The following is a 65,062-nucleotide window of genomic DNA, read 5'->3' as shown; positions in this document are numbered from 1 at the left end:
ACCTAGTACTCAGGATCACCTGCAAGTTACTCATAGGAAGGGCAACATTTTCAAGCAGAAGGGGTGAGATTCACAACAATAATTATAGATAATAAATTCATCAATTGAATCTAACACCCTATCATAATAATAATTCATCAATATATAAATATATCATCATTAACAACGTCAACAAATGGTAATTAAAACCAACAACATCGACTCATGCAACTACTTAACGACTCCACTAAGACTCCTCAACAATGCGCATGCATGTGGTACCATATTCAGGGCCGAAGCCCTCACCGCTAATTGAATGATTAAAGCATTCATTCAGGACATAAGTCCTCACCGCTAATCACCGCTTTGAACAACAAAGTGTTCCACCGCTTTGAACGACAAGGCGTTCCAGGGCCAGGGCCCTCCCGCTTTTATGATTATGCAACTGACTCCACTTGTGCATATCTACATACAACTCAACAACATCAACGACAACAACAACTGTGCATAAATAAATATGACTTACTCCACAACTTGGTCAACTTAATGATATTAATAATCAACAACAACAGAGACAGCAACATAAACAACTTGCAACATAACAACGTTAATAATAACAACTCGAATGATATAAACAACAATATTTTCTATATCATACATTTTCCACATAATATATGTAGCTTGAATTAACCAACAACATCAATTATATTAATTAGCTTAGATTCACTGAAAGGTTATATCTTTATAAACAACTTCCATTCTTACCCCAAGAACCAACTCAATAACTCATTAGACCCTTTATACAAGGTTATTTCTTTCCTAAAAACATCTCTAGACGGTTATTAGGATAAAGTCCTTACACTTAGGAAGAAGTTTGGAAGCAATTGGAGTGAAGAAAAATGCATTTTAAAAGTTCCTGGTCAGGCAAAATCGTAGCCCGATTTTTCCCCATCGTAGTACGATTTTTTTCGTGCTGAAACACCCCAAAACCTGGTCAAAATCGTAGCCCGATTTCTGCTCGACTGACAACATCAGATTTTCTAATTTTCACGTTTTCGCGCGTAAAATCCAAACCGTTAACCCATTTACGATGCCGTTTTCGCCTACACGCTCCTGACACTTAGCTCTATCATAATCTACAGAAAAATTCAAGTTTCAACCACCCAAAAATCGATTTCCAGAACCTCACATAATCACTTATTTGCAAAACGTTGGACACCGACTTTTCAAACATAAATTCCAATTTTCATTAACCCAACCCCAAAACTGATTGGAACATTAGACTATGAATAACCTATAATCAGAACACCATTTGTACACAAATTCTATGAACTTTCTAATTAATTAACAACTAATTAGAATGCTCAAAACCTAATTCTCAATTATCCAACCTAAGAACAACAACATGTTAAATCACAAATTCAGAATTTATACACTATGATTACTGAATGTTAGCCTCACCTCTACCTTAATTTCGACGAACAGCTCTACAGAAATTGGACTCCTCTTCTTGGCTCTTTAGCTTCTCTTGGCTTTTCTCCCAAAACTCTTGTTTTGTACGTAAAACTGATTCTGACTCTCAGTTTCTATTTTCCCAACCTATTGTAACCTCCCAAATATTTCTTAACTCCTCTTAATTTCTATTAATTCCAATTTAACCTCAAACTTCTTATTAATTCTATTTCTCACATTATTCTAATAAATAATAAAAATAAATCATTTAATAAAATACATCACACCACAACATCAACAATAATTATTTAAAATTATATAAAAGACTCTAAATAAATCAGAAATAAATAAATAACGACTAGGGCGTTACATGGACCATGTGTTGACTCTTGTTATCGGAAGTGGGAACTCATACTTCTTGGAAAAATTATTCGGTTTTAAGTGTGAAAAGTTAAGTCATATGTCGCCTATGAGTGGATAAGATATTAATTATATACGAAATGTGACTTATACACCCGAAACCTTAAGATTTTAAATGAAAATATGATGTCACTCTCTTGTGGTTTAAGAGCATTGATCATGTTGTTTCTCTCGTGAGTTATAGACATCCCACTCCCACCATGGCTAAATGTTATTTTTATTTTTGTATATCTAGAATTTGTGATCCAAGTTTTTTTTTTTAAGAAATTATGGGGATAATATAAGTTGCCAACTTTATATTCTCTCTGTTCTATATATAAGAATTCATTTGACAAAATTTTGTTTCAAAATATAAGTTAATTTTTAAACCACGAAATAGATTTTTTGTTTCTTTTTAGAATAACATTCTAATTAATAGTTTTTTTTTCCTGAAAGATTCTAATTAATAGTATTAAAACCATCTCTTATGGTTATAATATTTTAAAGAATTCATTTTGGGTTGTATTGACTACTACTCCCTCTCATCCTATTTATAAGGAAAAGATTACTTTTTAGATTCATTGTGTAATTATTATATTTTGTCTATAATATAGACCAAATATATCATTTATGCAATGAATCAGAAAAATCGAATGTTTCTAATAAATAACACCGAAGGGAGTACCTCTTACTTTGATTTTTAAATGTTTTATTTTTAGAATTCTGCACTTCTGAGAATATAACGTTCATTCTTATGCAACTCATACATACTTTAATCTAATTGTAAAAATTATGCAACTCTTAAAGCAGTTACATCCTCCGGTCACTATTATAAGTAAATATTAATATTTTAGATTCATTCATTAAATTATGTTTATGACCTTTATTATAGACTACATACATCATTTAATGAATCAATCTAAAATATTGATTTTTGCTTATAATAATGATCGGAGAATGTACATTCTTATATTATTATTATTTTATTCAATGTTGTCTCAAATAAAAATATTAATTAAGTTCTATAACACTTAAGGTGCGTTAACAATTTCTAGAACAATTATTATATGAGTCAACTCATTTAGGTTGGTCTGATGGTGTCGACTTAGGATCTTGGAGTATGTTCTTCCTCGAGATTTCAGATTTGATTTTGTATGGTGTCAATTTAAATAAGCTAATTTAGTTTCGTAAAAAGAAAATTTCTACAATACTCACTTTGCTGCATCAAGTTCCTCGAATGCGTTGGAAAATTAGGCTATAAATTCATTAACTCATGGAACCTTCTCTATGACACTCCCATAATCTCTTTTGAGATTCTCTAAGTGTCTTGGAATACAAAAAATCGAGATTAACTGTATGCACATAGAGAGGGTATTTTAAGTATATTAATGCATAAAATAGATACATTAACTCTGCTATTAATTTTTCTGAATAAGAATGAAATTCAGAATAGATGCTTATATTTATGGACAAATATATTATAAACCAACACCTTCAAACCAGCCAAAGTGAATTTCAATCCGTCCCTTTTTACTAAACCAATTACCGTTTTTTTAAAAAAAATGTCCAAAAATAATTGTAAGTTATAAAACATCTCTCCTTTGAAGTTACACCACCTCAAAACATCACCCTATAATGCAACTTTTCTATTTTGCTGACTCGTCATTTTAATAATTTTTTTTAGATGGTTGTTCAATATGACCCTCAAAATTGCTCACATTTATTTAAGATGTCGATTAGATGTTATGACCTGATGTAGGTTTACCAAAAAAAAAACTCGATCAGAGGTTATGATAGTATCAATTGAACCATTTCAGGTGGCAACCATCTCCATTTAATACTTAATGGTAGAGATCAATCAGTCCACTTAATGGCCTTATCGTTGAAAACTTCGTAACAAAGCTGGAAGCAGTTGTAAATTGTAGCTCGAGGATGTGCACATGAAACTCCCACTATTTTCTTGACTTTTTCAAGTACTGAATTTTCCTTTACAAAAAGTCTTCTTGAATTTAAGACATATTCCCTACCATATCTAGGACCTTGGTCTTTGGTTGAATATAATTATCCATTTACAAAGGATTATTGGATATGGATGATCATAAGCATATGATCAAATCCAAGTCATTTTTTCAGAAGTCCAAACCCTATCCTAAACAAGTCATCGCATAATTTTTCTCATAATATTCTTCTTTCCAAACTTTAGGTTAAGTTTTATTTGATGCAAGCAAATTAAATATATATTTATAGTAACTAAACCCAAGCATCTACGACAACATTGGTAACATGGTTTTCCATCGTGGAATTGATAAATACACTGCTGAAGCAAACTTACATTACAGTGACTTTAGGCTATGTCCTCTATTAATCAAAGTTTAGGCAGGTAGGTAGAGATTGAGTCAAGAAATAATGCACGCAAGAGATTCTCTACAATTAAAGTTGCATCATTTTAACTTGACGTTCACCAAACAAGATTTGAATAGTTTCTACATTCCGGCATTGATCTTGTTTTTGAATCGTATAATCCACATGAATATCCATGTGCAATTAATTGTAAACTAAACTTGAATATAACTTAAATCCATGTGGAATAATTGTAGGCTAACTTGAAAGTTGAGACTTCAAAGTTCTTTTTTTAGTTAACCCTCCGAATAAGGGTCTTGGTAATCTAGAGTTTGGTTGTGACTCAAGGATGGTCTGGCCAATAATTTTTCATCCATAAATCAAATTTGATTTTCTCAAACGATTCATCATTGGTAAAATTCATTTATCATTTGAGTTCAATTTTTTTATTATCAATTTTATATTATATTATATATTCCTTGAAGATCCCAACTTGTAAAAGGAATTCCATTTTGAACTCCTTGTAAATAAAGCTATATTTTTTTTTTTTAGTTTGGGTTCGAACTTGAACCTTGTATATATTATACATTGTTCATACCAATATTTTTTTTTTTTTTTTTGCGGTGGTCAGAATTCGAACCCTGAATCTTATATATATTACGCATTGTCCATACCAACTGAGCTAAGCTCACAAAGACAAATAAAGCTATATTATTTATCAAAATAAAAGGAGTTTCATTTTGAGAGACGAAAATTTTAAAATATACAAATTTAATGATGGTGTGAGACTTGATGGAATCTATTCTCTAATTTTTATGTCTTTCTTTGTCTAAATAAAACTTTTTTTTAAAAGATCCCAACTTGTAGAGTATATCATTTTACTAAACCCAAATCTCTAGTAAATAATATTGCATTTAAAGATACTTCAAAAAATTATACGTGAATATATCCTTGCAGTAACTCAAATTAATCTATCCTTATATATATCAAGCGTGTGCTTTCTATACGCATCTTATTTTATTCCTTGCGTAAGCCATCTTTGACTTTGGTTTGAAGAGGAGTACGTTAGGGTCAAATAGTTGACCCAAATGATCTTGTGTGCTGTGGAAAGAAAAAAAACACCAACATTAGAACTAGTCAACTAGAAACAGCATAACCCTTTTGCGTGGTACATTCCAATATAATAATAATCCTTAATCATAAGCAAGAAAATGAGCCTATAAAAGCAAGCATGTCCATTCCATTGTAACACAACACAAAGAGTCGATCAAAACACTTCATTTTTTACATCAAAGAAAATAGAAACAAAGCAACCATGAGAAAGAGCTATTTGCAACCATCAAGCCATAATCAGCAAGGAAAGGAAGAGATCAAACATTCATCGTCGTCGTCGTCGTCATCGCATGAGGCTGAGAAGAAAGTGACCCGTCAAACAAGAAAGCTAGAGAGATTGCCAAGTGAAGAAGATATCAATGCTAGTGCTGATGCCTTCATTAAGAACTTTAGGCAGCAGCTTATGCTTCAGAGGCTTCAATCTATTGAGAATTATGAGAAAATGCTTGCTAGGGGACGGTAGCTTATGATATTGATATATATTTCAAGTATTTTAAGTTAATTTAATTATGTAGTAAAGTTATGAATTTCATTCCTTTGTGTCTTGTTGGATATAGCAAAGTTTAAACTATTCCTATGTATACCTTCTATTTTTATTCAATACTCTTTTTATTTTAATAAAATAAAACAAATGGTTGATTGAATTAGCCTTTATATATACCTGTTGAGGATTATTTTTTTAGAAGCTAAGCGAAATTATGCTAAAAACTAAAGCTGTCTCTAGAGCACAAGAAGTATCGGAAGAGACTAAAAGGCCATCAATTACACCGCAGTTAGACTATAAAACTAATCGAAAAAACAATAGAAAAAAAATTACACAACAGTTTGTAAACAACGCACATGGTCAAACTACCAAAAAAAATAGTCGAATTCTAATCACTCCACATTTCATAATGAATTGGACAACCAGTGGATTATACAAAGGAATTGTGTCACTTTTCATTCTCTAAGAAAAAAATAACCTTAATTAATTGAAAGATGATCATTACCATGTTTCAAGTGTGGCAAAGAATCTTTCCAACCTATCATGAAGAAAATAGAGAATTCCCAACAGTGGCACAAGTGCATTGATCAATAACAAGAATGGATCCATGAATTTTAATCAGTGGAGAGAAAGATTGTATACTATAACTTTTTTATAAAAATTCATCTATGCAAAAGTGATAAAATAATGACATTAAAAAAAAACGAAAAATTGGAGATGGAAAAAGTATACAAGAATATGCTTAAAAATTCAATTGTTTTCTATTAGGGATGATAGATAATATTGGAATCATATTCGTTGAATTCCTTAAAAAAAACATCATGGATAATTACTCGTAAAAGTGGATGGATACCCATACTAAGGTACTCACCACCCCCTGCACCTGCATAACCACCAAAATTTCAATAGTATAACTATGTTTTATTCATACCAAAGTTAAGTTCTAGCTCTAATAAAATACTACTAAGAAGGAATGTGTTGAAATTCTAGTTCTAATAAAATATGAAGAAGGAATCTTTTGAAATATTAAAATTGTCATCCACACGGGTATGAATATATTTGTGTACAAGTATTCTTTTAAAATTGTTGGTATGAGGATGAATCCTATAATATCTTTATTAGGCCCCACCATTTGTCGTCCATATTCTTTTTGTGGTTTCAAAAATTAGATTTTATTTATTTATTTCAAGGAAAAATTAGAATTGTTGTATACTTGATTTATTTTCAACAAAATTGAAGATTTATATCGCTATAATATAATTCAACAATTCATCTCCTTCACAATTGGGCATTTGATTCTTTACTGATATATTGTAGAAAAACCATTTTCAACTATTTTAGTTGTCACAGACAGGTTTGTTCTAGGATGAGGACAGGAACAAGTAAATCATAAGTGATAAGAACGTGATGCAAAATTATGTATTGCCTTCGGCACGTAGTTAGTGTTGTGTGGTAAGTGTGAGTTACAAGTCTCACGTTGAATGATGAAAAATAAATATTAAACAATATATAATTGAAAGAACCCATGGACACAATGTCTTAAAATTTTAAGTTAAGACATAATGCGCAACTCTGTGTTGTTTCTATTGACTTGATATGAAGATTCAACGAATTTCACTCTTGACTAAACAATGTTATTAAAGTTGACAACTACTTAAGGGACCAACTCCTTGTGTCGAAAATCTTCTTGACAATGTGGTTAGACAACATGCCACGTTGATGCAACGACAACAACGACACTAGTGTCTGTGTGTAGATGAAAAACTTTCCGCTTGAGTGGAGCATATCCAGATGAATGCATGGGCTCAAGCATCAAGGGGAGATTGTTGTGTAAAATATGTTGAGAAATATATGAGTGAAATGATTCATAAGCCTAATGTCTTGAGATTTTGAATAATGATGTAGTGTATGTCTCATTTATACGATTGCTCTTGACTCAATATTGATGATTCATTGACCCAATAATTGAGGTGGTAAAACTCAACTGAGATCAGCATTCAGTGGGAGGCAATGTTCAAAATTAAAGTGGGACTAAGACTGTAACATTTTCCAAAGATAGGGTTCTAATCTTCTGAACTACGTGTAATTCATGAAGTCATTTGGCCACGTCAAAGGCACAAGACCTTGATAATAAATAATTTATTCACATAAAACACATGCTAGCTTCGCCACTCCAAAAACTATTAATTTATGTTCATTGGACACTTCCTTTTGGTGGTTGTTATAAGTTTAATATTGATGGAGCAAGTCTAATGGATGGAGGTAATTATGAGATATTTGTGTAGTGGTGGAAGATATTGAAGGCGTTGTTGTTGCTTCTAGTTGCTTACAGGTCCTTTCATTCCTAGATTCAGAGGTAGTGGAAGCATTAGCTATGCACAAGGAATTGAATTTACAAAGGACGTGTCTTTTCTGATTCTTATAGTGGAATCATATGCTCCTAATGTGGTATTAGCGTTGAACACTCGTAAAAATCTCTGACCTATGTCAGATTTATTATTGATGATTATATTAATTTTAATGTATGTTTTCGTAGTTTAAATTTTTGCATGTTAGACACGAGTTTGACTTTGCTCCATTTATTGTTCATTTATAAAAGAATTATATACAATTGAAAGTTTAGTGAGATCCATTAAATAAAATGAGTCATACTCGTGTCTATATCTCTCTTAAATGGATAAGAAAATGAACAAAAGTAAATGGAGCAAAATTAGACTCGTTAGACATGAGGCAAATCAAGATGTCCATTATTTCTTTAGTTAAATATGCTCTTAATAATTTAGATTACCTACGGATTGAAGAAACTTCACCTTGTATTTATGCAATCTGGTTGTTTGATTTATTATCAGATTTTTGTTAACGAAATTATCTTTAATGTAAAAAAATAATATTAACTTATGTGATTGAAATATTTTAAATCTAATCAATTATATTGTTTATGATATTGAAATAATGCACGTTTGAAATTCATTTTAAAAATTTAATAAACCTAGCAACATTGAAAAGAACAAAATAATAATTCCATACAAGATAGGAGTACCTGCTCTCTACCTGCTCTTTAATACCTAATACAAAATGCCATTAATTATTTAGAAAATTAAGCAAAAAAAGTGCAACTTTTAGAGGAGAAAATGTATAATAAACTAGAAGGTTATGGTATTATCCAATTTCACGATAAGGATGATGATTCAATTTGTGTTGGGTTAAGAAATCAAATAGTATCATTTTCTATTGTTTTTTATTAAATAAATCAACCTTTATCAGATCAGTGTCTGTAAGGATCGGAGAAATCCAAGCTTTTAGTTAAATATGGTGACGCCATTCATTATTAAGATTTTGAACTTCAATATACCTTCCATCATTTGAGCCAGCAAATATTGTGTGAACATACTTTTGACATCAACATTGTATGTTATTGACATTGAAGCAGTGGCGGAGCCAAGAATTTTATAAAGTCTGGGCAAAAAAATTATCGCAAAACGTTACTTCCTTTCTGCGATTAATTTCATATTTTCTGCAGATAATTTTACATTTCCTACGGATATATATTTCCTGCGGAACCTACATCCTTGGCAAAAATCTGCAGGAAATGTGTTTCCTGCGGAATTTATACAAAAATTCGCAAGTAAATTCGCAGAAAAAGCTAAAAATTCTTGTAATGGTTGGGCTTGCTACAAAGAAAGTTGGAGCTGAGCCTGGGCACTAGCCCAGACTAGCTGGGGTTGGCTCCGCCCCTGCATCGGAGAATATTCATGTTGAAAGAGAAAGAGATGAGAAAGAGAAAATGGTTATGATATCATTGGGAATAAGAAAAGTTGAGAATATAAATATTATTCTAAGAATAAATGGTAAAACATAGACTATACTACCTTATCATAACATCATGTTAACTGATTTCTCTAAGGTATTAGTTAAAGATAAATCCATGTGAGTATAACTCAGTTGCCAGAAACATATATTGTTGTATAAGAAATGATATTTGAACAATTATTTTTTGACAGTTTTTGCGACAACTTTCTCTCACATACTCATATTATGTTGTTACTTTCTCTCTATTGCTTTGGTTTGTGTGTCAATCTCTCATTTTCTTTGTAAAACTTTAGTTGTCACAAAAGTTGTCATATAAATAGATGTTCAAATAACACAACTCTTGTTATATACATGAGTCAGGGTTCGAATCCTGCATACCCCATTTATTCACCTTGAAAAAGTAGATTTTATATTAAAATTTTTTTTTATACTTTTAAAAGTTTGACTACACAAATTACAAAATATTTTTACTGCGTTTGTTTTCTTAACTAATATCATAGAATTAATGGTTAGCATTTCCCTTATAATAATAAAATCTTATGTCTTAAATCTTATAACAAATTAAACATTGTCCTTTAGTACTACCTCAACCTTTATATATGACTCTTAACAATTTTAAAAACATTAGTTAAAAATATTTTTTGTCATCGAAAAAATTACTAGGTTGAGTTACGAATTAGGTCGTTCTCTTTAATACGTTTTGTAGCACTGCCTAAAATTATGCAAGCAGAATATCAACCACGACTTCCCTAGTAGAAAGCAGCTCAGCTACAACTATATCTGAGTCATATTGCACTATAGAATATGTTCTAAAAATACACCTTCAAATATGGTACTAAGACCACTTTTATATGGTACTAGGACCACTCTAATATGATATTTTCAACACTCTAACCTCTAACTTCTACAAGGGCATAAAATATAAAAGGGACTATATTGTTAAGATACTTCTTAGTTTCTGAAGGGACACTTTATCTCGAAAGGGACGAAATTTAACGAAGGGACTATGCTCTTAAGACCATTCTTAGTTTTGAAGGGACATTGTTTCTTAAAGAGATTATAGTCTTAAGAACATTCTCTGAATCCGACGGGATAGAAAAAGAGGGAGAAGAAAAGAATACCTCGTCAATACAAGCTAAAGGAGGGAGAAGAGATAAAAGTTCTTTGACAACTCAAGAGAACTTTTGATGTAAGTACAAGTGAAGGAGTGGCGCTCAATTTATAGATGATGAACCAAAGATAAGATACAAATCCAACGGCTAGAATTAGTTGATCGTTATAAAATCAACGGCTTGATATCGCCTCATAAATGAGCACTAATGGTGAAAATTGACTTAACCATAGGAAGGGCGCACACAAACATGTGTTCAGCATGCGCTGACATGTGTCAAATGTATGTTGACGCATACAAATCGCTTATGCGGCGAAGACATGTACCGAAACAAAAAATTAAATTAAATTATTAAATAAATTTAATGTTGCGGGTCTTTAAAATATAATCTTCCACTATATATACACGAGTATTATGTGTAATCAATACGATATGAGACATAAGAATTATTACTTCGAGTGGTCATAGTACCATATAAGTGTGGTCTTAGTACTATAATAGAGTGATATCAATATCATATTAAAGTGGTTTTAACATGTGTATTTCTAGAATAGCTTCTATAGTAGAATAGAAAATATGTACCTGGACTAAGACAATCTCCAATGAGAGAGTCTTAAACATTTAAAGCTTGATACCTATTAGATACCTCCATTGGATAAAAATATTTTCGGATCTTATAAGACCTGACGTCTCATTTAAGACTTCCAATCTTAAGCGGGATCCACACTCTTTTAACATTAAAAAATTGAAATGTAATGATATAAAGTTATTAATAGTTGATTAGTGAATTCTATTTAAGAAATTTGTATGAGATATTGAGTTGGAGAAATTGAGTATTTTTTTTTTGTTGTAGATAGACGAAATGGCAAAGCCATTATAACTCACATACACAAGTGGATGTACCGGAGTTCGAATCCCGATCATGACATCCGACCTAACAAATTTCGACATTTTACCTGTTGAGCTAGGACTTCTAGATAAATTGAATACTTATTATACTACTATTAAAATTTTTTAAATAAGTAATATATATGCATAAGATCCATTTAAATATCCAAAAATTAATATCTCAATTGTTGATCTTCTAAGTCTATCTTTCAAAAAAAAAAAAAAAAAAGGTGTATGTTTTTTTTAAGGAAATGTTTGTACTTATCTACATCACAATTCACAACCATACCCACTTGCAGTCATGATGTCAGAGTGGGTCACTAGACAAACTAAAAGTTAAACAAAGAAGAGACCAGCACAGCAAATTAACACCAATAATAGCAGTCCAAATAAGTCACTCTGTTTCGAGTAGGAACATTTTGCCAATAATTTATTACTTTATTAATATTTAACATATAAGGAACAACATCATAAATTGACAACTAGAAAGCAACAACAAAAGAAAAAAGAAGTACAATTTCATGACTCATCATACATGATACATTTTCCCCACAAAGATGCTTGGTCACATCACAATAATCACTTAACAATCTTATGTATCTGATTCTGCTGATTCTGATTCTGATTCTGCATTATGTGAAGATTCAAACGTGAGCATGATCTTGCTACTTCACCAACTAATGGAATCACAGGAAGACTATCACAATTGCATATCTCAATCATGAAACCATCTGGGTCATGGAAAAATAGCTGATCTACTTCAATCCCACCTTCCTCTACTCTTGCTCGAACATAATTGATTTCCATTTCTTTCAGCTTTTTCTCAACTGCTCCCATGCTCTCACACTACACATCAACCAATTCAAAGTTCAAACACAAAATTACATATTAAATCGTTAATAAACTCTAAATGAAGAACTGTTTGAAAGAATTCGAGTTCGATTTCTCATAAAACAGGTATTGATTAAACTATACTTGCTTACCTCACGATCGAACTCCGAATTACCAGAGCTCTTTTTCCTGAGAATCGAATAGTTAACAACAACAAAAAAAAGCTAAAACTTGTATAATCCTTTACTACAATTGCATGATGTAGTACCATTAAATTAAGAAAGTTGCATAGTAATATTTTTTGGAGCTTTAAATATGAAAAAATGTAGTGTCCAGAGTTTGAATCTCGATTGCTACATATATTATGGATTGTCCCTATCTATCAACCGAGGAAAGCTCACATGAACTAATTTTTCTTTATTAATTCAATGACTTTACAATAGAGTTAAATTACATGATTTGACTCTATATTCTATTGTGATTTGAGGCAACCTTAGAGGATAAGATCCTTAAAAGCCATTGCATATCCTTAAAAAGGATCACAAAACGTGTCTATGATGACTAGGTGAGTGTTTTAGTTTTAAATTTAGTGTGATCTATTATATTTAGTTTTAAATTTGGATTTTTCTATGCGTCACTTTAGGTTCAATGTATTTTTTATCAAGTTCCTTCATTTATTGAAGTACGTCTTCTATTTTGGTTCTTTCTAAGTCACATTTTTTTTCCAAATTTGAAACGTAATCAATAATTTTAAGTTTAGGGAAAATCTGACCTGGAAAGATATGTGATTATCCTTTGGATTAATTTCCTTCTTCCTTGGTAACGTCTCTGGGTTCTCTGCTTCTAGCAAATGAATACCAATACCATAGCCAAATAGCCTGCAAATTAGGTCATCATATACAAAAATCAATTTTCATCAACCAAAAGTTTATTAAAATTTCAAAGAAAAATTATTAAATTTTGAGGGAAAAAAAGGTTCATTTTAATTTCCCCTTCTAAGTTGTTTCAATTGAAAAAAAATATGAGTTAAAGAGCAGAGTGATAAGATATCAAGAGTTTGAACATCGATCCCAGCAATGCGCCGTTTTAACAAAAAAAAAATGAAAAATTTAATACAATTCTTATACTATACTATATATATTATGCAAAAAGTTTATATGTTGATGTATTATGTGAAATTACCATGCCCCATCAAAATCAAAAGAACCAGGCCTTCTTATTGGGAAGAAACCAAGAACATTCTGGTAGAAATCTATTGACTCTTCAACTGATCTGCATATGAGTGATATATGATTCACTGACTTTAGGTGCAAAGGGTTTCCCACACTTTCCTTCATAATTTTCTCAAGAAAATTAAATTCAAATCCAACCCAATTGAACTATGAAAAAAAAAGGTTAAATTTTAGAGAAAAGGGTATCAAAATATTATGAAAAAAATTAGTGATCACAAATTATTGTTAAGGAAGAGAAGAGGCTTAAAAATGAAAGCAAAAATTTTAGTTCTTAGCTTGAATAGAAGATTTGTCACGGAAATAACAAAAATGGTTACTTGCATTATATAGAGATGAAGAAGCTACCATTGATTGCCACGTGTCCGTATATGTCATACGTGTCAGATACGTATTTTATCTGTCACATCATAACACACATGTGTCTGACTAGGATTGTACTATGTATGTGGGGCCCTTGACACGTAAGCTTACATGTTTAGATATACACCGTTGAATTGAAGGTGTAATTGTGATTGATTATTTTGTTTTTCCTAAGTTAGCCTAATTAGTATCTTTGTCGCCTAATGCAGCTCTACGGTGGTATTCTTAAAGCTACTTTTCTCTTATGAATTTAAACTAATGGTTTACTAGTAATGAATTTGATGATTCAATTCAAATTTAGTTTTAATTCATACTATACTATTCTAGTAGTGTTATTTTTTACTCATTATTATAGATATTTTAAGACAAGTTTCTTAACTATTTGAAAATATATGTCACATTTTTGCCGTGAGAATTTTCTTTTACATAACCGAACCAAATCAAGTTAGTTATCTCCGTCATTTTCAAAATACATGTCACATTTTTATAATGTGCATTATTCACATGATTTATTTTGACTATATTTTTTAACTAATATATAAATACAAATGTTAGCATGTAAGATATAATTTGATTTGTCTCAACAAATATTTTTAAAATATTAAATTTTTATAATTTTTTACTTTAAATAATTAAAGATATTAACGGTCAAAGTTATGCATTAACAAGTGTGAAGTGGTTGATGACGATAAGTATTGTAAAACCGAGGGACTACTACGCATAATAAAAATTTGGGGGTTTCTACGGTGCAGTCAGAAAACTGATTTTTTTAGAAAAGTTATTATGTTTAGACAATAATATAATTGTCGATGTCATGTTAGCTAGTGTTCTGCTGGTGGACCACTCTAAAACTAAACTTTACCTTATTACAAATCATTCCTCAAACAAAATATTAAGGTGAATTTCAATCTTAGTGCACAAATGGAAATCTATGTTTACTTTTGATTTAATTAGGGACACAATTGCAATAAATAAAGATATAATGACACACTTTATAGCCAAATATACAATACACCATATAATCTGACGTGACATGAAAATATTCATTGATTAACAATTTAATTTCACCAAAAAAGTCGTTTTCACGATTTCACCATAAAATTTTCCTAAAAATTTACTTAGATACTATGTAAAAAAGTTGTTATATTTATTAATTCGTTACAAAACAATTCAATACATTTATAAAATAATAATGCATTGATAAAGTATATTAATTAAACTCTTATAATAGTGGGACTTGGTTCTGATTTTCTTGGTTACAAAAATTTTAGGGTGAGGGGATGGTGCCCCAGTCCAAGGCAGGGAAGATCTTCGGACTCAAAGAACATTTATAATGATATTTATATTTACCTCCCTCCAAAGGCACCAGCGGAGCTCGAAACTATTTGCCTATAAGTTATAGGCTATAAGGCACTAGCGGGGCTTTATAAATGTACTTATAAAGCCATTTTCATTTTGGTTCTGATTTTCGAAACTAGATATGCTAACAATTCCTTCAAACAATGAGAATTCTTCAAATATATATCATTCTTCAAATAATGAGACAGATGCAACCTATTCATATATATCATTCTTGAATCAACCTCTCAGGTTGGATTATTCGTATAAATCACATCACATTAACAGTGAAACAAAGATCTTCCTTTCCATTTTAGATGTTAGTCGAACCTTTTTTTTTCATATAAAAAGGAGAGTATATTGTTAGCATTGTACTATAAAGAAACAATAAAAGAACATGTGCATGAGTGAGTGTGGATACACTTGATGTTGTTTGTTTGTTTGTCATGCCTTTTATACATGTGTTCTCATTCTTATCTTTTATCTCTCGTTATGTGTAGTATGAATATTATTTACAATCGTGATAATATTAAAAATATATAGAACTGGTGGTAAGATTAAAAAATAAAATCTTGAAATCAAAGAACAGTTATACTTTTCTCTTTAAATTTGTCACTTCTGTAGATAGATCGAGTTGAGGCCAAAGAGTGACAATTCATTCATTTTGTTAAATGTTTATTCATGGTCGGTTCAGAGGAGCTGCCACTAAAACAAAGGTTTTAGGTTCCTAAATTTATTAGGCCCTATACTAATTTTTGTGTTATTCTCTTTAAACACGTTTAAAATGTCGCTATTTAAATTTCGTTGTTGGTCTAAAAATACATTGGACCAACCCTTATGCCTATTTCATGTACAATATGAACAAAACAAAAGCTTAAAAGCTACATATATACATGAATAATAAATAGTAGTGCTAAACTGCTAATATGTACAGTAGACAAGCACAAAACCAACTTGGTTCACTTTATTTCCTTTTTTACCTAAAAAAAATATTTTCCTTTACGTAATGATCAGATACAGGGAGATCAAGAACACCTAATACCCTCCTATAAAAAAAAGAACACCTAATACCCTCTATAAAAAAATAAGATTAATATGTCTTTACCCCTGTAATTTGGGCGAGTTCCGATTTACCTCCTGTAAAAAAAAAAAGATTCCAACCCTATAAAATAGATTCTTTTATTTTAGCCCCTGACCCATGTGACTGTGCAGAATTACTGACGTGGCGAGCTGAGTGGCATGTTGACTATGCATATCTGATTATGTGGCTTGCTGACTGTATAATTAATTTTTTTTTTAAATAAAAAAATTTGTAAGAGTTAATATATATTTTTTTCCAAAATTTATAATTTACCAAAAAATATATTTCAAAATTTTTATTTCGAAAAAGAAGTTTTTTAAATTATCTCAACAAAAAAAAAAAATTCTGGATACAAATTTAGAAAAATTCAGATTTTTTTCGAAAATTTTATTCCAAATTTTTTTTCCCGATGTGTTACAGATTTGAGAATATTTTTTAATATTTAAAAATTGAGGATAAAAAAAAATCTGATTTTCTTATCTATTTGTTACATGTGTTATTTATATTGAAAATTGAGGCCATTTTTGAAAAGAAACAGCCAGTACAAAAGTGCTGAAAGGGGTTGAAATTTTTTAAAAAAATCCAAATTAAATAAATTAATATAACCTAATTTTTTAATGTTTTGGTAAAAAATATTAATTTTTTTCTGAATTTTTTTATTTTTTGAAAAAAATCCAAATTTTTTCTTTTTTTTAAAAAAATTGATTTTTTTTCTTCTTATTTTTAAATTTTTGAAAATTAATTTTCAGGTTTTAAAAATAAAAATTATAATAATTACACAGTGGCGTGTCACGTCAGTGTCCATTACACACGTGTCAGGTTTTTAAAAAAGTTAAAATAAGTACACAATGGCGTGCCACGTCAGCGTTTGGATGGGGTCAGACGTGTTTTGTGGAGAATCTTCATATTACAGAGATGTTTTGTGGAGAATCTTCATATTATAGGGTTGAAATCTAAACTTTTTTTTAACAGAAGTAAACCAGAACTCGCATAAATTACAGGGGATAAAGTCATATTAACCCTAAAAAATAACACCTAATACCAACATTAAAAAAGAAAAAATAACATGTTTTTTTCTTTGTTTTCCTTCTCTATTCAAATGAGACTGAGCCAACACCGTTAGGCTATGCACCGGCAGCTAAAAACCGCTGGAAGTCAGCGGCAGTTAACTGCCGTTGTGTTTGTGATATATTCAAGTCAGTAGCCATAACCCAGACACTCACTCACTCCATCATCTTCTTGTCGTCACCCTCCTTCTTCTTGTTCAACTCAACATTTCCCTGATTCTGAGACATATTTACATACACAACTCGGCGATCAAAACCTACATCATGTCGTAACAATTCTACAATAGTTCATCAAAACCTAAATTAATCCTAGAAATTATATCGTAACAATTCTATCACAAGTTCATAACAAACATAAACTAATCGCAACTATTATACAACAATTCATCTAATCCTGAAAATTCTACCATAATTTCATAACAATTCTACAATTCTAACAATCTAAACAATTCTAACCTAAACCTAACAATTCAAACAACCTAAACTATCATAACATCACAAAATCAATAAACCTCTATAATCGCAATTTAATAAAAAAAAAGCTAACAAATCAATCACAAAATAGCAATGTAATAGGATGGTAACAACTTACTTGATTTTGTGAGCATAATTGACGTTGAATCCGCAACAATTGAAAAAAAAATGGCACCTCTTGATCTTCAATCCGCAACAATGGAGTTTTGGAAACTCCTATGCTGTTCATATGACAGAAAGCAACGACAGTTAACTGCCGCTGGAAGCCAACGGGTGTTAACTGTCGACGCATTGCCTCACGGCAGTTAACTGCCGCTGGAGATAAAAGTGTCATTTATTTGTGTCAATAGGAAGTATTCATTGTCAAAAAAACAATTTTCTTATACAATTGACAATATCAATATTGTTAATTAGTCTGAAATCTTCGTTCCACTATAAATTTAAAACATTTTGTGTATGCGTTTCATATGATTGCTTACCAATTTGTATACACATCCAAAAGAAAAAACAAAAATCTAATCTTTGTTTGATTTGTATTCTTTTGTTTTCCAATAGATGTTATCTATATTATTTTTAACCCTTATATGAATTACTAAGACCATGTAATTATTAAAATTTAAACCGATTAACTAAAATAATTAATTATTGGAAAATACTAACATGTGTCATAATAATATTATATATTAAGATGCAAAGATAGAAATTATGTAATGAAAATTGTGTCAATTTTTTTCTTAAATTTTTAATATTTACTTTTTGTGGAAACCTTAACATGTGTCCTCTCTTTATTTCATTGTTATGTTTTGGTAAATTAAAATTGTGACCGGTCTCCTAAAACTAATCAAACATATCATTATATTTTATGAAAACCAACTTACTTTATTTTTTGTGGGAAAAAAAAAAAAAAAACTTACGAGGCCAATGATAATACATGTGAAATTAGTCAGGGTAGGAACCAGCTTTGCAAGGCAATGGACCTTTCACTCAATAGCAAGGCAATGGACCGCTCTCACTCAATAGCTATCGATTAAGAGTAATTTAATGATATTACTTTGAATAGGTAAATTCCTAGTCATAGATTATTTGCATAAAAAGAAAATGTAGGCACCTCTATCAAAATCAAATTCATCGTCAACAACTAGGGAGAGACACCTCATGCATAGCGAGAGTTAGAGTTGGTTTGATTCAACAGAGAGGAGGAGAGATAAAGAATTTTAATGGAGGGGAGATATTTTAATTATATGCATGTTTGGTTCAAATAAGAGAAGGGGAGAAGAGGACATATATTTTAATTAAGAATGTGTTTGGTTTATAAGAAGAGAAAAGAGGGAATTTAAAATTATTTTACTGGTTTACAACGAAAATATTTGATTTTACGATTTCATAGACCGACGAAAGACAAGAATACAGTTTGATCAATCCATCTAAAAATTGTCCATCATTTGTATATGATGTAAACAGATGTATGAAGCAGTGATAGTAATGAGGATAATAAAGTAACGAAACAATAACGATGTAATCAACATTAACATGATGTAGTTTTAATTAGAATGACGTAGAAGGCGGATGAAGGAAGTTAGACAAACAAGATGAATAACATAGAAGCATGAATTTATGATATGATTTGAAAGTCTAGTTTCTTAATTCAAGTGGCACTCTATGTTTTGTATCAGTAACTTAAATCAATGCTTTGATAGTTTTGTTAGATATAAAAAATTTCAATTATAATTTGCTTGAACACATACTATAAAATTTCATCTCATTTCATTTGATGATAATATAGAATTTTCTTTTACAAATATGTGAATGGCCATCACAAATTCAAGAAATAAATTACATTGAATTGCCTACACGTGAGCCTATTCTAAATGAAATATCTTGTTGGCCTTCATAATCAAACTCCAATTTTTCTTCCATCACGATCAACCTCTTAAATTGGCCTTCGTAATCTGTTAAACTTTACCTCAAAATTCTCTTTCATATCCCGTTAAATTTTCGTGTAGAATCAAGTTCCAATTTTCCTTCCTTCATAATCAACCTTTCAAAATTAAATTCATGATCCGACTTAAAAAAAGAATAATTAATGTTAAAACAAAATTGAGGTTATCACAAAAAGAATCGGGAGAAACAAGTAAGTTTTTATAGAAAAGTTGTGTAATCATTACTTGATCAAAAGTAACATTTTATGTTTTCAAGATAAAATTTATATTTATAGATTCTTTAATTAATGCAAATGAAATGCAAAACATTAAGCTCTTGTTTAACATGCATTTTTTTTGTCTGGTAGCCTAGTGGCAATAAGTGGGGTGTTCGGGATTCGAACTCCGACCCCTGCATATAACAATGCATTGTCCCTGTCAACTGAGCTATGCTCACGGGGACGTTTAACATACATTTTATTAACCATTTTGAATAACATAATTGTATTATTTTTTGTCAATTACCCTTATGGCTAGAACTCACACATTATAATATGGAGAAGTGGAGTGTCCGGGATTCGAATCCCAACCCCTGCATATAATATGTAATATCCCTATCAATTGAGATAAGATCATACGAATAACATAATTGTATTTAGTGTCAAAAGTTTTGTGTTTATAACTAGTCTATGCGTAAATGACGTATGCAATAGTACAAGGAAAAATAAATAAATGCTCGGTTCATCCCCCCTCATAGCATATCTTCACAAAAAGCATAGCCAATTTGTTGCTCATTTCATATCATAGTATGTGTATGAATTACCAAGAAAAAACATAAGAAATCTTGCTAGAAAATAGAAACAATTCATGCCCAAAATTTTCTGAACATTAAATCATCAAGGCTGTTGTTTTTTTAAAAGGATCGTCAAAGTTGTTGTTAGAGATTGATAAAGCGATATATGTATGAATTATAAAAAAAAAAATATAAGAATCTTTTTTAAGTGGTGTTTGAGATTCGAACCCTAAACATTGCAAAAACATAAGAATCTAGCTAGAAACAAAAAAATTTGAACATTAAATTATCCAAGTTGTTGTTTGAGATTGAAAAAGCAAAATGAGAACAAATAATTATAGGTTGATTTGACAAAGTAATCTCACGATTAAATATACAATTTGATTGGTGAGAAGCCTAAATGAAAAAAGCATGAAAGAGATTTTTTTTTAAAATACTATGCATTGGATCATGAAAATACTAAAAAAATGCGTAGGATCTGATATATAATGCATCATATTGAAGTTTGATGGAAATTTGAGTTGAAAGGTTTAATAGATTGTTTTTGAATCTAAACAAATTGTTTATAATATATTTATGAATGACCCAAAAAAATTGTGCTGGAGTGCACACTTGACAAGCAGTGCACCATACAACAAGTTAGTGAATTAAAAGGTGTTTTTTTTTGAGGGAGTGAATTAGAAGGTGTTATTAGAAATTTTTAATTTAGTAGTATCATTAGCTCAAGACATAAATATCTGTAAAACTAAAACTATGTGCATATGGGATTGAGCGCAACTTAGACTTAAAATCCAATCGTAATATTTGCTTTTAAAAAATCATAATTGGTTGAGCTAAAATTGTTAGTGAACGAACTTTAGTTAAAAAAGAATTGTTTGGTAGAATTTGAGTTCGAATGTTGGTTGGAACAGTCTCTAACTAAATTTTATTAACATCATGATCGAACTCTATATAACTTGACTTGTTATTTTTAGAAGGTCAAGATCAAAATAATCTAATTTTAAAAATTATGTCAAATGTCACTTTTTTATTTTTATTTTATTTTATTTATTTTTATCTTAACACTGAGGTTCTCAAATAAAAACACCCAAAATAATTGAAGGTCAGCAAAACCTAACAAATGATTTTAACTCTAATTCTTTTGAACAATTCATTCATAATTAAAGTTTATTAACCACTTGAGCTAAACTATTCTAAATACTCTATTCTATAAAAACAACAAAAACAAACAAAGGTGTTCCTTTGAAAAACTGATTCTATAATCCGAAAAAATCAAGGAACATGCTCTTTTTTGAAGTTTTTTGATTATAAAATCCGAATTGATGAAAAACTCATTTTTTTCACCATATAACAAGGAGAAACTCAGTTCGGAATCTAAAATCCGAAAATCACAGCGGCATTTTTGGAAAAAACATAGGGCGCGCGAAAGTAACATATGGTGGAAAAAGTAATACATTGTTCCCCTAACTAATGGGCCAAAACAGAACCCAAGAAAACCCACGTTCAAGGCCCAATTTTCACATCATCTTTTCAGCAATAACACATTACAAATCAACAAAAACAAACAAAGATTTGATTAGGGTTTCTGTTTCTCACTTCTCTCCGCTATCTCACACTCTCTCTCTCTCTCTCTCTCTCTCTCTCTCTCTCTCTCTCACAACACATCAATGGAAGCAATCACAGAAGGAGTTAACAACGTCAACATCACCGATTCTATCAAGAAGAATCGTATTCAAGTCTCAAACACCAAAAAACCCCTCTTCTTTTACGTTAATCTCGCCAAGGTAATCTAATAAGCGATTGTGATTTTTTATTTTTATTTTTCATTTCATATTAAATTTTGAATCTTTTGAGTTTTTTCAGTTCTGGGTTGTTTTTAATTTTGTTGGGTTTTGATTATTATTATTATTTTAATTTTGTTTGTTATTTTTGTTATTGCAGAGGTATATGCAACAGCATAATGAGGTTGAGCTTTCAGCACTAGGAATGGGTATTAAATCTTTAAACTAAATATCTTAATTAATGATTGGCTTTTCTCTTTTAATTTGGTTCTTTTATTCTTTTAATTGGTTTGAATTTTCATGTATTTATTGCATTTATCACTTTACCTATGTGAGATTAAGAATTGTGATAAACTAAAGAATGGTTTACACAAAAAACTACATTGATTTGAAGATGTTATGTTTCTGAGCAAAATTTGTCGATGTTTAAAGCTAACACAATGTTACATAAAATTTGTCGGTGTTTTTAACCTTTAAGGCTTTATGAGGTTGAATAGCTGTTTAATGATACATTATTTGGTACAAAATGTTGTCAATCGCCTAAAATAGCGAGTTGTTCAAATTTCTCTACGCTACAATGCTATAGTTCCTTTATAGCTGCTATTTGACAATGTTTTGTACTAAACAGCGTATCAGGAAATTATAGCGATTTGTTCAAATTCCGCTGCACTATAGTTTCTATTTGACAACACTGCTTCTCAAATTGAATAGTTGTTTAGGTTAGTTTGGTTACTTTTGTGACTCTTTGTGAATGCTTTAGTTTGTTGGGGTCTAGGATGTTTCTCAAAAAGGAATTTTTTATTATACTAGCGCTAGTCGTGCACTCGTGCTATATGTAGAGAAATTGATATTGATAGTTGAGGATAAAGGGATTTGAATAGGACTTAAAAGTAAAGGGATTTGTTGTTTGATTATGTATTACAAATTGGGATAGGACTTCAAAGTGATATGTTGGCTGGATGGTGGACCCTGTTTTTGTTTGTTTGGAAAACGGGAACATAACGAGATCTGAGAAAATGAGAACAATAAAATTTGACTCTGCATCGTGAGTCACGACATTGTTGATTTGTTTGATGTTTTACTCGTTTCTTTCTTTATTAACTTGAAATCATATAAACCTCATACTTTCTTTATGTGCTTATTTTCAATGTTTGCCAATGCTCCCCCTATAACCCTAAGTAAGCTGAAACTGACAGAAGTTTTCTTACGCTGTGACACATAGCATCTTTGGGCTAGTGAGCACAACATAAACTTAGAAAATAGCGATAGGAGTATGAATTGTGTTAGCTGCTTGTGGAACTTGAACCTATCTTCATTTTGGTGACACATGATAGTTGAATAATAGAACAACATTGACTACCTTGAAGTTCTGCTTCCAAATGCCCCTTTGATTTTAAATTCCTATTCTTAGTTTCGATCTAGAATTTGAAGATAATAATATATTCCTTAAGATTGTAAAATAGTAGAACAACATCCAGAATTAAATGACTGAGGCTGTTTGGATGAACTTTTCAACAAATACTTGTAAAAATAGTTGAAATAATATTTGATGTTGATGATCACGAGTCCTTTAAATAATAGATCCTAGGTACCTGTAAACTTGTTAAGGGTTTTTCCATTGGTTATTAGCCCGGTACATATTTCACTTAAGAAGCTCCCATAAATTGGAAACTAATTTAAACTGGGCCTTAGCATCTTCCTGATTTATATATTTTTTCTTGATTACGTCTTTCCTATTTCTGATTTCAATTTTTACACTGTTGTTACAGCTATTGCCACAGTGGTTACTGTTGCTGAAATTTTGAAAAACAACGGGCTTGCTGTTGAAAAGAGTAAGATACTATGTCTTAGCATGATGTCTTCCTTTCTCCTTTCTCTTTCTGGTACTCAAATAACCGAACAATTAAATCTGATTTGCTTAATCTTTATGCAGAAATCATGACTTCGACAGTTGATATAAAAGACGATTCTAGAGGCAGACCAGTCCAAAAAGCCAAGGTAAGGGTGGCAATAATTTTTTGTTTTAAACCTTCAAACCTATGGCTTTGGATTCTGCTTTACGACTTTCTGTTTTAAGCGTCATTTGTTGTGATAAATTGTGTTTATAGATTGAAATATTACTCGGGAAGACTGCAAACTTCGACGAGTTGATGGCTGCTGCCGCAGCAGCTGCTGAAAGTGGCGAGAATGGAGATATTGAAGAGCACACTGCGTGAAGATTATCAATATCTCACATGTCTTTGGTTTTGTCATCTTGAATGAATTGTTTGATTGTTGTTATTGTTAGTAGATAGCAGACAAGCATAGAATTTGTTATAGCCTGACATGCAATGTTGAGCTACCTTATTCCTTCATTTCTTTTCCTTATAAATAGTAGCTTTTATATTTCATGTTTTCGATTTTGGTTAAGTTCCAGACTTCCACGTTTTAAACAAGTTTTGGTTAGCATATAATGCAAATGATATGAATATGCGATATATAACTTGCCTGGAACATTGTTTTGCAATCCCGCGAGTGGACAGCAGAAAGAAAAATGAAACTTGAGAGAGTACGAGGAAAAATGAAAATCAAACACTTCAATTTTGTACTTTTGGTTTGGATGTGCTATTTGCCTTTGTCCTGAAACCTTGTTTGCCAAGTTTTTCTAGGATACTATTTTTTTACCTGAACTTGCTACTGAAACACTTTAGGTGTTTTGAAAGTGACTGTATTTGAACCGAGCAAACTGTGTGAGAGTACATTTGTACCTCACTTTAGTTGGGTATGAGATGGAGGAGGAAGGGTCTTCTCTTGTGTACTAGACCGGTTGAGTGTATGGGCAGAGAACAAGGTTCTTAATTGTCTCAATATTTTTGCTTTATATGGACTCTACTTAAATTGAACAAAGTTTATGCAGAAAATAAATTTAACAAATTGTAAGTTTTATAGTGATTTAAAATCTATTTTTATTTGTTTACCAAAAAATAAGAATCAACCTTTTTTGATTGGAACCATTTTTAAGTAAATAAAAAAAACTCATTTTTGAGTCCCAAACTGGAGGTAATGGAAGCTAGTCCTTAACAATCGTATGTGGTTGATTTTGCATTAAAGGGTATAGTATGACACCTTAAATGAATGTGACATTTGATTTGATGTACATTAATGTTATAATAATTTATGCATTTCATGTCAACTTTAGTGCTTCCTTCAAAAAAAAAATGTCAACTTTAGTGCTCTCATCTCATAGTCTTTCATGTATCGTGTTAAAGGTTACCATGATAGATTTCACACATCTCTCTCCCCCTTCTCCTCTCTTATAGAAGAAGAATAAAAGAATAACAAATTGTTCAGGAGCATGGCTTCAAGGTGTTTTGGATTGTCATTTTGCTTTATGTTACTAGACAAAATTGTATGTTATTAATGTCACGCAGTGCACACAACCAGAACTCCATAAGTAACAAACTATTTGAATCAACAATAAACATTCTTCATAAAAAGTGAGGCCTAATAATAATCCTAACGAAATTAAGAATGCCAATAAATTGCATCACAACTCATGTAGAAGGCCAGTGATTGGTCAATCATTTCTTAATTTTCATCGAAAATGGATTACTGTATTTTTTTAAAAACACACCTAAGTTGAAACAGTAGTAAATATAATTAGTACTATTATCTCATAAGCCAACATATTTTTATTTATTTTTAAATAACTTTTACACATGAACCTTTTTTTTTTCTTCTTTTCTTTCGCACCGGTTTCCGACCCACCAAAGGTGGACGAGTAATCCGGCTTGTGCGTAGAGGCATGCGCACTGGCCAAGCGTTGTTCCTCCTAGAAATCGAATCCGGTATTCCCCAGGTACGTCCTTGGAAGGAGCTCGTTGCCACTGGAGCCCAAACAACTTGGTTTACACATGAACTTTAAAACACAATGTTGCATGATTCCTAACCAATCTGTCTACTTAAAATACTTTATTATGAACCTTCAATCAAAAGCAAAATTGAGTGATAATTCGAGATTCAAGTTCCGCTAATTCTTTTAAAAAGAACATGGATCCTCTCCGGTTACCGGAGTATTAAGTCGAATCTTAACCACTAATTTAACATATTTGAATTCCATAAAAATCTTAAAAGACCAATTGAATGATCAACATTAATATTGAATATCTTTCTTGTAAAACTCATGGACAATAATCTCAATCTCTTCAGAATATTTACTTATAAAAATAAAACTCACGAGAGATAATCTAAATCTATTCAAAAGAAGATAAACATAAATTACTTTTTCATGAACCTAGACATCATCCTCCACCTTAAATTTTTATCATAAAATCCTAAATAAAAATAGAATCTAGCTAGAAAAAGAGTTGCATTAATTTTTATCTAAAAAATAAAAATAGAATCTAGCTAGAAAAAGAGTTGCATTAATTGTTATCTAAAAAATAAAAATAGAATCTAGCTAGAAAAAGAGTTGCATTAATTTTTATCTAAAAAAGAAACAAGAAAAAGAGTTGCATTTTATTTTTCAAATAATATAAAACCAAAGTATACAACTCATACATCATCAATTTCTTTTCCATCTTCATCGCAATCTTAGACAGAGATCAAATTTCCATCAACACTTCTCTGAAATCAAATGGTCGTTTTCTCTGTAAAACCCTTATTCACCATCTTCGTCGTTTCACTCACTCTCCTTGTCGTTTTGACATTGTTATCACCTCGTAACCCTTTCTCCCAGAATCCTATTTCTCAACAACCCTCACTGTAAGCTTCACAATTTCACTTCCCCTCTTTCTTTTTCCGTTTCATTTTCGAAAAAGTTTCAAACTTTGCATCTGGGTATTTTCCAATTTTGAAAATTTCAGAATCTTATGCCAGAACATTTTTTTCTTCTGAAGAATCCTCACCGTATTCTTCAGAATTTCAATTTCTCTATTTCTTTTTCGGTTTAATATCGCAAAAAGATTCTAACTTTGCATCTGGGTATTTTCAATATTGAATATTTTAGTATCTTATGCAATAGTAATTTTTGTTTATTCTTTTTTTGTTATTGATCTATGAATGAATTTGTGGGGTTGTAGAGGGGAGGTAGATATATGGAGTGTTCGGAGACTCATGGAATGGAGACCTTGCAAATGGTGGTTACAAGGGCATCTAACAGGTAATTTTTGCTTAATCAAATTATAATTGGTTCTACTAACTTTAAGTTTTGAATGTTAAAATTTGGTTAGTTTTTAATGTAATAGACTTAGGTGGTTTAGGCATGTAGGGAGAAGACTTTTAGATTCTCCAGTAAGGAGAATAGGTCAGATGGGAAGATAGTCACATGAGTAGAGGTAGAGGAAGATCTAGAAAAACTGTAAGAGAAACTATTAAGAAGGATCTGAAGATTAACGAGTTGGATCGAAATATGGTTTATGATAGAACATTATTGGTGTAATTTGATCCATGTAGCCAACTCCATTTAGTGGGATAAGGCTTGGTTGTTGTTGTTTAATGAAATTTTGTGATGACTAGATTGATTGTAGTGATTAAATGTAGCACCAACACCAACACTTCAGATCAAATTCTATTTGGTTCTGTAATTAATTTTTTAGCTTTGGAGATTAAAAGATTGTTTTTTTGTGAACTTTTGTGATTACTAGATTCATTTAGCGGACACAAGTTATAGTTTGGTTTTTACTTAGGATAGCTGTAATTGTTTGTAGTGATTAAACTTTTGGAAAATTACTTGGAATTACTCTACTTGTGTTTGAATAATTGGAATTTAGGGCATATGCTTAGCTTTACATTGATCTGTGAAGCATTGACATAGACACTGGACACCTGGTAATAATTTGAGAAAATATAAGTAATCAAATCTAAGCACATGTGTCGGTGTCGGACACTGATATGTGTGGGACACTGGATACTCCTTCATTATGAAACAGAGGTGGACCCTCGTAGAGCTGAGTATGTACCCCTGCACTGTACACCCTGAGATTTTAAAACTAAAGAATAGTTTTCTGAACCCCCTGACCTAAAAATTTTGTAGCAAATGCCCAAAATAAACATTCTCATTTATCACTGTTCCCATGTGACAGCAACAGCCAAAATGAGTGACTTCACATCTTCTCTCCTGGGATTTGTGAAACCAAAAATAACCCTGCACTGCCACAGTTCCCTTCTTGGACCCTAGCTGCACCAGTACACTAAATTGCGGTTCCCTATGCTGCACTCGTGGTTGAGATTAGTGGTTTCAAGGGCGTATTCGTTCACTCTAGCATCTTGTAAGTTCACTTTCAGTGGACTTGTTGTCAGAGACTTGCAAATTCGTGATAGTTTGGTCTTTTATTTCCTCAACAACTTTAGTCAGTCATCTCTGTAATGCTCTCCATGTCTTTTGGTTTCTATGCTTTGATTCTGTTTTTTGTTATGCTCCCCTGTTTTCAATATAGGATAATCTGTATTAAGTTCAATGGATTAGTTAGTATTGAAAATAGCCAATAGCTCAAACTTTTGAGAGGGAGTTAAGTATTTATTGGTGAAATATTGCAATTTTAATCATTACTTTTTATTTATTTTGATTGAAATGTGAAGTTCGTCTCATGAGTACATCAGTTGTTTATTCAAAAGTCTAAATGAATTTCACTCACATTTCTTTGTCCTTGTGCTTTGCAATCGTATCTCACAGCAATGTGTTTTTGTCATAATCGCTGTTATTATGGACATATACTAATTTTCTCTGCTGTGGCAATACTACGTTACAATTGGTATATCCACTTAAAACTAAATCAAGTCACCCAACATGTTCTAAGTGAGTCTTGATTGTTAATACTGTGCAATTTAGGCTACTCTATTGCATTTGTTTTTTAATTGTGAAAGATAATGGAAAAATATTTGAAGAATAGATTGTGTGAATCATGTTCTCAAGGACAACACATTGAAGTTAATGCGAAAGATTGTGACAATCTCGGGAATCAAATTCCCAAGGAGCATTTTAGGCTAGTAATATTGTGAAAAATAGGTTATGTAATCGAAAGAGGGATGGATGAATGGATAATTGTTTAGTCTCATGACTTATATTGGGAGATATGTGTTCGAAAATGTTGACTATATGCTGGTCATTAAACGATTTTAAAACATGAAATCACATAGATGACAGTCATGAAGTATGTTTGAAATTTATTTAATTACATATATTAAAATGTTTTTAGATAAGATGTATATTTTATATGTATGATAATAATTATCTATTAGAATTATTAGAATATCATTGTCATTATTAGAATATTATTGTTATAATTAGAATATAATTGTCATTAAATAGTCATGATAATGATAATGATATTCTAATAATTCTAATATTATCAATTGAAGTTAAATAGTTTGCACCCCTGCTCTAGGGACCTAGATAAACCAATGATATGAAGTATCGGTGCTACATCAACAGTGATATTGGAACTTAGAAATGCAACTCAGGAGTTGAATTTTGCTAAAACAATTTTCAGTGGATAGGATCGGTTGGTTGGTTGGGACCTGAGACTAGGGTTGATGATTGGCTTTTTATTTTCTGAATCAACCTTAATTGGCTTTCATTGCAGACATTGCTTTCGTTTTTTTTTATTCTTGAAATGGTGCAGCTCTACCATTAGAAACCAATGGATATATCAGAGTGGATTGCTACGGAGGCCTCAATCAGATGCGAAGAGATGTGAGTGTTTGAAGAAAACTCCCGAATTTCAACTCCAGACCCTTTATTGATGTTCAATATTCTTTTGCTTGTTTCTTGAAATTGAGATGAAATCTTTTGTGATTGCAGTTCTGTGATGGTGTGGGAATCGCCCGGCTGTTAAATGCATCTCTTGTCTTGCCAAAGTTTGAAGTGGCTTCATATTGGAATGAAACAAGGCAATTTATCTTTCTATTACTGTGGAATTGTCTTTATTTGCAATTTTTAATTGAAATAATGGTTATTGGTTGGTTAGTGTGATTGGACTCTCATATCTTATCTTCTGTTCAGTGTTGTCAAATATCGGCCATGCCAGCACCATGGCAGATTGCAGTTGCGGATTTTTTGGCCAATTGGTTTTACTTCTGCAATGGATAACACTGCATTTGATCTATGTTATTCAAAGTTACAGTACTACTACTACACTTATCTTATTTATGCTAATAGGATTTCTGCACTCTTTGTTCTATTACAGTGGTTTTGCGGATGTGTATGATGTAGACTACTTCATGCAACATATGAATGGCTTTGTCAAAGTCGTCAAAACGTTACCACCGGAGATTGCTACAAAAGAACCAGTTCAAGTGGACTGTAGCAAAAGGAAAGGCCAATTTGATTATGTTGAAAGCGTTCTCCCATCTCTGTTAAAACACAAATACATTTCAATCACACCAGCAATGTCCCAAAGAAGAGACAGGTATGGTTATGCATCTCATTTAAGTTAAGACCATAAATTAGTTGCTTGCTTCTAAAACCAGAAACATCTTGGACACTGTTGATTCAAACAGTTTCATTGTGAATGAGCTTTTAATTCCCTGCATCTTTTTTTTCTTTCTATTTCCTCATAATTTAGTAGAGGGATACCACTCTACTTAGCCAATGCTCATGATGCATATATTGAGTATATCTCCGATTTGGCTGTTGAAACAATAGAAATTAAAAAATAAGTCCCTAAAACTGTAAATTGACAGTCATATTAGTTTAGACAATACTCTCCAAGTAGCATTTTGAGTTTTAGCTAACATTTATAAAGACTGATTTGACATTTATAAATACTCTTCGGAATGATTTATAAGCAAAAAAACAGTCCATCTATCTTGCTATGAAATATAAGCAAAGGTTATGACTTTTTAGCCTATCTAATGCCACTATCGCCAAAATGCCCTTCATTTATTGTAAATTTTATTTCCAATGAATTAATATATGGGAAATGCTAACTTGTGCCCTTAAGGCACAAGTTAATGAATCAAAAATAGAAATATTTAATTGTAATTAATGCATTTGAATTTAAATTTTTACTTTTAATTAATTGAATGCACAACATGTAAGAAAAAATTTCTACTTTTGGGTTGCTTAACATGTGCCCGAAGGGCACAAGTTAGCATGACCCTTAATTTGTTACTGTCTTAGAGGTTATTTAGGTAATATGAGTAACTTTCTAAATAAAATTGTGTTGGTAATTCTCATTCTTTATATGCATAATTTAGCCAACTTTGGCTCATAACTATTAAACTTTATTGGCTAATTTGAAATGTTTGCTAATAGAGGGCAATGTCTAGACAAAAATGACGAAGGGCTTACAATTTCTAAGATTTTTTTTTATTCCAGTTATTTCAGGGACTAATCTGACGATGATAAAAGTTTGAAAGTACTATATTAGGAGTTTAATCTGGCTATATTCTTAGCATTTTACTTTAGCACATTTATTCTTGATATCCTATCATAATTTCATTATCAAAATGTTTTACAATAATGTATAGTATCAATGTATGCTACGAGCTTGTCCAAAAGTTTTGGTCTGCTGCTCAAATATGATATTTCCTATTAAATGCTGACAAGAATAATTCACCGTGGTTGTAATATTCAATTTCTCATAAGACTAATGGCTACGCAACTTCTGTATCCTAGAAGCCAAATCACATAAACTTTAGAACGAAATAGAAGGAGTGTTATTCAACATCCAGAAATAATTCACAGCTGTAACTGAATTTTGTTTCTTTAATTTTCTTCCACCTTTGCAGATATCCTTTGCATGCAAAAGCTGCTCTTTGTCAAGCTTGTTACAAGGCGTTACGTCTCGCCAAACCACTGGAAACGAAAGCCTCTAAGCTTCTAGATGCAATACCTAAACCCTTTTTGTCTCTCCACCTTCGTTTTGAGCCCGACATGGTTGCATACAGTCAGTGCCAATACACGGGCCTTTCACCTGCTTCCATCAAAGCTGTAGAAGCTGCAGTAGCACTAGTGGAGAGAAAACCATGGACTGGAGAGTTAGCCCGCATTTGGAGACAACGTGGGAAGTGTCCCCTCACACCTAATGAGACAGCTTTAATACTTCAATCTCTTTCTATTCCGCCAACCACGAATATATATCTGGCAGCTGGAGATGGTCTGATGGAAATCGAAGGATTAACAGATATTTACACCAACATATTCACCAAGTCTAGCCTTCTCAATGAAGAAGACTTCACAAGCATGCATGGAAATACAAAAGCTGCTTTGGATTATTATATATCTATCAATAGTGATTCCTATATGGCTACATATTTTGGGAACATGGACAAGATGGTTGCAGCAATGAGAGCTTTCAAAGGGTTGTATAAAACTCTATTTTTAAGTAGAAGAGGATTTGCTGAATTAACCTCACAAGGTCTTAGAGGAAAAGAGTTGATGCAAGCCCTATGGAAGGTTCACAGAGATGAGTTTGTCGCGGGAAGAGGCTCTGCTCTTCCTGAGTGTTTTTGTGAATTCAAGTTGTGATTTTGGATCTTGGATTCAACATTTTCTTTTTAATTTTTTGTTGTTGTACCTATTAACTTATTAATTCAATTTTTCACAGCCTTAAGTTCCTGTGCTTCACTTTGAAGGAAGGGACTCGTTACATTGATGTAATGTGTTCTTTTTAATTTGATCACCAATGAATGGATGTAGTTTCTATCTATTGAGGAGTTTCTTTGAAGTGTGAAGTTAGTAATCTCAACTATCCAATGATTCATATTCATCTTAAAAGAAAAGAAAAGAAAAGAAAAAAATCATGTCTCCTACGGTAGGACCGTAGGAGAGCTATTCAGGTCTCCCACCGTAGACGGAGCCCTCAACTATTGATCAATAAACCAATGATTGATATTACATTTACCTGCATAACAAACCATAATGTGTTAGGATGTTAATTGTTGATTTATGAAGTGGTTTATCTTACCCTACAATTTCATGATCTTGTTCCAGATTTATTTACTTGGATTGGCAACTGCAATGGCATTTATTCGGCTAGCTCTAGATACAAATGGTTGCTCGAAAATAATGTCTCTGCCTCCTAATATATCTTGGCAGTGGTTTGGAAAAATAGGACATCAAAGAATATTAAAATTTTCATTTGGTGTCATCACTCTATCCCCACTATATGTTCCACCTTAGAAGAATGAATCCCAATAACCAGCGTAGTCGTTGTTTGCAGCATGAGGAAACAATCTTACATTGTTTGAGGGGTTATGGAATTCACTCGGTTATACTAATATTGATTTCTTTTCTCAGGAGAATGTTGTGGCTTTGATCAAGTTTAATGGTGTTGGTCTTAATGTTTCCTTCTTCTTAGCTGGTCTTTGGTGGAATTGGAAGGTGCACAATCCCATGTCTGTTGGGCATTCACTCGGTTACTTCCAATTCCAACAGCTAAGTAACCGAGTAACCGAGTCTGAATTATGGCTAGACAGATAATGCTATTGAAAGCTTTAAAGAGTTTTGGCTCTCCAGGTCAGTCTACATAAAGCTTCATCTCTCTACCTTCTGTGACACGGCACAATGAACATTTCTGCATATCTTGTATTTAAAATTTGGTTAATATATTACTCTTTAAGTCACTGTCCCATGCTGGAAAATGTTAGATTGATTACTATGAGCTTTTCACATAATCTTTAATTGTCATAGGTTAACATAACTACCTAATATTATCATGTTATGTTTGATTTAAAATTGTAAAATTTATTCTTATTCACGTATGTTTTGCTTCTGTTGATAGAAAACTGATACACAATTTGTCAGATGTTAACGTATTGTGGTTATAAAAAATTGAAAGGTTTATTCATGTAACCACGTAATTTAGTTATGGTGCTGGTGTTGATGGTTCATCTAATGCTTTGTCTTTATATATATTGAATGAATTTGTGCTGATTGGTATTTAGTGTTTTCTGCAAGTGAATGTTATGGCTTATTATTGTTGGGTAGCTATATGTGAATTTATTACCAGCTAGCATGAATCTTAATTATATTAACAAGGTATTGGAAATTAAGTCTCGAGAGAATTGGAACATTTTCCTATTTATTATTTTACATTTTTTTGAGTTTAGTTGTAATTGATACTAAAAACAAATATACTTTTGGTGCTTTTAACTATTGTGGAACTTGTTTTCTTCTTTGAGTTGAAAAAAGATATAGTAACATAAAAATTCATTTGTACATGCAGGAATAATTGATCCATATAGTGCATGCAGCTGTGTCGTCATCTTATCTGTCCATTCCATCACAAAAGAGTGTGAATGTCTTACTGTGCTTGTTTGATATTCTGTAGATGTTTCGGAGTGGTGGTGAGGAAATGGATTTTTTTTTCAACAAGGTATCCATTTTAAAGTTATTTCAGGTATGATACCAATGTCTTAATCTTTATAATGGCGAAACTTGTACTCAGTTTGAATTATCTTCAACGTCAATTGACACTGTTGCTATATTGTTATGTTTGTGTGTCTGCAAAATGTTATGTTATGCCAAGATTATTTGGATTAAAAGTGTTATGTTTACCTTTCATGGTGTCATCAACTTGTTTGATTTTTATTGCGTAGACTTTTCATTTTAAACTTCATTAGGAATTGTATAGGATACCTTGTATGTAAAGTATTGAAATGTTGGAAGGTTTAATCTATATGTGTTCGTGAGTTTGTTCTCCTTCTTGCTTGTTTACATTGGTTCTATTTGATATCTAATTATGGATTCATAATTGTATCCTTACCTATGCTTTTTGTTGTTTAAGGGGTTTTGAAATTTTCTATAGTCCCCTTTTGTTTCGTTTGTGCTCGTACTTCATAAATCGAAGAAATTTAGGAAATTTGTGGAATGTGCTTGTTGAAAATATTTTTTGACTCAATGATTGTTGCATATGAGGTGTTTGATAATTTGACTCAATGAAATTTAACTTTGTTTTGTCATTGCCACGTGAAAAAATCTAGGACGTATCATGCAAATAATTGGTCCGGTACTCGATGTAGTTTTTCCACCAGGGAAGATGCCTAATATTTACAACGCTCTGATAGTTCAAGGTCGAGATACTGTTGGCCAAGAAATTAACGTAACTTGTGAAGTACAACAATTATTAGGAAATAATAGAGTTAGAGCTGTAGCTATGAGTGCTACAGATTGTCTAAAGAGAGGAATGAATGTGATTAACACGGGAGCTCCCCTAAGTGTTCCAGTCGGCGGAGCAACCCTAGGTCGAATTTTCAACGTGCTTGGAGAGCCTATTGATAATTTAGATTCTGTAGATACTGGCACAACCTCTCCTATTCATAGATCCGCGCCTGCCTTTATACAGTTAGATACAAAATTATCCATTTTTGAAACATGAATTAAAGTAGTAGATCTTTTAGCTCCTTATCGCCGTGGCGGAAAAATAGGACTTTTCGGTGGAGCTGGGGTAGGTAAAACAGTACTGATTATGGAATTGATCAATAACATTGCCAAAGCTCATGGAAGTGTATCCGTATTTGGCAGAGTAGGTGAGCGTACTCGTGAGGGAAATGAGTTTCTTCTTAGGAATTGGTTTCAATTTGTGTATAGTGATCTTAATATTATATCAAAATTAATATTAATAAGAATTTGAGAATGAATCAATTGTTTTTGTGTTTTACTGATTGTTCTACCTAGTCTTCACTATTCAGTAACATTTATGCAACATAATTCGCTTCAATTTCAACTAAAACCGTTAACTGATTGGCTAGAAGTTAGCTTCAGACCGGTAACATTTATGCAAGAGTTTACTACAAATTAGCTACTAAATGAGTAACAATTTTTATGTGTTGCAAGTAATACTCTCAAGTGTTACTGAAATCATTTAGTAACACGGGTTTTACCTAACATTTGTCAAATATTACAAGATTTAAATAGTAACATTTGTTTTTGATTTAATTACAATTTAGAAGTGTTACTAAATCTCATATATGTTGTAGTGTAATAAGCATTGCAACATCATTGTGAATATTCCATATCATAAGAAAGGATCCTAAAAATGAAACAAGGGTTCAAAATTCATAAAAGGGTCATGCTAACTTGTGCCATTCGGGCACATGTTAAGCAACCAAAAGTAGAAACTTTTTCTTAAATTTTGTGCATTTAATTAATTAAAAGTAAGAAAAGTTAAATTCAAATGCATTAATTGCAATGTTTTTACTTTTGATTCATTAACTTGTTCCTTAAGGACACAAGTTAACATTTTCATTCATAAAATAAATGTAAAATATGTGATCTGATTTTTTTAAACATAGACGATTAAAACTTATTTCTTTAAAAATAAATAAGGGACCAAAATTCTTTCAAAAATAAATAAGTGACCAAATATGTATTTAAGTCAATTTTTATGTCAGTTTATATTTATCAGCTAATTCAACACTTAAATTAACCAATCATTACACATTTAACTCGCTATCGTTTATGATATCAATTAGCTTATCCATTGTAATTTTTATTTTATTTTAAAACTAGCGAAAAGACGGGCACGTAGTGAAAAGACGGATACTCACGTGTCCGTCTTTCCGCTCTTTTTGTTGCATTAACGTGTGAAAATTATGAACGGTGTTTTTTCTATAAAATTTTGATTTTGATTAAAACTAAAAATATAAATGTTTGTTATTTTCAGGTTATAACAAACCAAACTAACCATAACTATCCATTTTAATGACAACAACAATATAACAAAAAAAATATAATCTAAATTATTATTTTTTTAAATGACACCAACAACAATCTTTATTATAGAAAAAAGTTGTTTAAGAAAAAGTTGTTTAATGAAAAAGTAAGTATAAATATACTCATTTAGTTTGTTACACTTTTTAAAAGATAAAGGATAAAAAACTGATATATATATATATATATATATATATATATATATATATATATATCATGTTTGTTACACTTTTTTTAATATTTAAATATATTCTTATCTATTTGTTACATGTGTTATTTGTATTGTAATTGAGGGAATTTTTAGAAAGAGAAAAAACAAGTTCAAAAGAGTTGAAAGAGATTGTTTTCTTTATATATAGGGCCTGTTTTGATTGAGCTTATGCAAATAAATAAGTTTTTATTTGTTATTCATGAGCCTATTAAGTTAGTTTATGAAAAAACAATTTATGAAGATAAAATTTTCGCTAATGAGAACTTATAAATTAATATAAAAACTTATTTATTTGCATAAGCTCTTTCTCATAAGCTCAAAATATGCTTAATCCAAACGGGGCCATAGAATAGATAAACTAAATTAAGACTACCAAAAAATTTATATATAGTTTTTCCCTAAAAAATAATTTATATATAGTTTTAGGCCAACCCGAATTCCATTCTTTGTGGGGAATAATTATTGGCCAAAACAACCTATATATATATATATATATATATATATATATATATATATATATATATATATATATATATATATATATCAGTTATGTTTATTTGTTTCCGACCGAATAGAAGGAATTGAGAGACTCTCTTACGATGGCGGCAACATCATCCAAATCCAATATACCCAAAAACCCTAAGAAACGAACAAGAAGAACAATGACGGTGGCAACATGTCCCTATTTACCAGATGAGTTATGGGAGCACATCTTCAAATTCCTCAATGTCTACGAGGACGCTTTAAAATCGCTCTCCATCGTCTCCAAACAGTTTCTGTCCATCACCAACCGTCTCCGGTTCTCAGTCACAATCTCCAGTCATATCATCCTTTCCCTTCCTCACTTCTTCCAAAGGTTCCCTAACATCACATCACTCGACCTCACACACTTATCCCGAGACATTGACCTTAACACACTTCTTACCCTAATCTCCACTCTCCCTATAAACGTCAAATCACTCTATCTCTCCAACAGTACCATCATTCCTGCAAATGGGTTGCGAGCTTTGTCTGAAAAGATGAAAAATTTGACGTCTCTCATTTGTTCCAAAATCACCTTTATCAGCAAGAATGATTTATTCTTCATTGCTGATTGTTTCCCTTTACTTGAAGAACTCACCCTAATGGAAGAATACACTCCCCACCGTTCTATAGCTATTTTTAGTAGCAGTGATTTTGTGTGTTAGGAAACATGACATCCATGGAAGGAAGGAGAGAAATCTAACAAACTCTTTGTATTGATAGAAATGGAATATTACAAAATGAGAAAAGTTCCCTCTAATGGGGTGGTTACAAGTTATTTATACTACTCTCTACTAGGACTAATATGCTACTAATCTATATCTCTAATAGTGATAGATGATGATCGATTCTTGACACTTCCCAAAATCCCTAATATTTGTTTATATGTTAACTTATTTGAAGAATTTCCCGACTCTCAATTGTTCTGAGATTACTTGTGTACACAAGAATGATTTATTCTTCATTGCTGATTGTTTTCCTTTACTCGAAGAATTCACCCTGATGGAAGAATTCAACCCCCATTGTTATTTCACTATTTCTAGTAGCATTAATTTCATGCTAGCTGATGATGATGATTACGATGATGATGATCGATTCTTGGTACTTCCCAAAATCCCGTAGCATTTGTTTATATGGAAACTTCGTTGATAAAAGAGGCTGTGACGATTGATTGGATTTCATAGAGGAGACGAATAACTTAGTTGACAATGATATTGCATAGTGACATAGGATTAAGTTTAAGTGAGTTAGATCAGGCTCACAGGAGTCAGAACAGACATGATAGTTGCATATTACCTAATTAGCATCTACAATTGTAAATGTCAGTCATTTTTATCAATCTGTCCAACTCATTCCGTCAGAGTGTTATGGAGATAGTTAACGTGACAGCCGGCAGCTCATACACTCTAGCGGAACAAAAGATGATGAATTGACAAAAATGACTGACATCTTTTAATTTGGATATTTTCTTGTTTATTTATAAATTTTAAGGACTAAAATAATCGCTGTTTATAATTTCAATGTTCGATTTGGTGGTTCACTTGTTTCCTCTGTTTATACCTGGCAACTACATGTTTAAGCACTTGGCATATTGTATTCTTTTTGACATAAGAAAGGGAATTTGGTTCTCAACTTTACTTTTGGGTTTCATTTCTGAACATAGGCATATTTAATTTTCTTCTAATGATGGTTTGTTCTTGCAAATATATGTATTGATTTATTGAGTTAGATACTTATACAACTAAGATTTTTTCTTTTATTTACTGCAATGTCAACTAAAGTTGCTCAGTGAATCAAAGGTTGCCAAGAGTTTCCATGTATTAATACGGATTATTTTTAATGAAGCCAAGTTTGTTTTTCTTTAGTATAAGAGTGTAATAAGGAAAGTCTATCAGTCCTAAAAGAACATTTTGTTCACATTGTTTTTGTCCAGCAGGATAATAAGGAAGAAAATAACCAAACAATTTTTGCGACAAGATTTTGTAAAACTAATTCCGCTGAAAGAATTTTTGCCTACATTGTTTTGTTATGATTTCTTCATCAAATGAGGATTCAGCCAGACATTAGGCAGCAACATAATACACTTTATTAACTTGAAGCACATCAGAAGTAGAAATGATGCAGAATCTTTAAATCGTTCTCCTTGGAATATAATATAATATACCATGAATTTAATTGAAATAATGAGTTAAATTGTAACACAATGTCTGCTCCTTATTTGAAGGGAAAGAAATACATATCCAAGAAACAAAAATCATCGTATATACGTAGAAACCTTAACAAATTAACATCTGATATTATCATTTGAGTAAATCTTGGAACTTGGAAGTTCTAGTAAGAAATTCATTCTTAATATGGCTAATGCAATTTGCAACCAATAGGGTTAAGTTAGGTTAAGAAATGGGATGAAGGTCGACGATGGCTATTTATTTTCTGAATTAACCTTAATTGGCTACGGAGGCTTAAATCAGTTGCAAAATGATGTCAGTCAGCGTATGAAAAGAACTCTTGAATTTTGCTTGTTTCTTGAAATTGAGATAAAGCTTATCATGATTGCAGTTACGTGACAGTGTGGGCGTTGCTCGGGTGTTATATGCAACCTTGTTCTGCCAAAGTCTGAAGTAGCATTATATATTGGAATGAAAAAAAGGCAATTTTGCTTTCCATTTCTGTGGATTTAATTTTTGTTGTTTGCAATTTCTTATTGGAAATAACTGGTAATGGTTTAAACTTCTATTAAAAGTATTTTGCAATTTTTATTCTTTTTATAAGGCCAGAGCAAAATAACATTAGACAGAGAGGCTTCCGTCTAAGTTGGTACCCTACTTTAATCCTTGTCAAATGCTCATAAATTTTATTAAAAAAAAAAGGAAAAAAAAAAGGTTTTATGACACATTTACTCTTGTGTGTTTTTATTTTTGTTTCCTGATGATTGATTATTGTCAATCCGTAATTGATTAATTAAATAATTAATCCAACAAAACATGGTTCAGATTTGTGAGCTACATTATATGATATATAACAGTATAATAATAGAACCCCTCAGAAAGAAAAAAAAAATACAGTATAATAATAGATGTAATAAGGAAAGTTCATCAATGAAAGTTTGCTGAAAGAACTTCTGTCCACATTCTTTTGTCCAGTAGGATAATAAGGATCAAACAATTTTAGCAACAAGATTTTATAACACTATATGACCGAAGTCCACCGATTTCTTGACTTCCGACTCTGAGTACTGTTTGTTATGCCTCCTTCATCAATGTTCAATAACTTGCAAAATTACATTTTTCATTATGAGGACGCAGCCAGACATTAGGCAACGGCATTATACCATTTATTATGCATTTCTACTTGAAGAGCATAAAATGTAGACATGATGCAGAGTATGTATGCACTTGATGTATATTTTATTGGACTTTATCTGAATGCACTTGATGAAGATTAGTTTAATATGTTTAAATGATTCTTAGAATTTTGTTTGAGTTTTACTGTGGTAGAATTGGCCACACTAGAAACACAATTGTAAAAATGCTAAAGCTGCAAAGAATTTGATGAGAGAATGGATAGTAGCAGTCATTCTGAAAAAGAGGTATCAGTTGCAAGAAACAGTTAAACAAGCATCACTAGTGATGAATGAATGTAGGATTATGATAAACCTGCTGCAGAAAACTTTTTGAGCAAGTTTGATAGTGATTTACATCAGGTCAATCGAGCTACATTTAAAGATATAAATCATGTATTTTCTCATAGGTATAAATCCATTAAAGGTATAAATCATGTATTTTCTTATAGAACAAGTAGAGGTAGTCAAGTATGGGTAGTAGGTCATATTCACACATGATATTGAATTGGTTTGATTCTTATCATAATATACATACTACATTTAGCTTACCAAATGGTTATGAAATGATGGTATGATTATGTTTGTAATTTCTGTCAAGCATTATGAGTCAACTTATGATATTGTTGAATCAAACAATTTCATCTTGAATGAGTCCTTTAGAAACTAATTTGAATTATAAGTATTCAACTTTAGGGCCTAATTTGAAATGTTTGCTAACCTAATATTTCTGAGACTACTCTTGACAAGGAAACTAATTCCTTGCATTTTTAAGTGCATTTATTTCTGATAGCCTATCATTGTTTCATTATTAAAATTTTCAACAATAATGTATAGTACCATATCAATGTATGCAATGAGCTTGGCCATCCAATTTTTGGTCTGTAGGTAAAATATGATATTTCCTGTTGAAATGTTGGCAAGAATAATTCAGTTTCTCGTAATAATAATGACTACACAACAACCCACTTGGGTTGGTTTTGTGGTGTTGGATTGGGTTCTTGGGGTTTTCTCCTCCTCAAAGTCTCATGTTCGATTCTCCCCGATATCAATTTTGTGCATGATAATGTTCGATTCTTCAGAAAAATAAACTAATGACTACCCAATTTCACTCGAAAGAATAAGCAGCTGTAGAAAATGGGAGCCACCATGATGTTATTTGTCTAGCCCCATTTTCTTCTCCTTCGTAGATTTTTGAAATTGTTTATTTTACCCTCTAAATTGAAAACACATTTGAGAAGAGGAGAACTTGGGCCAGGCTAGCCAATGCAAATCTCAAGAATTCGCTAAATTATGACTCCACCAGAAGGAGTTTAACATTTTTTCTATTTCATTAATGAGGGATCCTGGAAGAAGAAAAACACTTATCACATAGGAATGAATAGATTGCAAAACATATTAAATTAGAACATCCCTTCCAGCTTGCAAGAGACATCTACTGCTCCAGAAGTTGATTTTATTCCAAATAAGATCCTTAATAAATTTAAAACTTGCATGTTTACTACGACCAATCATAGATGATAGCTCAAGATATTTACCGGTACCTAAAACTTGATGAACACCGAGCGTAGTAGCAATGAGGTTCTTTACTATGACTGCAAAATAATTCTGACTTCTGAAGATTAATGGCTTGCCTAGAAACCTCTTCATAGGTAGCCAAAATATTTTTCATACAAACAGCCTCACGTTCACAAGCTCCAAAGAAAAGAAAACAATCGTCTGCAAAGAGAAGGTGAGAAATAATTGGTGCATTTGTCCATATCATATTACCTCTAATATCATTACGATGTTCAGCTTCACGAATAAGGGAGGAAAGGCCTTCAACACAGATGTTGAATAGATAAGGTGAGAGGGGATCACCCTGACAAAGGCCACGCCTTGGCACAATAGGACCCACCGTTGCTCCATTGACCAAGACCGAGTAGTCAACCGTTTCAACGTAAAGCGTAATCCAACTAACCCATTCGGAGGAGAAACCCATTTGAATCATGATATCTCGAAGGAAATCCCAATCTAATATATCATAAGCTTTACTAATATCTAGCTTAAGGACATCATTTCCATTCTTTCCTTTAGCCTTTGCCTTCTAGCTTATAGTGTACAATTTCAATGGCCACCATTTCATTATCCAAGATGGATCTTCCTGAGACAAAAATTGACTGATTAATACAAATACACTTATCGGGGACCTGTTTGAACCTATTAGCAAGCACCTTGACTACAATTTTATACACAACATTACAGAGAGCAATAGGCCGTCAATCCTTCATTGATGTTTGAGAATCACCTTTTGGTATAAGTGTAATATTAGTAGAATTGATATGTGGTAGGAAAGCACCACTTGCTATCTGATAGATATTTGGCAAGTGTACCAAAGTCAATCGAAGTAATAAATAATTCGTATCCACGAGGACTGTATTTAACTTCTACTGAGCAATTTCATTATTAAAAAGGATGTATTAAATTCAATGGTGCCCTAGGCAGTTGAGTTTATTCTTGTAACATAAACGGATTAAAAACAATAAAATATAGGTTTTTTGAAAATTAAAGAGGTATGGTTAAGACCTTCGAATCCTCTGAAGTTCTCTTATGGTAATTTGTACTCCTATTTCAAGCAATGATTATCTAGTTAAACGACAGATTAACAAAGTAATTTTATCCAATCTCTTGACCTAAAATTCTTCTCGGAAATAACAATCCATTAATCTCTTAAATGAATTCAAAACCATTGAAGGTTTTAACAGTCCGTTAATCCCTATATCATAACCTAATAATTGTCTATCTCTAGCTTAATTACTTAGGTTAAACATTCCACCTAGTTCAGAGTTAAAAGCCGGTGTTAGTGGTCAATCAAGTTCTAAGATCAGCCTGCAAACTTATCAAGCTAGGACTTGTAGTCAATAATAAACATACGAAAATCATTAAACACAAGATAATATGAATAAAAACTAGACTTTTATTGATATGAAAGGAATTCAACAAATTAGAGTTCCCATAAGATTACATTAGATTCATCTAAGTCTCAACCAATAGAGAAATTAGCTAAACATAGAAATACAAATAAATAGCATGGAAAATAAAATTAACCATGAAACCATGTTGTTCCTCATTTCTCCACTGCTTCGTGAGTTTTCTGTTGCCTTCAATTCCCTCGCGTTCCTGTTCCTTTTCCTGGCGTGGCACTGTTCTTTCTGCCAATATGTGATACCTCTTTTTGTCAGCAAGCATTCTTTTTTTCTCGGTCAACAAAGCATACATTGGGTGAAAAGTCCGGTTGATTTCTCAATTCTAGCACCCCTAGCCACATTTTCTTTAGATTCAACTTCTTGGCCAATCACATTAATCCATACCACCATTTTTTTTTGTTTTGTTCCCTTTACTAAGCATACTAATTTACCAATACTAGTAATAATACTTGACTCAATAAATAAAAAACTACAATTTATTCCAAACAACTCTAAATAAATACTAAACTAATAAAAATAGACTAAATACTTAATTAAAAATGACTCTAAAAATAGTGTATGACTGACTATCATCACTATCCATTGACAGTCTGCCTGATAAACTTCATGACCACAAGCGTCCCAAAAGTGTTGATAGAAATCTGGGTTAAAGCCATCCGACCTTGGACATTTATCTGCTTGCATGGAGAAAGCTGCCTGCTTGAACTCCTCTAAAGTGAAAGCCACAGTCAACATATCATTATCATCCTCGGTGATTGAAGATGGAACCAAGTTAATAACACTTGCACGAGAACTCCTGTGATTTTTGAAAAAGATGCATGAAATAATCGCAATATGCTTAAGACCTTCTTTAAATCGACATTCCAAACCATTCTCATCTTCAGGATGATCAATTCTATTCAACTTTCTTCTGGTGGTGTTATATCGCATGAAAAAACTTCGTATTAAGGTCCCCGTCACGGTACCAAAATATCTTAGCACGCTGCTTCCAAAATTTATCATCTTTGATTAACAATTTGTCCAACCTATGTTGTAATATGTTGAAATAATTCACATTAGAGACATCCACATGCGAACAAACAACTTCAAGCTTACGCTGAATCTTGAAGATATCTTGTCTAATGTTTTGGTTAACATTCATGCTCCATTATAAAGATCCACAACACATTATTTGAGTTTAGTCACAAAAGGACATTCACCATATCCCTGCCATCTTTGAGAAACAAAAGGTCCACACTCGGGTTTAATAAGCCATGCGTTCTCAAAACTAAAGTGACGTTGTCCACAACTAGGAGCGGGCTGCGGAGCACAATCTAACCAATGGGGGAATGATCCATCCATGTGAATATCAGCAAGTCCATCCATATGAAGGCATATCCATCCATATGAATATCGGCAAGTCCAACATCCAAAACAGCTTGCCGGAATCCTTGAATAAGCCAAGGTTGACGATCAAACCTTCGATTCTTTTCATCAGCTGATAAAATATCATTAAAATCTTCAATAATACACCAAGGAAGTTGGGAAAGATTGAATAATTGAAGAAGTAAATTCCAAAACTCTCTTCTCCTTCCTCCTTCTGGCATACCATAACATCAAGTTAGCCTCCATATTGCCCCTCAAAGAGTCATTAACCTCCATATCAATGTGATTTTGGGAGAAATTCGTAATAGTATAATTAAAATTCTTATTCCATAAACAAGCCAAACCACCTCCTCTACCAACACGGTCAACAGATAAACAGTAAAAAGCCAACATATATTTAAATTCTTCAATTTTATTAGACGTTGTTATTGTTTCAGGCGGAATTATTGCATCCGATTTATAGGTCCGGACTAGGTACTTTACATTGGAAATTGTGCTCGGGCTACCTAAACCCCGACAGTTCCACTATATAAGACTCATATGAATTAATTTTTAAATAAATGAATATGAAAATGACATTGAATGATTGGATGAGAGGTACATATCCAATCAAACTTCACGGATACCATTATGCTCACCTTGCTTTTTATTTTATTTTATTTTATTTTTATAAATTTTAATTTAAAATATAAATATAACATCTCAATATACTGATAATTATTAGAATTATACATTCTTTTTAAACCTACTTAAAATTGTCCATGTGAGCTTAGCTTGTCCATGCGAGCTTAGCTCAGTTGGTAATGACAACGCATGATATATGCAATGTTCGAGGTTCGAACCCCGGACACCACAAAAAAAAACGTACTTAAAATTTTTAAATTTATAAAGCCCAAAATGTATATTTTTTTACATAATCAATATTAACTTTCATATGAATTTATAAAATTTATCTTTTGATATAAATTTATATGAAATATATTCATTATAGATTTTAAGTTTATCAAGTAAAGATGTATGTATGAATTCATCGATAAATTTTTAGTGCTAAACTATTTTAAATTTCGATTAAGATTTATATTTACAGGTACTTCCACTTCTACTTCTGTTATTGTAGTGGTAAGAGTTTTATTTTGTAACATCAAGAGTGCATTTGATTCGTAAAATAAGAATTACTAGATTGAACAATACAAGATATAACGGTGCAGTACATGATAAGACAAAATCGTGCTCAAGAGATAATACTTTTTATGTTAGAAAAAAAAAATGGTATTTTGGTATTTTTGAGGTCTGAACTCGTGTACCATTACCGGTTTGTCTAATAGTCAAATGAGATTTAATGGTATTTCTAAAAACAATTTTATTTTCCTTCAAAAAAAAATTATTTTTTAATGTTAATACATTTTCAATGTCTATATAATGAATGACAGTCAAATGGGATTTAATGGTATTTCTAAAAATAAATTTATTTTATAATGTTCATACATTTTTAATGTCTATTTAATGAATGACAAGTTAGCCTAAATATTTACAAGAAATCAAATATAAGTTTAAATCTTATAAAATGGCCTTTGAAACAAATCAGTCTTATCTTTTGGGTGTTTTATGCATTGTTTTGATCTTTGGTTCAGGTAAGGACAAACTTTAGTTTTTCATTTTGAATTATGTTTTTTATATACAATTACTAACTCCAATTGAAAATTGTTATTGAAAGTTATATTGTGTTCATAGTCTACATATTCAAAAGTGACTCAATAACTCTTTTATGAAGTTGTATTTATTTTTTGAGGAACTTTTTAAATCAAGATTAATAAAAATTTGTTTATGAGAAACATACTAAGTTGTTTAGTAAATGCATGAGTCCAAATATGGATTGAAATATTTTTTTTAAAAGGGAAGAAACATCACATACATAATATTTTTAACTTTGGATTGATTCAGGATTCATTACAAGTTCGGCTGATCTTCCGTCCAGAAAAAATTGTACAATTCCTTGCACTGCAACTTGCGATAAAGATTGTCATGACAAAGGATTTCAGAAAAGCGGACAATGTATAGGAAATATCTTGTTAAACGGTTGTTGTTGTTTATCCTAATGAGTTCTACTGTATCATTGCAATCAAAATAGATAAAACATGCACTTGAACTTACCTTTGGAGCTTACAATTTGTAATAATTTTGTGCTGATCCATAAAAGCTATGCACATGATTAATTATCAAAAAGTACTATTCAAAATAAAATAAAATTTATATGGATTCTATTTTTTTTATTTTTTGTTTTCAATTTACTGCCAAAGTATTTCAATGGTATCAATTTTAAACTTCAATCAAAACCCCTACTCAATATTATTGTTTTTACTAATAGCAAGTTAACACATTCAAACAAAACTTTCAAATATATTTAGTTGTACTTGAAAAACATGTATTGTAAAAGAAAAAGAGGGATGCTATATATCGCAAGAAGTATTTCCCGAAAACCTCACAAACTCTTTATATTTTTCATAACGTTTAAGCATGCAACTTTTTCTTTTTCTAATTGCAGAAGCCAATCTCTAATTATCCACACATGTATGCTAAACTGCACCAGCTATATGTACAATTAGCTAGTTGGGTTCTTTCGCGAAGTATTTTTCGCTGTGTTTAGCATTTTTCAAAGAAAAAACTGAGTGTTGGGTTTCAATATACGACACCTCTTCCCCCTCCCCAATTATTTTGTGTATGTGTTAGACACCAGGACAATATATTTGTATACAAAAGTCATGTAGTTGTAGAATAACAAAAATGTGTACCGATTGATTTTAATTATTTTGAATATTTTTAGAAATTTATATTATTTGATTGCCTAATCACAATACATGTATCTATGTACTGGGTTCGCGATCTACATATAGGTATTGTGGACTTTGAGCTTGATTCCAAAACTGTGGTAGATAGTCTTTATGGCAGTAAAAGTGGCGTCTCTAATTTTAGTGCAGTAATCAATGACTGTAGACGCATGTTAGCTTCTGATTTAGTAACCTCTGATGTTAGGTTTATTCGGAGACAAGCCAACGAAGTCTCTTATAACTTTGCTAGAGTGACTTTGCGTCATGCTAGTTTCCATATTCATGTTAGGATTCCATCTTGTATCTCTACTATTATTATGAATAAAATGCAATAAGTTTCTTCTTGTCAAAAAAATAAATTTAAGAAAGTGGTTAAAGGGCCACTATGGGCCTAAATTATAACCCATGATAATAAGATTTAAGAGTGGTCTTTCTTCCAAGTTCCATTCCATCTTGTTCTTCTCTTCCTGGTTCAAAAACAATGGCGCCGAGGGAAGCATCATCCAAATTCAATGTTTCAAAAATAGAAGCAGCAGTGAAAAACCCTAGGAAACGAAAAAGAACAAAATTTTCAACAGCAACACCAACACGTTCATATTTACCAGAGGAGTTATGGGAATACATCTTCAAATTTCTCAACCACGAGGACAGCAACACCTTCAGCCTTCTTCTTCCAGGTCTCTCTCCCTCATTTCAAAACAGTTTCTGTCCATCACCAACCTTCTTCGATTCTTGGTCAAAATCTCCGAGGCAACAATTGTAACACCCCGTTTTCCCAATATTCAAAAATTCTTAAAACATAACATTTATCAGAGTAAGCATCAACACAACGGGATATCACATATAACGTAATCCAACAGTTAAATAACAACTTAACCAATATCTTAAACATTGCAGCGGAAAATCATAAACATAATTCATAAAACGTTTTGGCACGTAGGCCCCATCAAATAGTTCATATCATAATCCATAACATTAACAAAATATCATATTAGTCACGTAAGAGAATGAAGCATGTTAAAACATAAACCCCATCCCGTTATGTATCAGAGCGACCTAGACGACACAGTGAAGGCAAGGCCAACTCACGAAAGCAAACTGCACACTAAGCACGATCACCTGCAAGTTACCCATACGAAGGGCAACATTTTCAAGCAGAAGGGGTGAGATTTCATAATCAAATAACATTAATCAATGTAATTGCGAATCATAAATTAACGTCATAATCATCCTTAAATAACATTGCATAATTGCTAAACAGTTATAACATAATCATATAACCAATTATCATGAACAACATAACATATTCGATAATCACTTATCACATAATCACGTAATCAATCATTATCAACAAGGCATCTTAATCATGACAATGCGACAATGCTCTTAGACTTCTTATATGCATGTGGTACCAATCGTCATCATAAGTATTAATATACTTTAATCGTGCGGAGGACAAAGCTCCTATAAAACGTGCGGAGGACAAAGCTCCTATTATTCGTGGTCAGGACTAAGCTCAATGAGATGCTATGCATGGACACTTATGAACAAAACATCGTAATCAACATATCAACATGCATCCAATAATTTGGAGCTAACTTCATCATAAACTTATGCACTTAGTTAAATAACGGAAGCAGCATAAACAGGTCACATAAACAAGATGATATCATTATATCAATAGCTTATAAATTGCATCATTATCAAACCTTCATATCTTGCATGAATATACAATACATTAGTTCATGTCCATTTAATAACAACGTAACTTAAACATCTCTACAGACTGCATTAAACGTCATCATTAGGTTTCAATACCAACTAGGGGTTCGCTCTTGATCAACACGTGCGACACAGATCGCACAAACACTCAAGCAAGTACATTCTGGTTGTACTCGCGAGGCGAGAGTTCTTACTCGCCATGGCGAGTACCACTCATCTCCCAAACTAATGTTGTTCTGGGTTCCCTCTGATCCTACATTCATTTCTAATCAATACTAGGTATGTTCAGGCACTCTATGGCATCCAAAGTCCAACTAAAAAGGTCGAAACACAAAATATGACATGCACTCTGCCTAAGCTCGCGAGGCAAGAAAGGGTTGCTCGCCATGGCGAGCTGCATCACACAACTCGCAAGGCGAAGGGCATTGCTCGCCATGGCGAGTTGCACCAAACAACTCGCGAGGCGAAGGGAAAGGGTTCGCGTGGCGAGCGATGAAGTTCATCACTCGCGAGGCGAGGCTCATCACTCGCCGTGGCGAGCGATGAACAGAAGCACGGGCAGACTAGGGTTTTTCTCAAAAATCCAACACACAACATGGTTCAAAGCCTAATTTTGATTCTATAATCCATCCTAAACATGTTCTAAGGTTAAAGGACGGTTTCTACATCAATCTAAACAAGTTTTACCGTTTGATCATCAATTTTTAAGGTTTTGACCTAATTCCAAAACTTTTCTAAATCAATCCTAACTTTGTCAATTAATCATCAGAATTACAACAATTAACGCTATCGAATTATTAGTCTCACCCTTACCTTGTTTGAAGAAAATCGCAGAACTCTTGGTCTCTTGCTCCTCTCTAAGCTTTTCTCCTTCTTTCCAAAAGTTTTCACGTACAATAGTTTTCTAAAGATATTAGGTCATCCCTATTTATACCTCTTTCTAATAACTTATCTTATCTCACTTTCTCCCCAAAACTATCTAAAATATCAAAACAGCCCTCAACTAAATATTTTATATTATTTTCAAATCTTTATTTTATTTAACAATAAAATAATTCTCATATCCTTATCAAATCTTCCAAAACTCATAACTCATCACGTCATCGATCAAAACATCATAAATCATCAAAACATACCAAAATCATGCATATATTATATAATTATAATATAATCACCTAAACTCGATTAAATAAACGATTAAACGAAAGTGGGCGTTACAACTCTCCCCCACTTAAAAGATTTTCGTCCTCGAAAATTTACCTCAAGCAAACAACTCTGGATAAGACTCCAGCATCTTACTCTCAAGCTCCCACGTCAAGCTTTCACCAGTCGCTCCCGTCCAAACGACTCTCACGAGAGGTATCTCCTTGCCTCTCAACGTCTTCACTTTACGATCATCAATCCTCACCGGTAAAGTTTCTACCGTAAGGTTGTCTCTAACTTGCACATCATCACTTTGGATCACATGAGATGGATCCGGAACATACTTTCGAAGTTGCGACACATGGAAAACGTTGTGCAAATTCGAAAGATGCGGCGGTAAACCCACTCGGTAAGCCACCGTTCCAACTCTTTCCAATATCTGATACGGACCAATGAACTTCGGGGTCAACTTCTTTGACTTCAAAGCACGTCCTACACAAGTCATAGGAGTGACTCTCAAAAACACGTGGTCTCCTTCTTGAAACTCAAGATCTTTCCCACGCTTATCATGATAACTCTTTTGTCGACTCTGCGACGCTTTCATTCTCAGTAGTCTGCTGAACAATCTCTGGTCCTAAGACCACTCTTTCACCTGACTCAAACCAGCACAACGGAGTTCTGCATCTCCGACCATTTAAAGCCTCGAAAGGTGCCATTCCAATACTTGAATGATAACTATTATTGTATGTGAACTCGATCAACGGAAGATGACTATCCCAAGTTCCTCCTTGCTCAAGAACACAAATTCTCAACAAATCCTCTAGCGACTGAATTGTCCTCTCCGACTGACCATCTGTCTGCGGATGATACGCCGAACTCAACCTCAACTTCGAACCCAAAGCCTCTTGCAAACTTTTCCAAAATCTAGAAGTAAATCTTGGATCTCTATCTGACACAATGCTCGAAGGAACACCATGCAACTTCACAATCTCCTTGATATAAATCTCTGCCAACTGGGCAACAGGGAAACTAATATTAATCGGTAGAAAATGAGCCGACTTCGTCAATCTATCAACAATAACCCAAATTGCGTCGTTCCCTCTAGGAGTATTTGGCAAACTCGTCACAAAATCCATGGATATACTATCCCATTTCCATTATGGCACATCCAAAGGTACCATCATTCCAGCAGGTTTCTGATGCTCAACTTTCGATTTCTGACAAACTAAACAGGAATACACAAACTGTGCCACATCTCGTTTCAAACCAGACCACCAGAAAATCTTCCTTAAATCATGATACATCTTCGTAGCTCCCGGGTGAATACTCAAGCTACTTCTATGACTCTCTTCAAGAATCATCTTCTTAATCTCTTCATTGTCTGGGATACAAATTCTTCCTCGGAATCTCAACACACCTTGATTGTCGATTTTAAAATCACTGTCTTCAGTCTGATCTCTAGCAACCAACAAGTCCACAAACTTTACATCAACTTTCTGTGCTTCCTTGATACTTTTCAGGAATTCGCTATCAATCTTCAGCATACCCAATTTCACACTCTGAGGTGACCATTCACAAACCAAACTCATATCTTTGAACTGTTCAAGTAATTCGAACTCTCTGACCATCATAGCGGACATATGCAATGTCTTCCTACTCAAGGCATCTGCAACAACATTAGCTTTACCTGGATGATAATTCAAACCAAAGTCATAATCTTTCAGCAATTCTAGCCATCTACGCTGCCTCATATTCAATTCCTTCTGATCAAACAAATACTTCAAACTCTTGTGATCACTAAACACCTCAAATCTCGAACCATACAAGTAATGTCTCCATATCTTCAATATAAAGACTACGGCCGCTAACTCGAGATCATGCGTAGGATAATTCTTCTCATGAATTCTCAACTGTCTTGAAGCATAAGCTACCACTTTACCTTCTTGCATAAGTACACCTCCTAAACCCAACTTGGACGCATCACAATACACCACAAAAGGTTCATCTGACTTCGGCAAAATCAACACTGGAGCAGTCGTCAAACGTTTCTTCAATTCACCGAAACTTTTCTCACAATGGACGTCCCACACAAAAGTTTTACCTTTACAAGTCAACTGCGTAAGCGGAAGAGCTAACTTAGAAAACCCTTCAATAAACCTTCTATAGTAACCAGCTAAACCCAAGAAACTTCTAATCTCTGTAACGGACTTAGGAGTCTCCCATTGTGATACCGCTTCAACTTTAGACGGATCCACTGCAATACCATCTCCGGAAATAACATGGCCTAGAAAACTCACTTCTTTCAACCAGAATTCACACTTAGACAATTTGGCATAAAGTTTCTTCTCTTTCAACACTTGTAAGACAATCTTCAGATGCTCAGCATGTTCTTCTTCAGTCTTGGAGTAAATCAAAATGTCGTCGATAAACACAACCACAAACCGATCCAAAAATGCATGGAAGATGCGATTCATATACTCCATAAACACTCCAGGTGCATTGGTAACATCGAAAGGCATAACTTTATATTCATAGTGACCATAACGCGTCCTGAAAGCTGTCTTCTGCATATCTTCATCCTTTACTTTAATCTGGTGATAACCTGACCTCAAATCAATCTTGCTAAAAACACGTGCACCCACTAACTGATCCATCAAATCATCAATTCTCGGAAGTGGATACCTATTCTTGATAGTTACTTTATTCAACTGCCGATAATCAATACATAACCGCATACTACCATCTTTCTTCTTTACTAACAAAACCGGCGCTCCCCAAGGTGAAACACTTGGTCTAACAAACTTCTTCTCAAGCAAGTCCTCCAATTGTTTCTTCAACTCAGATAACTCGGAAGCAGACATACGATAACGTGCCATCGAGACCGGCTTCATTCCAGGAACAAGATCAATAGAAAACTCAACTTCTCTCTCTGGAGGCACATCAGGAATCTCATATGGAAAAACTTCAGGAAATTCACACACCACCGGTAGCTTATCAATCACTGCTTGATTCTCAGTAGATAAAGTAGCCATTAACGAAAACATCAAGATACCGTCGCGTTTCAGTTGCTTCAGCTGCTTAGTAGATAAAAACTCCGCACCACTTTCCTCTTCGACGGAAGAGAAATGCATTGACTTGCTAAAACAATTAATAAGAACGTGGTTGTACTCTAACCAGTTCATACCCAGAATCACATCCATACCGCTCAAAGGTAGACAAACTAAATCCATTTCGAAATCACGACCAAACATAGACAAAGGACATTTCAAACATACGAGAGAAGTAGTCACCGAACCCTTAGCCGGAGTTTCGACAACCATCTCTCCATTCATATCAGACAAATCAAGACCCAAAGCAGAAACACAATCGAAAGCAATAAAACAATGCGTAGCACCAGTATCAATAATAGCAACTAAAAGAGTATTATTAATATAGCAAGTACCTCTGATCAAACGATCCTCGTTCTCTGTCTGAGTACCAGTCAAAGCAAAGACTCTACCAGTAGTCGGCGCCCTCTTAGGCTGAGTACACTGTGAACTAATGTGACCCTCTCCGTTGCAATTAAAGCACACAATGTCCGTACGATTGCAATCAGCTACAACATGACCTTTCTTGCCACACCGGACACACTTCTTGATTTCCTCAGGGCAAACGTTGCTTTTATGGCCTTTCTCACCACAATTGAAACACACAATCTCTGCAGCATCCTTCTTCATAGGCCGCCTAACATCGACCATCTTCTGTTTCCCTTTATCAGCAGGGGCACTGTACGGCTTAGGACGACTCTGCTGTCCCTTGCCCTTCCTCTCATTCACTATCTTGTAGTGAGCCTTGGTATCCTCTTCATAGATCCTGCAGCTGTTGACCAAATCCTGGAAAACTCTAATCTGTTGGTATCCAATCGCCCTCTTGATCAGCAGGGGCACTGTACGGCTTAGGACGACTCTGCTGTCCCTTGCCCTTCCTCTCATTCACTATCTTGTAGTGAGCCTTGGTATCCTCTTCATAGATCCTGCAGCTGTTGACCAAATCCTGGAAAACTCTAATCTGTTGGTATCCAATCGCCCTCTTGATGTCGGGCCTCAAACCATTCTCGAACTTGATGCATCTCGAGAACTCAGCATTCTCGGCGGTATAGTGCGGGTAGAACTTTGACAGCTCCACGAACTTGGCAGCATACTCTGTCACAAACATGTTTCCTTGCTTCAACTCAAGGAACTTGATCTCCTTCTTCCCGCGAACATCTTCCGGAAAGTATCTCCTCAGGAACTCTCTCCTGAAAACAGCCCAAGTCACAACAGCTCCCTCCTGCCCAAGGGTAGGCAAAAGAGCAACCCACCAGTCATCAGCTTCCTCGGCTAGCTGATGAGTACCAAACCGCACTTTCTGATCCTCAGTGCACTGCATAACCCGGAAAATCCTCTCAATCTCCTTAAGCCACGTCTGGGCTCCATCAGGGTCATAACGTCCCTTGAAAGTTGGAGGGTTCTTCTTCATGAAAGTCTCCAACATCCTAGCTTCAGCATTCGCACCAGCATTTGCGTTAGGTTGTTGTCCCACAGCTTGGGCAACAGCTTGTAGAGCAGCAGCTAACGCAACATCGTTTCTTCCAGCCATTCCTGATATTCTACAAAAGTAGCAACAACAACATAAGATAGTAATATAAATATTACTAAGACTCGACACGACTCTCTAATTGACCGGACGGACCGACCTGCTCTGATACCAATTGTAACACCCCGTTTTCCCAATATTCAAAAATTCTTAAAACATAACATTTATCAGAGTAAGCATCAACACAACGGGATATCACATATAACGTAATCTAACAGTTAAATAACAATTTAACCAATATCTTAAACATTGCAGCGGAAAATCATAAACATAATTCATAAAACGTTTTGACACGTAGGCCCCATCAAATAGTTCATATCATAATCCATAACATTAACAAAATATCATATTAGTCACGTAAGAGAATGAAGCATGTTAAAACATAAACCCCATCCCGTTACGTATCAGAGCGACCTAGACGACACAGTGAAGGCAATGCCAACTCACGAAAGCAAACTGCACACTAAGCACGATCACCTGCAAGTTACCCATACGAAGGGCAACATTTTCAAGCAGAAGGGGTGAGATTTCATAATCAAATAACATTAATCAATGTAATTGCGAATCATAAATTAACGTCATAATCATCCTTAAATAACATTGCATAAATGCTAAACAGTTATAACATAATCATATAACCAATTATCATGAACAACATAACATATTCGATAATTACTTATCACATAATCACGTAATCAATCATTATCAACAAGGCATCTTAATCATGACAATGCGACAATGCTCTTAGACTCCTTATATGCATGTGGTACCAATCGTCATCATAAGTATTAATATACTTTAATCGTGCGGAGGACAAAGCTCCTATAAAACGTGCGGAGGACAAAGCTCCTATTATTCGTGGTGAGGACTAAGCTCAATGAGATGCTATGCATGGACACTTATGAACAAAACATCGTAATCAACATATCAACATACATCCAATAATTTGGAGCTAACTTCATCATAAACTTATGCACTTAGTTAAATAACGGAAGCAGCATAAACAAGTCACATAAACAAGATGATATCATTATATCAATAGCTTATAAATTGCATCATTATCAAACCTTCATATCTTGCATGAATATACAATACATTAGTTCATGTCCATTTAATAACAACGTAACTTAAACATCTCTACAGACTGCATTAAACGTCATCATTAGGTTTCAATACCAACTAGGGGTTCGCTCTTGATCAACACGTGCGACACAGATCGCACAAACACTCAAGCAAGTACATTCTGGTTGTACTCGCGAGGCGAGAGTTCTTACTCGCCATGGCGAGTACCACTCATCTCCCAAACTAATGTTGTTCTGGGTTCCCTCTGATCCTACATTCATTCCTAATCAATACTAGGTATGTTCAGGCACTCTATGGCATCCAAAGTCCAACTAAAAAGGTCGAAACACAAAATATGACATGCACTCTGCCTAAGCTCGCGAGGCGAGAAAGGGTTGCTCGCCATGGCGAGCTGCATCACACAACTCGCGAGGCGAAGGGCATTGCTCGCCATGGCGAGTTGCACCAAACAACTCGCGAGGCGAAGGGAAAGGGTTCGCGTGGCGAGCGATGAAGTTCATCACTCGCGAGGCGAGGCTCATCCCTCGCCGTGGCGAGCGATGAACAGAAGCACGGGCAGACTAGGGTTTTTCTCAAAAATCCAACACACAACATGGTTCAAAGCCTAATTTTGATTCCATAATCCATCCTAAACATGTTCTAAGGTTAAAGGACGGTTTCTACATCAATCTAAACAAGTTTTACCGTTTGATCATCAATTTTTAAGGTTTTGACATAATTCCAAAACTTTTCTAAATCAATCCTAACTTTGTCAATTAATCATCAGAATTACAACAATTAACGCTATCGAATTATTAGTCTCACCCTTACCTTGTTTGAAGAAAATCGCAGCACTCTTGGTCTCTTGCTCCTCTCTAAGCTTTTCTCCTTTTTTCCAAAAGTTTTCACGTACAATAGATTTCTAAAGATATTAGGTCATCCCTATTTATACCTCTTTCTAATAACTTATCTTATCTCACTTTCTCCCCCAAAACTATCTAAAATATAAAAACAGCCCTCAACTAAATATTTTATATTATTTTCAAATCTATAAAATAATTCTCATATCCTTATCAAATCTTCCAAAACTCATAACTCATCACGTCATCGATCAAAACATCATAAATCATCAAAACATACCAAAATCATGCATATATTATATAATTATAATATAATCACCTAAACTCGATTAAATAAACGATTAAACGAAAGTGGGCGTTACAACAATCCCTTTCCTTAACCGCCTCTTTGAAAGGTTCCCTAATATTACATCACTCAATATCACTCTCTCCCGATGGGTGGTTTGTCCGTGAAGCCGACCTCTGGCGAGTTTCTAGCCGAACTCTCTACTTCCACTTTAGACCTCAAATCGCTCACTCTCTACCACCCTGACAGTGTTCCTGAAAATGAGTTCCGAGCTTTGTCCAAGAAGATGAAAAATTTAACATCTCTCACTTGTTATCAAATGAGCTATATCAACAAGAATGATCTCTTCTTGATTGCTGATTGTTTCCCTTTACTTGAAGAACTCATCCTTACCGACTCTGGTTGTCCCCATAATTGTGCGATAGATAGTGATGATCAATTCTTGGCGCTTCCCAAACTCCGCAGGATTGCTTTAACTCATAATATCGTCAGTGAGCACTCAATTAAAAATCTCTGCAAGAACTGTGACCTTCAAGAGCTCAAAGTGGTTGGTGGTTGCTTTGCACGATATTCTTATTGTGGTAGTATCTATCCAAGTCTATAATATTAGTGAGCTTCAAGATGTAATCATAGTTATTATGATGATACTCTCCACTCTAATATAGTTTGAATTAGAATTTGATTCTCAACTTGGTTGTTCGTGCAAAGAAATCATATGTATAGATATTATCTATCCAAGTTTATTTTATTTCTCAATTTGACTATAAAGTTGCTTATTTCCCTTTTGAAAACACATTTCTTCTTTTAGTACATTCATACTTGATGAATTTTGGCTTTGCTTTAGTCCTTTATTAAAAGCATAATGGCTATAATGGCTCGTAGTCCTTTAACTTTAAGACAAGAGGGGTTCAGATTTCTGTAAAGGTTTCATTTGAAAGCTTTTAAATGAAAGTTGTATGACTCTTCTGTCCACAATCTTTATTGTCCAGCAGGAAAAATAAATCGTGAATGCATTTGACAAGGATTGGTTTATTTTTGTTAAATTTAAAGGATTCTTAGCATTTTGTTTGAGTTTTGTTGTGGTAAATTTGTCATAGACAAACTATAGAAATCATTGCGAATAAGAGGTACCACTTGCAGGGAATGGAGAATAAGAGCTGAACATGCCTCACAAGTGATGAATGCAGGATTTCGATTAAAACCTGCTGCAAAAACTAATTTGCACAAATGAGATGCTGATTTGCAGGGCACACAACAGGTCTATATATCAAGCTTGTGTTAAAAGAACTGATTCTGTGAAGCAAATTGAAGGGTTAAGCAGAGGTAGTCAAGTACGGATTTGGGTGCATCTTTTCATTTCGGGGCAACATTGAATTAGCTTTCCAAATGGTAAAAAAAATTGATGGCAATACTGGCGGGAAAAGTTACTACTTTAGATGATCTAAAACTTATGGATGTTCTATTCTTACCTGATTTTAATATTAACCTTGTGTCTAGTAGACACTCGTTTGAGTTAAAGATGTTGTTGAAATTGTTTTGAATTTATGGATTGAGGAGATGATGATGATTTTATGTTTTGATGAATTTTTGGGGTTTAGGGTTGACGAAAAGAAGGGGAAATACAATGAAGAAGATGAACAAGGATGAAGAAATGATTATTTTTTTTAATTTTAATTCATATGAATAATCCACGTGTCAGGTTACTGCTAAAGAAAAAATTGAATTACACAAGCAGCGTGACACTTGTGTAAATATCGCTGACATCACTACTACAAAATACCCCCTTTAATAGCACTCATTTTAGCATTTAATAGCGCTTTCGAAGCGCTAAGAAAGCCCCCGCTATTATAGGTCAGAATCCTATAATAGCGCTTTTAAAACGCTATTAAAAAGATAGGTGTTTCTTAGCGCTTTCAGAAAAGCGCTAATAAAGCCTTATTTTTATGCTATTTTTAGACAGGTGTTTCTTAGCGCTTTCAGACAAGCGCTAATAAAAGTCCCTATTTTTTTTTATAAAATTACATCCACAGCTAAAAGCATCTACCGTCCAGACCAAATATATACATATCAGAAACACTAGTAATCCATTAATATAAATAAACAATAATGTGTTGATAAAAAACTTAATTACACATGACATCTAATGTACACTTACATAAAAATGCAAAGTTCGTGCACAATACGTATATATGAACGATAACAAACCTAAAGAAACTAACAAAACCTTGGCTTTTTTCTCCAATTTTCCATACAAATTGGAACCTCCCGACGAACGATGACTCCAATGTAACTGACAAAACCTTGACTTTCTTCTCCAACTGGTTGACCTCGAGAATTCTAACGAACCTGAAGTAACATTGCAGAGTATACAAAATGAATTCAGCAATGCATCAACAAATCCAAAAACTCTCCATAAGGGACATGACATAGTGAACAAATTCCATAAAGAATACATATTCTTTTACAGCCTCTTCAAATGTCAAATGTTTTATTCTGACAACTACTCAAATTAAAGTCAACTAATTTACCAGATATAATACTTAATCAATTTTGTCAAGGTCCTCTCTTTATCAGATTCACATTTACAGTTGTAGCCAAGAATTAAACATCACGGGCGCAAGTTTAAAAGAAATAATCTAAACTAGAAAAATCTACTTGTAGCTATCCATCACAAGGTATATGAAAGAAACATTATTAAGAAAATAATAATCAGTCTAAGATTAATTCATTAATTCATCTAACATTAATTCATTAAATTCATAGTTTTATATAGCATTGAGTTTTATGTAGCATTGATACATTAAGTTTATAGTTTTATATTTATATTTTAAATTCATAGTTTTATAACTTCTTATCAATTTTTAAAAACATTTTATAATTCCATGAATTTAGAATTACAAAGTCCTTGACCGACAAACTTGTCCGTTCAAATCTACCCGTAGCTATCTATCATAAGGTACAGAGCTAGATCACCCAAAATAAGCACCACAATCTAGTTATGAGAATCGATTCTTACCTCTCGAGCTGCAACACAACAATGCTACAAAGCTCAAAGGCTTCAGGGATCTATTATGACACATGGCTGGAATGAGTCTAATAACTCTACAACATCATCAAGCTTAACCTGAAGCTCACTTGCTTGACACCTTAGGACGCATGGCTGGAACGAAGCTAAAACTCCAAAGCATCATCAACGCTAAAGAACACAAACTGATACACCAAACTAGAACCCCAAAATTTTGCAGCATCACAGCAGCTCTTCCAACATCATAAACTAATCACAGTAGTACTGATAAGACAAAACTGAACTGCAAAATTCTGCAACATAACACCAACTCAGACATCTAACAAAAATAGAATATTCAAGAAGCGCTAAGATGAACCAATGCACCAACCACAACATAGCATAAATGGAACACAAATACTTGCTTTCAAAACATGAAAAATACTAACATGTACAAGTGTTGTGACAATTGATTTTTTTTTTTTTTTTTTTTTTTAAGTTTGAATTGAAAAATGAAATTTAGAGAAACAAGGAGTGGTATAACCTTGAATAACTAGTTCAATCAGACTTTGACATTGCAAGTACACATGTAGTTTAAATAACAACACCACAAATTGTCCCTGAAGCAACATGGACCATCCATATAATAAGTTTGGTTGTGGAATTGAAGACACACACACACATATATATATATATATATATATATATATATATATATATATATATATATATATATAGAGAGATAACATTTGGCATCAACTAGTACCTACAAGAATAATAAACAAAAAAGATACATATTTTGGAAGTAATGATATTCCATTATGGTTTGTAAATTCATAAGTATCTAAAAGGATAGAATTAAAAACACAAGGGAAAAAATAACTCACATGCATACACCATCTGCATGTACGGATTGTTTGATTCATCTCTTTGATCTAACAAGTGGGAGCACTCCATCAACTAGTACTTGCAACTGTTATTTCTAATTTTTCATTGAATATGTTATCTCTACTTATTCATTGTAGCAACCTTGTTAGAGCCGTAGCATACCTGCACTCATGTTAACTTGAATTTGAGTGAAGTATATATGCTTAATAATTCAAGAATTGAACCCATAAATTAATATGTTACACAAATGCACAAACTAAATTCAATATTATACTAAAATCAAGAAATGTGTCATTATATTCTTGTTCTTTATAACTGTTCCGAAGCAAATTGATTTTCTAAAAAAAACAGAAGACAAAAACAAATTTGAATTCAAAATTGAAGAATATTAAATTGAGATTTACCCCTCAGACCCAATTATTGCCTGCACCTACTGCACCTAGAACACCCCTCAACGGCAAACAAACAGAAACAAAAACAGCAGCAACAGACAGCTTGAGTTTGTGTTTTAAACCTCAGCAGTAAACTAGCTTGAGTTTATATTTTGACTTCATATTAATACCCTTTAATAACAAATATAAAAAGAACAAGTCAAGACCTAAACTGACTTGGGTCTCAACTAAGTGAATTTGAATCTAACAAACAAAACAAACATATTCTTAAATTTTGCATTCTTATACTTAAACAACATATACTTTCCAAATTTCATAACTCTAAACAATCCAATTTCATACATAAACAACATAAAACTACCATCAAAATACTTATTTTACAACATAAAATTGTTAAAAACCAATCTTACTGCTCTTGAAGAACAAACAGAGACAACAGCGGCGGCGGCGGCAGCTACGGATGCTCCTTCTCTTTACGGTTTCAATTGATTAATCAACTTATGGAATTGAAACTGGAAAGGGTAGGGTTTCGATTCTTGAAATCTGTGATAAGGGTTTTTGACGAGTTGGGGTTTTTGGGTTCGATTGAATTCAATGAGTTCTGGGTTTTGAATTTTTTAAGGAACAATGAAGGTATGATAAAGGGATTGAAGAGTGAGTGAGGATGAAGGAAGAAATTGAAGCAACTATGAGTGAGTATGGGGTTTTGGAGAAGGTTCGATGAACACAGTGAGAAGGAAATCGATGGACTCAGTGAGAAGAAGAGAAGCAGATCGATGGGTTTATGGAAAAGGAGATCGATGGGTTTTTGGAAAAGTAGATGGAGGTGTACGTGTTTCTGATTTGTTTTTGTTTTGGTGTGGTGAGGTGTGGGTGGGTTTTGGTGAAAATATGTGCGCGGAAATTAAAAAGAATCCGCCTCTTTTTTGATAATTGATGCAGGCCAAACATAGCGTTTTGTTAAAAACGCTATCTAACAGAAGGAAAATAATAGCGCTCAACCGAAAGCGCTATATAAGCCAATTTATGAGGACTGTTTATTAGCGCTCGACAAAAAACACTATAGAATTTCTGTGTTTCACATTTTTAATAGCGTTTATGTTGAAGCGCTATTAAAGCCCAAAATTGTAGTAGTGCATGTAATGGTTATTTGCGGTTACTATTATGAAATAAACCGAAACACAATATCTGTTAACTGTCGTTGAAATATTTAACGAGCAACAATTAATTGCCATTGGCAGGTATATTTCGAGTTTTAAAAGCAAATTTTTAAGTTAAAACAACAATTTCCTTTAGCCTTGCTTTGGTTAAAGGGCCACTATGGGCCTAAATTATTAACCATAATAATAAGAGTATTGCTTTTTAGGCCCCCTAATATCTCTTTAGGTCCCCTAAAAATTCGAAAATAGCCTTTCTAATATGTCCGGTATATAAATACCGGTGGTGCATTTTAAATTTTCACATTTAAAACCTTCCGGATGTACATAACAAAGGCTTCTTCTAAGATGGCTTCTTCCACATCAACACTCTACTCCTCCACTTCCGGAATCTTCGTCTCCTCCTCCACGCTAAGACGTTGTTTACCCATTGTAGGTGCGTTTTTCATGCTCACTTTGGGCCTCTCCAATCTCTTCACACCCTTGTATTCCTCTGCCCTCAAAACAGGGAGTGTGTGCATGCGTTATTTTATTGATTTCTTTCTCTCTATATATTTTGTTGAATTGCTTCTCTTGTTTTGTTTCAGATCTAAATTGAATAGCAGGTTTTCAACAAAGAACAGTAATTTCATTATAATATAATGGACAGGAATACAAATAACACCACTGTTCCAAGCATCCTTGTATATGTTACTGTTCCCAACAAAGAAGCAGGTCGCGTGATTGTTTTAATATCTCTTCTTGGCTTATGTATTTAATTAATTTTAATGTTGTGATTGTTTGTTTGATTTGATGCATGTTATTGGTTGTGCAGGTAAGAAATTGGCTGAAAGCATTGTCACAGAAACTTGCAGCTTGTGTCAATAGGGTACCAGGTAAGTAACAATTTCTTACTCCCTTTGTTTTATTCACTCTACTTACTAGAATTCGATGATGTTTGTTATATCACATGTAGTTGCAAGTTGGTTAGAATTAGTTGCAAATTAATTGGAAAAATGGCCCTCCGGTAAATATCTACCGAAGAGTTAGGTATGTATAAATTGTAGGAATAACAAAGGCTAATTTAGTAATTTTAGGGGGCCTAAGAAGATATAAGGGGAGCCTAACAAGTAACTACCTAATAATAATACTAACTAGACCATCGATCCGTGCTAACGCACATGTCATATGGAAGGTAATATTTGACGGTAATAGATAACAAAATAGTTTAGATGAATGTCATAATTGTCATACAATATTTCATAATATTAAGAAGAATAGATGTTGGTACTGTATCATAACATAATTAGGTTAAAATTATGTTAAGTATATCGAGACGGGTTAACATTTATAAGTAAGAGATTTCCCAAAAAATAGCATATAATTAGGAACATAATTTTATTTTACTTTAGACTAGACTTTTGACCAGTGCGACCCACGGGTCTTCTCGACTATAATAGAGACCAATAAATAATCTTTAACCGTAAGATCATGGGTGGATCAATAAACGCAAATTAGATTATTAGAGATACAATATTGCAATCAAATGATAATAAAAAAAGTTAAAAAGAAAAAAGATAAAAAGAATAATATTGTTGCACGGGTCAATTTTATTTATTACTTTTATAGTTAAACATAA

At 32.9% G+C, this 65,062-nt stretch overlaps 4 protein-coding genes, 1 long non-coding RNA gene and 2 pseudogenes across 7 annotated transcripts; 5 read left to right on the top strand and 2 right to left on the bottom strand.

Moving 5' to 3' along the window:
- Positions 1 to 5,363: 5,363 nt before the first annotated feature.
- On the top strand, positions 5,364 to 5,927 carry LOC25491321 (uncharacterized). The gene has a single exon (XM_013599213.3). The coding sequence runs from the start codon at positions 5,486 to 5,488 to the stop codon at positions 5,744 to 5,746; it is 261 nt and encodes an 86-aa protein (XP_013454667.1). The 5' UTR covers positions 5,364 to 5,485; the 3' UTR covers positions 5,747 to 5,927.
- A 6,051-nt stretch (positions 5,928 to 11,978) lies between these two features.
- Positions 11,979 to 13,942, bottom strand: LOC25491320 (metallothiol transferase FosB). The gene is made up of 3 exons (XM_013599212.3): positions 13,590 to 13,942; positions 13,180 to 13,285; positions 11,979 to 12,422 (listed from the first exon to the last, which is right to left on the bottom strand). The coding sequence occupies exons 1-3, from the start codon at positions 13,742 to 13,744 to the stop codon at positions 12,156 to 12,158; spliced, it is 528 nt and encodes a 175-aa protein (XP_013454666.1). The 5' UTR covers positions 13,745 to 13,942; the 3' UTR covers positions 11,979 to 12,155.
- Positions 13,943 to 22,235: 8,293 nt separating this feature from the next.
- On the top strand, positions 22,236 to 24,846 carry LOC25491318 (uncharacterized protein At2g34160). The gene is made up of 5 exons (XM_013599210.3): positions 22,236 to 22,455; positions 22,613 to 22,661; positions 24,222 to 24,284; positions 24,386 to 24,450; positions 24,561 to 24,846. The coding sequence occupies exons 1-5, from the start codon at positions 22,339 to 22,341 to the stop codon at positions 24,666 to 24,668; spliced, it is 402 nt and encodes a 133-aa protein (XP_013454664.1). The 5' UTR covers positions 22,236 to 22,338; the 3' UTR covers positions 24,669 to 24,846.
- A 2,129-nt stretch (positions 24,847 to 26,975) lies between these two features.
- On the top strand, positions 26,976 to 33,083 carry LOC25491317 (O-fucosyltransferase 13). 2 transcript variants are annotated; one of them, XM_013599209.3, is made up of 6 exons: positions 26,976 to 27,195; positions 27,513 to 27,592; positions 30,054 to 30,124; positions 30,233 to 30,321; positions 30,618 to 30,839; positions 32,164 to 33,083. In XM_013599209.3, exons 1-6 carry the CDS (start codon positions 27,068 to 27,070, stop codon positions 32,900 to 32,902), a joined length of 1,329 nt encoding a protein of 442 aa, XP_013454663.1. In that variant the 5' UTR covers positions 26,976 to 27,067; the 3' UTR covers positions 32,903 to 33,083. The 2 variants fall into 2 exon arrangements, with proteins under 2 accessions (XP_013454663.1, XP_013454662.1); XM_013599208.3 differs by having other exon boundaries at positions 27,032 to 27,195; positions 30,015 to 30,124.
- Positions 33,084 to 35,334: 2,251 nt separating this feature from the next.
- Positions 35,335 to 36,008, top strand: LOC120580219 (ATP synthase subunit beta, chloroplastic-like; annotated as a pseudogene).
- A 24,056-nt stretch (positions 36,009 to 60,064) lies between these two features.
- LOC25491311 (uncharacterized) lies at positions 60,065 to 63,286 on the bottom strand. 2 transcript variants are annotated; one of them, XR_003011032.2, is made up of 5 exons: positions 62,698 to 63,286; positions 61,895 to 62,057; positions 61,552 to 61,627; positions 61,020 to 61,321; positions 60,065 to 60,349 (listed from the first exon to the last, which is right to left on the bottom strand). It is a non-coding gene; the product is annotated as an uncharacterized lncRNA (long non-coding RNA). The 2 variants fall into 2 exon arrangements; XR_003011031.2 differs by lacking the exon at positions 61,552 to 61,627 and having other exon boundaries at positions 62,698 to 63,280.
- A 479-nt stretch (positions 63,287 to 63,765) lies between these two features.
- Positions 63,766 to 65,062, top strand: part of LOC120580217 (protein CutA, chloroplastic-like) — a 1,582-nt pseudogene continuing 285 nt past the window's right edge.

This window comes from Medicago truncatula, chromosome 4 (genome assembly GCF_003473485.1).
Source record: "Medicago truncatula cultivar Jemalong A17 chromosome 4, MtrunA17r5.0-ANR, whole genome shotgun sequence".
Classification (NCBI taxonomy): domain Eukaryota; kingdom Viridiplantae; phylum Streptophyta; class Magnoliopsida; order Fabales; family Fabaceae; genus Medicago; species Medicago truncatula.
Note: the sequence above shows the minus strand (reverse complement) of the source record. Positions and strands in the feature narration are given on the sequence as shown.

Bases quoted from the DNA above. Each gene is read 5' to 3' on its own strand.
- LOC25491321 (XM_013599213.3), top strand. From the start codon at position 5,486: ATGAGAAAGAGCTATTTGCAACCATCAAGCCATAATCAGCAAGGAAAG.
- LOC25491320 (XM_013599212.3), bottom strand. From the start codon at position 13,744: ATGAAGGAAAGTGTGGGAAACCCTTTGCACCTAAAGTCAGTGAATCAT. The intron at 13,286-13,589 runs GTAATTTCACAT...CCTAATTTGCAG, and splicing joins TTTGATTTTGATGGGGCATG to GCTATTTGGCTATGGTATTG. The intron at 12,423-13,179 runs GTCAGATTTTCC...GTTGATGTGTAG, and splicing joins ATAATCACATATCTTTCCAG to TGTGAGAGCATGGGAGCAGT.
- LOC25491318 (XM_013599210.3), top strand. From the start codon at position 22,339: ATGGAAGCAATCACAGAAGGAGTTAACAACGTCAACATCACCGATTCT. The intron at 22,662-24,221 runs GTATTAAATCTT...CTGTTGTTACAG, and splicing joins GCTTTCAGCACTAGGAATGG to CTATTGCCACAGTGGTTACT. The intron at 24,285-24,385 runs GTAAGATACTAT...ATCTTTATGCAG, and splicing joins CGGGCTTGCTGTTGAAAAGA to AAATCATGACTTCGACAGTT.
- LOC25491317 (XM_013599209.3), top strand. From the start codon at position 27,068: ATGGTCGTTTTCTCTGTAAAACCCTTATTCACCATCTTCGTCGTTTCA. The intron at 27,593-30,053 runs GTAATTTTTGCT...GAAATGGTGCAG, and splicing joins GTTACAAGGGCATCTAACAG to CTCTACCATTAGAAACCAAT. The intron at 30,322-30,617 runs GCAATTTATCTT...GTTCTATTACAG, and splicing joins TCATATTGGAATGAAACAAG to TGGTTTTGCGGATGTGTATG.